Genomic DNA, 71,508 nt, shown 5'->3' on the forward strand with positions numbered 1-71,508 from the left:
TGGATGAAAATCCCTCAACAAACCTCCTGTAGTAACCAGCCAAACCTAAGAAACTCCTTATATCGGTTGGAGAGGTGGGTCGGGGCTAGTTCTTAACTGCCTCAATCTTTTGAGTATCAACTTGGATTCCATCCCCAGATATAATATGACCTAGGAATGCTACAGACTCAAGCCAAAACTAACACTTTGAAAACTTAGCATACAACTCCTTCTCCTTAAGAGTTTGAAGTACAATCCTAAGGTGATTAGCATGCTCACTCTTACTTCTAGAGTAGACCAAAATATCATCGATGAAGACAATTACAAATGTATCTAGGTATGGCTTGAATACTCGGTTCATGAGGTCCATAAAAGCTGCTGGAGCATTTGTCAATCCAAAGGACATAACAAGAAACTCAAAATGACCATAGCGGGTTCGAAAAGCCGTCTTCGGGATGTCACATTCTCTCACTTTCAACTGGTGATAGCCTGATCTGAGGTCTATCTTAGAGAAGCATGTGGCACCCTGAAGTTGGTCAAATAAATCATCTATTCTGGGAAGAGGGTACTTGTTTTTAATGGTGACCTTGTTTAGTTGTCGGTAATCAATGCACATTCTAAGGGACCCATCTTTCTTTCGCACGAATAGGACAGGAGCGCCCCAAGGTGAGACACTTGGCCTAATAAACCCCTTATCTAAGAGGTCTTTCAGTTGTTCTTTCAACTCTTTCAACTCAGCAGGAGCCATCCTATAAGGAGGAATGGAGATAGGTTGTGTATTAGGAAGGACATCAATACCAAAGTCTATCTTTCTATCACGAGGGATTCCGGGTAGATCCTCAGGAAAAACTTCAGGAAACTCATTCACAATGGGAACTGACTCAAGAGATGGAGTCTGATCATTAATATTTTTGACTCGGACTATATGATATATACATCTCTTAGAGATTAATTTTCTGGCCTTAAGGTAGGAAATAAATTTACCCCTAGGCACTACAGAATTCCCCTTCCACTCTAAGATAGGCTCGTTTGGAAATTAAAACTTGACAATTCGGGTCCTACAATCAACTGAAGCATAACAAGAATAAAGCTAGTCCATGCCAAGAATCACATCAAAATCAACCATGTCCAACTCAACTAAGTCAGCCATGGTATCCCTATGATAGATTGACACAGTACAATTTTTATAGACCCTCTCAGCTAAGATAGAATCACCAACAGGAGTAGACACACTGAAAGGCTCAAGAAGACACTCAGGAAGGATCTCAAATTTACTAGCCAAGTAAGGAGTCACAAAAGATAATGTAGCACCCGGATCAAGTAATGCATACACATCAAAAGAAAGGACTCGGAGCATACCAGTAACAACATCGGGTGCATTTTCTTGGTCTTGGCGACTACCCATAGCATACAGACGGTTGGTTCCCCCACCTGTACTTGAAGCTGCACCTCTATGATTACCTCTATTCTGTGGAGCTGCAGAAGAAAACTGAGCTCTACTACTTCCATCTCCCTGCCTCTTTGAAGGACACTCATTCTGGAAGTGACCTATCTTTCCACATCCGTAGCAAGCATTGGTGCCCACACGACACTCTCCCAAATGGAGCCTCCCACATCTAGCACATGGTGGTTTTCCTCTAGAACCTTGAGCCATACTTAATTGGGACTGAGAACCTTGAGATCGAAAGTTTTGGTGACTTAGCGATCTCTGATCATACCTGGTATTAGGTGTAAAAACATTTGTTGGGAAAGATGCATAATTGGAAGACCTTTTCTGAAAGAAAGAATTGTTACCCTTCCCTTGCTTCTGCTCATTCTCATGCCCAGCAGACTTAGCCTTCTTGCTTAGGTGTTCTTCTCGGTCCTTTTTCTTGTCATCCTCAACCTGCTGAGCATACACCATCAATCTAGAAAAATCCATGTCAGAAATCATTAGCATTGCCTTACATTCTTTCTTTACATGTTTGCCTAGGCCAGAGACAAACTTCCTCATCTTAGACCTCATATGAGGAATCATTTCTGGGGCATATTTGGACAATTGAATAAACTTCAAACTATACTTTTTCACAGTCATACTCTCTTGCTTGAGGTTCACAAACTCCTCAATTTTTGCTTCACGTAGCTCTTGGGGAAAGAAGATATCAAGAAATGCTCTTTCAAACTCATCCCAAAGAGCAGGCTCTGCATCCTCACCTCTACTTTCTTCCCACTGGTTATACCATACATTTGCCATATCCTTGAGTTGATAAGACACTAACTCAACCCCCTCAATCTCTGTAGCATGCATCGCTTTTAGTATCTTCCACATCTCATCAATGAAATTTTAGGGGTCTTCATCAACGTTGGAACCCGTGAAGACCGGCGGATTCATTCTCAGAAAATCTCTGATCCTCATGGCAGCAGACAGCTCTTGATAACTAGAGCTAGGAGTTGGTGAACTCTGGCTACTATTTTGAGCAGCCACCAACTGGGTGAACATAGCAATCGCTCCTCGAAAATCTTCCTCAGAAGTATGAGTGGTCTGAATAGTAGGTACTTGGGGTACCTCAGTAGACCTTGCAGGTCGGCCCCTAGTTCTCCGTGGAGGCATCACTGACTGTGGAACCTCAATGCTGGCAGCGTTCCTCTGACTAGCTGAACGTTTAGGAGGCATGTCTGAAACGTGTAAACGCACGAATTAGAAAGAAAGCTTTTATAGAGTTAAACTCTATCGCACGAACTCAGATTATGAAAGAAGTGAAATAATTCCTAATGTCTTATAGCTTCCTGATTATAAGTGTGGTGCACGACACACCCATAAACAAGACTCTACTAGACACGGCTTCATAGACACCCTAGGACTCTTGAACTCTGTGCTCTGATACCAAGTTTGTCACGCCCCGAGAGGGTACCCTAGGCGTGGCCGGCACTCAGAAACCATCTCTGGCTTCCGAGAGAACCACTTGGTCTCATTACTCATTTGTTCATCAGCGGAAGACTTAATAATACTAATGTGGGCTTGTCATAATCAAAGGAAAAATAGATAATTCTTAGAAGAAGTAGTTTCTAAGAAGAACTACTCCGATTACATCATCAAACTCTGTCTATGAAGCCTCCAATACTCTTAGATGGTGCCAATGACATGTCCATGGCTACCTCAAAAGAAACATCACACTCAACAATAATAAAAGGATAAGGAGTTCCTTCGAATACAAGAAGGACTCACCAAATAGCTGAAAAGAAATGATCTTCAACGATGCGCCTGTTGAGGATCTCTAACACCTGTATCTGCATCATAAAATGATGCAGGTCGAATGACGTCAGTACGTGGAATGTACGAGTATGTAAAATGGCAGGAAGGTAAGGACAGATATCAAGATACTCCTCTCAATAAAACTCAGCTCAGAACTCAACATCATCTCAACATGAATATGTAATGCAAGTTTAAAATATAATAATAAAAATAATAGTAATAAGCAATGCTTACTCAGTTGGGAGTTTCTCTAACCGACAACCATCACTTATGAGCTAGCGATGATACAACGAAGCGATGTCGTTGCCACATCCATCCAATACCTTGCCAGGGTAAAGGACATCACCATCTTGGATCCATTCATCAAAGTCCTCTTTTTGGGACTTAAGAGGCATAGCCTCCATCCTACGTTGGCTACGTAGTTCTGGGGTTTGAGTCAATTAAACTCTTACCCAACTCGGTGCTCAATACTACTCCCAAAATATGTGCTCATATTAAACTCATCATCTAGTCTCATTGGACTTTAATTTAAATCATCAAACTCATCTCATTTCATGTTCATCAATCATTATACTTCCAAAAACATCATTTTCATCTCATCAAAACATCTTGCTCAAAATATCATTTTCTCAAATTCATTCAAATTCAACTCTTTTGCTCTTTCAAAACTCAATAAAATACATATATAGTATTAATTCATATAACTCTCTTTTTATCAATAAAAATAATAAAAAGCCAACATCTTTACTCAAAACATGTGTAAAAATATTCATGAACATCAAATTAATTAGGATTAATGGGAAAGTAGCCATGAACAATAATTTCAATAATATGAGAGATAACAATAATAATAATATTAATGCATAAATATATCTAACTCAATAGAAGAAGAATTAATTCATTTAGAATTCAAGATTTGGATAAAACTCAACTATAACTCAATTATAATGAATTTAAATATTGGGCGCATGGACGAACTCAATCCGATGCTATGAAAGCCTTACATACCTTAAATCCGAAGGTTTACTCCGAATTGGAATACTCTTGGATTCCTAGCCTTTTCTTCTCGCCGGAGCGTTTTGTGTACTACCCGGAGTATAAGAATAACCGGAGTAGTATTTCTATACTACTAAAACTAAAACTATATTTGAGAAGAAGTATATAGAGAGAAGAAATGCTTAAGAAAACTTGATGAATAAAATGAGAAAATAAGGTGGATATTTATAGGTGGGAAAGAGGGACCTAACAATAAATAAAATAATTATAAAGAAAAATCTGAAAATTTAATGGAATATATTGATGTCATGGATGATGTTAAATGGAGGACAATTTATGTCATGCATGATGTCAAATGTATCTAGATGTTTCCATGGTAGGTAAGATGAGTTCTTTTTAACAGAATACTCATTTTCGAAGCTGCGTTTGAATAAGATAAATTCCTTATTAGAATTTGGTGTCTTCATAAGAATTGTAGATATGGAAGTCTAGTTTCATATCGTTCAATAAATCAACCAATTTGGAGCAACCTACAGTGAGATATGAATTTTCTTCTATCAACACTCAATTCCATCACAGCACTATATCTTGCAAAGATTAATTTATTTGACCTACTTATACTCCGAATGTGAAGTTATGTTCTTCATGAAAGTTGTAGGTAAGGATGTTGTGATTACCCAGAAATTTGAATCACCTAATTTGGACCAACCTATGAAGAGTTATGCCCAAAATACAGAGGCTGTATTATTTTCATCGAGAATTGAAATACCGACATACAATATTTTAGGGGTTGTTACATCTTGCATATCAGAGTATATAGATACTGTATATCAGAGTATATGACACTGTTTTCCAACTGTATTCCGCGTATATAGCCCAATATCAATGTTTAAATCATGTATATGTTTTTTTTCCATGTACAACTTCCCAACAATTCTAGCAAAATGATGGGAGACTCAAAACTCAATGATATTTAAGGATGGAGTCCAAAGATGGGCTCGAATTGATATCACATGCACCAAAATAAAATTACAAAAGCATTTAATCATTTTAAGCTAAACCAAGAAATATATCATAATATTTTAAGTTATGAAATTGATGGGCATCATAGAAGTAACTAACAGCATGCTAACTAGCTCAATTTTAAAAAAAAAGATTAAATCAATTAGGCCATAAAAATTCTAATTAAATAACAACTTTAAGCATATTTTTGTTATCTAAATCATGTTAAATGAAGTAATTGAAAACATGAAAATCTATATTGTCAAAGAAAACTACTTGAAAAAATAACGAACAAAACTAAGAGATTTAATGAAATAATTCTAACACATGATAACTAATTAATCCTAACAAATGCTAACTATAAGAATTTTTTATCATTAATCTAATTATTCTTAATACATGCTAACTAAAAAAAAGACTACGAATCAACTAAATATAAACACATGAAATAATTAAATAAAATAAAGCTGAGAAAAGATTTTACCTCTTTTCGGGTAGCGAGACTGAAGACGACGAGCGGAAGACAACTTCACCACCATCCAAGAGCTTGATGGAACTCCAATTTTTAGGTTGGGGACAAGAGTCCAAAATTCTAGCCAAGTTAAGAAAATCTCTAACTTTGTGATGGCTAAGAAACCTCTCACTTCTCCTTTTTTTAATGAGAATATGAGCATTTATATAGACTCCAAAAACTCCAAATTTTCATACATTTTCGATGTGGAACAAGTGCATTTTAAATTTTAAATTTTAAATTTTTTTATATAAAAAAAACTAAAAAATTCAAAAATACAAACTATAATTAAGCTAACCTAACCTAACTAACATTGTATTTAGTTAAAAATAAAATCTTTTTGAGATGATTTTCGAATAGTCACATAAATAGTAATTAATGATATAGTTATATATAAAAATATGTATATTATACTAAAATTTATTTAAAAAATAAAAATATTTTAAAATAACATAAAAATATCATTGTTTTTATAAAAGCTAATTATTTCAAAAATGTTAAAATTCAAAGAAATTCGATAGCTAATTTGCATTGTGGAGGATCAAAATTGGGTTTCAACAGTAAGAACTCCTAATATTTTGTATTATAGAATTCAATAAAATGACTTTGATCTTGAAAATCTTATTATTTAATACGTAGTCTTTGGATTTCTTCCAGTTCTAGGAGTCCTTTACTATTTGTGAGCCCGTTTGGATTGGCTTTAAGTTGGTCAAAACCAACTTAAAGCCCCTTTTTAACTTTTGGACGTGTTTGCCTAATGCTGACTTTAAGCCATAAAGTTCTTAAAGTCAGTCAAAAATGAAAAGTTAGGATTCCTAACTTTTTTTCCAAAGTGCTTAAAGTCATTTTCTTTGACCATGGAAATTACTTTTATATCCTTTATATTTTAACTAAATTCTCAAACTATCTTTTTTTATTCTTTTAACCCTAAAATTCACATCATAAGCACTTTTATCCAAACACTCAATTGCTTATTTATAAAAATAACTTTCAGCACTTCAAAGTTCTAAAAGGACTTTATACATAAAAGTTAATTTTTTTAAGCCCATCCAAACGGGCTCTGTATATAGATTTGGGAATAATTTTAGGTTAGGACTATTATTTCTTTTGTTATAAAATTTGGTTTAGGAGTCCTCTTTCTTTCTTTCTTCTTCCACTATAATGAGCCTTTTTTTTAGGTTTACATATACTTTCTGCTAGTTAGAAAATTTTGTGAGCCTAACTTTGTTATTGACTCTCCAAGGTAATTTATGGTTTTTTCACGTTTTAGATTTTCTCTTTTATTATGTTTGTTTTATTGATCGTGAATAACAAATTATTATTTTTATATTTGTAGATAGCTTTCTTTATTGAGTCTCCAATGTGATTATGTGATTTTCAAGTTTCAAATTTTCTTTTCTACTATATTGTTTTTATTGATCATGAATAGCAAATCGTCCTTTTATATTTGTATGTATAGACTTGAGGCTTATTTTAGAGGTCTTCCGTCTAGATTTGCTTTTGATATATCTATTCCTACTAATATCATCATATTCTTGTCTTTTTTCATTGTGCATTTTCACTCTTTTTTGTCATAGATTTTAAATTACAATCTTAGTAACCGATAGCTTGGAGTTTCATTCGAAAATTTGAAAGTTCCTTTTTAATGTTAAAGTGAAAATAAAATTTATAAATAAGCTACCCTTAAATAGTAAGCAAAGTTGAATGATGAAGAAGTCTGTTGTTTGAAATGAAATAATGTAGGTTCAATGCATACCTTTTAGCAATAATCATTTAATCACGCTCCTACTATTTAGAATTTTAAAATTATAAAAAAATATCTTTCATTTGTTGAACCATGTACTAACCCCTAATAATAAAAGTATTTATTTTAGGAATATATAGATCCTTTGCTTGATCAATCTATAGACTTAGAGTAGAATCAATAAAAAATTATCTATTAATCATATTGGGAGCGGAATAGCTTATTCAGACTCTGGGAGATGTTTGGTCATGTAATTAAAAATTTATCGACAAGAAAAGATAAATAAAAAAAATAATAAAACAAAACAGCCAAATAAACAAACATTTAAAGAGTATTTCCATGTCATAGATCATTCATACATCAGCTTCACTTTCACGATCTTAAAAGCATGAAGGCCTTTAAAATGTAGATGACTTTTATTTCTCTTCCATCATTTACCATAATTTTTTATATCATTATTGATTAGTTGCAAGTAGTTGTGTCATATTATTATATTCATATATAATGTAGTTTAATTTTTCTTTACCTTATTGTTTAAAGTGTGTTTTTGTATATCAATACCAACATAATTTTGACTTCTGATATCAATGAAATACTTTTGTTTATTACGTTTAATTTTGCTTCTTAATTGTTAGTGTGATGGTGCTTTATCATGTTTTATGAGGTGAGTAGAAAATTAGAAATGAAGTGAGAACTCTTTTTTCACTTGAATTTGTACTTTTTGCAAGCTTCATTTTGACCATGGTTATAAATATGAAAAATTAAAGCTATGCATTATATAAAAATATTATTGTTTTAAATATAAATTTAATAATAACCGCTAAGCTACACTTGCAAAGCACGTACACTAAGTTAGTACTTTATTAAAAACATGAAGGTCCTTAAAATGTTGATTGAACTTTTTGCCCTTTATTAAAAGACTATTCTTTAGACAATATCGTCCTTTTCTACTTTTTAAACTATTATTATTTTAACTTTTATAATATTTAAAATTAAGGAGTCCTAATATATATGATAAGAAGAAAATATATAGTAAGTAGTATTAGAAGAATTAGTAATTAAGAAATTCTAAAATATATGATAACAATAAAATATATCAAAAAACAATATGGTAAGAGAAAAATATTAAGTATTGAATAGATCACATAATGTGATTTCCACTTTTATTAATTGATTTTCAACTTTTATTTTAGTTAAACACTAATCATGATAATTAGGGAGTATTTGGTGTCGACAAATATATTTTATCCTTAATAATTTAAAATTAACTATTTTGATAAAGTAAACTATCAGTAGAATCCTAACACTTGGTGCCATTATTAGGAGTCCTAACACTATCATATAGGAGTCGATCTTATATCTAACACTACTATGATTCTTATTTTTGGCAAGATAATAACTACAAACTTTCAAATTAACCACTTTTGTCCATTCCAAATTCCAAATCATGGTAATTCACCACCGTTGAGGTATTCTAATTTTTAATAAATTCTAATTAGGAATACAATCTATATATATTCATTATAAAGATTGAATTTTGATTTTGCTTGTCATTTGAAATATAATTGTCTTTTGATATATATATATATATATATATATATATATATATATATAAGTTGGTTGTGACAATTAATTTTCTTCCCTACAACAATGGTTATTTCCATGTTTTCAGTTACTACAAAATATGGTATGATTCGCTTTTGATTTTGCATAAAAAATTATTTATATGAATCTATTTTGATGATATGTATGTCTATTTATTCAATTTTATATAAGTTTTAAGTGTCTATTTGTGTACATTCAAAGTTTGAGGCATAAATATTAGCTAAAATCAATTTAAATGACATGTTTATATATTATGCTTATGAAAAACACTATGAAAATAGAATGGGTGAAAGGAGTCACGTATAGGATGGTCAATTGTTTGGGTTTTGGGGTCATTGGGAGGTGGGGAAAGAGATCTTGTAATAAGGAGGGCATAAAAATCGAAGAATTGAAAATTAAACTAATCCGAATAGAATTAATTTGATTTGATTTTGACATTTTTTTAAGAAAAATCAATATTCAATTCAATTATCGATTTTAGAATTTTGATTCTTTGATTTAACCAAAATTTTCATGTTTGAAGTTGTTGTACGGTGTATGCTTCATTGCTTTGGTTGTCGTACTGTTTGATTGTTGCTGTTGTTTCTTTCTGTATTATTTTCTCTGAGATTTTTTTACTATTTATTTCCTTTTCTGATGGTATATATGCATTTTATTATTAAAAATAAAATATCAAGTACATATGTTAGTGGTATAAATTGTGGTAGAGGATGACTATTGGTTTCTGTAACTTATATGACCATTAGTTCTTGTAACTCTCATGATCATTAGTTTTTTTTAACTCATAAGACTATTAGTTTCTTGTAATTTATGTAACATCTATCATATTCACCTACCCATATTACTACTCCTCATTCTCCCCATTGATTAAATGAAAGACTTCTTCACTAATAAATAATGGTGGTTCTTTCGTTGTGAAATGGATGAAAAATAAGATGGGATGAAAAATGTAAAGTGTGTAATAGTGAAAAGAGAGTTGAGACAAAAAAATATATTATAAATCTTCAACTATATTCACTATACAAAAGAGAGTATTTATATGTTAAATGAAGGTGTTCTTTTTGTGGAGTTTTGGATTCTTCAACTAATCCGGTGTTGTTTGAGTCACACGACGTTGTTGGACTATTGTATTCTGAAGGTGACAAGTCTAGAGATATACTGCTGGATTGGTGTAGATTATACCGCAGTGGACTTGAATCTCCTTAAAGAAAGCGAGATATCCGTGCCTCAGCCTGAGTAAAACTTTTATTCATTTTGTTGTTTTATTTTCAATTTTAATTTATTGTATTTGTGGTATATTATACCAACAGTTTCTTATTATTTTTGATATGTTTTACTTGAGTGGAGAGTCTAACTGAAACAACTTCTCTATCTTCACAGGGTAAGAATAAAGTTATGATTTTTACAAAATTATGTACTCAATGATATGAGTTACACACGTAATAATATGTTCAATTTATATATATTTTTATAAATTAGCACGATATACACGTGTAAAACACGTATACTAAACTAGTATAATAAAATAACAACAACAACAACAATCCAGTAAAATCCCACATCGTGGGGTCTGGAGAGGGTAAAGTGTACGCAGACCTAACTCCTACCAATGTAGGACGGCTGTTTCCGAAAGATCCTCGGCTCAATAGAAGCATAGGAAAAAAGGTCAGACAAGAATGTTAAGAGTAGGAAAGTAAATAACGGAAGAGTTCCAAACAATAGTATAATCAAAGCACCCAAAAAACATTAGATATCGTCAAATAATAACATAAATACCATAATAAGGTAACATAACATACATAACATAAATCAGAGTACAAGAAATCATAGTGCGTTAATACGCCTACGGATAAGAGGGAATAATGCCACTATGTACTAGCCTTCTACCCTGATGTGTGTCCTCCACACCCTCCTATCTAAAGTCATGTCCTCGGTAAGTCGTAAATGCGCCATGTCCTGTCTGATCACCTCTCCCCAATATTTCTTCGGCCTACCCCTACCTCTTCTGAACCCATCCATGGCCAACCTCTCACATCTCCGCACTGGTGCCTCTGGGACTCTCCTCTTCACATGCCCAAACCATCTCAGTCGCGTTTCACGCATCTTGTCTTCCACCGGGGCCACTCCTACCTTGTCTCGAATAGCCTCATTTCTAATTCTGTCGCTCCTGGTATGCCCACACATCCATCTCAACATTCTCATCTCAGCAACTTTCATCTTTTGCACGTGGGAGACCTTAACTGGCCAACACTCCGCCCCATATAACATAGTTGGTCTAACCACCACTTTGTAGAACTTGCCCTTAAGTTGTGGTGGCACCTTTTTGTCACATAACACACCGGAGGCGAGCCTCCATTTCATCCATCCTGCCCCAATATGATGTGTGACATCGTCGTCGATCTCCCCGCTGCCTTGCATGATAAGACCAAGGTACTTAAAACTACTTCTCTTTTGGATGGCTTGGTCCCCGAGCCTAACTTCCGCGCCAACCTCTTGAGGAGTCTCACTGAACTGGCACATTAGGTACTGTGTCTTGGTCCTACTAAACTTAAACCCTTTAGACTCCAAGGTGCGTCTCCAATCTTCCAGCTTAGCGTTAACTCCGCTATGAGTCTCATCGATGAGGACTATGTCGTCTGCAAAAAGCATACACCATGGAACCTCACCTTGAATTTGTCGCGTCAATACGTCCATCACCAAGGCAAATAGAAACGGACTAAGAGCTGATCCTTGATGCAACCCCATCACAACTGGAAAGTGTTCTGAATCCCCTCATACTATCCTTACCCTGGTTTTGGCACCCTCGTACATGTCCTTGATCACCCTTATGTATGCTACAGGTACACCTTTAGCCTCCAAACATCTCCATAGTATCTCTCGTGGGACTTTATCGTAGGCCTTTTTTAAGTCGATGAATACCATATGCAAGTCTCTCTTCTTCTCCCTATATTGCTCCATTAGTCTCCTCATAAGATGGATGGCTTCCGTAGTTGAGCGTCCCGGCATAAATCCGAACTGGTTCTTTGAAATAGACACGCCTCTCCTCACCCTCATCTCCACCACTCTTTCCCACACTTTCATAGTATGACTTAGAAGCTTGATACCTCTATAGTTGTCGCAACTCTGGTTATCCCCCTTGTTTTTGTATAGAGGGATCATGATGCTCGACCTCCATTCTATGGGCATCGTCGCCGTCGTAAAGATGACATTAAATAACCTAGTCAACCATTCCAAACCTACCGAGCCCGCACTCTTCCAAAATTCTCCAGGGATCTCGTCAGGTCCGGTCGCTCTTCCCCAGCGCATCCTACGAATGACATCTTTAACCTCATCGCCCGTAATACTCCTACAACCCCCAAAACTAGTATAATAAAATATATTAAGTAATTGAGTGATTTTTGTACACAAAAAATTATTTAAAATTTTAATGACAAATTTACCCTTACGAATCACCAAATCTTGTGAAAAGTAAAAACTTTGACCGTGGTGATTGCAAAGCGCCAGTCCCGTATTACTTATTTTTTATTTTATTAAACCCCAATACGAAGCAGAAAGAAACAAAGAGAAAGAAAGAAATTCGCGTGAAGCATTAGCTCGAATACTTTTTTTCTTTTTGGTCTTTCCCTCCAATGGCTCACCACTCTCTCACATAGTACTGAGTGAGAGCAGTGGAGTGTTTCCAGAAGCTTCTAAAAGCATTTACTGAATCGCTTCTTCTTCTTTTTCCTCAGTTTCTCACGGAAACCCTAACACAGTAAGCAATTCGTTTTCGTTCATCAAGGTGAGATTTATCTAACTCTGTTTTCGCTAAATTCTTCTACATTCACTTGATTCTTAATTTTTTTCCTTCATAGTGATGTGCATTGGTGTTTTGTTAGACTTACATTGTGTACTGCTTTCGGTTTTCTTAATTTTTTGATTTTTTACCATTTTTTTCTTTATTAATTACTCAATTTTACCTATTTTAATCCACATGCATTATTCTTTCAATGTTCAATTGTTTTTGATAACAGTGATATCCGGGCTAGAGCAACATGTACTATGTAACTCTGTTGTCCATCAAAGCTAGGAACAAATGAGAAAAAATCACATAATGTGTTTGTCTCTATTGGGAATTGAACTCATGGTGCTCGACCTACTTCATTGACCACTACTGACCACTACGCCACACCTTGGTGCTCAATGTTCAAATTTTCTAATGTGCTTTAAAAATAAATATTATACATATTCAATATGTTCCATTATATAGGTTTTTATGATTGGACACAGTTTGATATACTCCCTCGGTCTATTTTTACTTGTTTACTCTACTAAAAATAATTGTCTACTTTTACTTTTCCAGATTAAAAAACCAAGAGATCATTTACCATTTTGTACTTATTTTATCTTTATTATTAAGTACTAGTAATTATTTTCAAGTCATTTCCCAATGAGTGAGATGACTTATAATAATTAGGGGTGATATAGTAAAATTTCATTTAATTTATTGTTCTTTAAGGGTGTGGCAAGTCAAACATGGACAAAGTAAAAATCGACGGAGGGACTATTTATTAGTATTATACCAGTTATAATAGAAGAACATATTGAAGTAATGCTGAAAGCAGTATTCAGGGAAGCATGAAGCGGAAAAAAGCGACAAGGCACTTCATCTAAAATAACGAAGCGACAATGCCGCTTCTCGCTTCATTGAAGTGAAGCGTAAGTTAAAAGAAAAAAGACCAAAATAAATAAAGACAATATATATAAGCAAAGTTTCAAATTAAAAACTCTAGAGGCGTGAAAATCCTAGAGGAGAAGCATACCAATAGTCAAACTAAACTTGGTCTCTTGAATTTTTCCCCTTTAATTGACCTCTTAAGACTTAAAAAAAATTAAGTGTTGCTTCCTTTGCTTCGCGCTTCGTCATGCTTCAGCACTTCAGCCTTCAAAGCAACCGCTTCTCTTCACTTCCATCGCTTCTAGTCTGCGAAGCGTGACTGGCTCGCATCGCTTCACTTCATCGCTTTAAGCGATGAAGCGCTTGCTTTCCTGAACACTGGCTGAAAGTATACTATAATCGGGAAAAACATCACCATCAAAGTTTAAAGTTTGAAAAACTAAATGAGTTTGAAGAGTGTATTTTTTCTTTTGGCCGTTGGCTTCAGCATATATTGACACCGTGTCACTGTTAACTATATGCTATCAAGTTTCAACTTCTAACTTCTTAGTTCTAATCATAAGTCAGTATGTACTATACACTCTACAATTTCCCATAGGTCCAGTCCATTATTCCTTGATGGGTATACTACTTGGTCATACACTGTAGTCTGAGCGTGGTTGATTTGTGATTATTTCTTTGTTCTCTTTAGAGAGTTAAAGTATTATTATTCTTGGTTTAGAGTTTGACAGACATTTTAAATTTCAACCAGTCTCTCCACTACTTTATGTCCTTTGTAATATCCTGACAGTATTGCTATTTTCAGGTTAGGAAGTAGTAAGTTGTCAATTACTCAATTCCTTGGTAAAGCTGTTCCAATGCTTATCTCCCCATATGTGCTAAAAATCTTCATGAATTTGGAAGTTATGTTCTTGGTTCTAGTGCTCACTTTAGAAAGCCTTGACGTTTCCTTTTCTTTCTTCTCCAGTTTTTCTTTATATGTGTCCAATTTGCTTGTAATATGATCTTTCGCCTAATTCTCTTTCACACTGTACAAACTGTTTGACCATAAATTACTTTTCATACAGCGTACTGCACTTCATAAAGATGAAATTTTAACTTGATTTGAACAGAGTGGAATGAGTACATGGATTGATGTAATAGCCTACCACAAGTAGTTCGGTATTGAGGTTTAGTTATTTGATTGATATATATTTCTACAACATTGTCCTTGTGGGACAAGAAACTGAAACAAGCTCAAATTTTTGGTAGCTGTGTTCATGTGATGTATCATAGAGGGGTATAGATAGAAGAGACCATTTAGAAAGGACTCTGATTTAAGTAGGCCTTATCTTTTGATGTTTATCCGGCTAACAACTTCTCCTAGGTCACTGTTCTGTTTTAAACATGGAAAGAAGTGAGGGAAGAGAGAGTTGTTGCACATCTGTGAAAGAACCGCCACCAGTTATAATGTCAAATGCGGAGCCGGAGAGAGTTGATCAGCCCGAGCGTACTATAATGATGAGGCCTGGATATGGAACATCTGGACGACAGATTACTTTGCTTGCAAACCACCTAAAAGTTTCTATCAAACGTCCTGATGAAATATTTTACCTATACAGTGTATGATTGCCAATTATATAGTCCTTTTCAGTCATCTGGATTCCCATGGCACTCAATCAATTTTCTGTGTGTCGCTATTACAGGTCTCTATAACTTCTGATGAAAAGAGGGCTGTTAACATCAAGGGGATTGGAAGAAAAATTATAGATAAACTTCACGAAACATACTCGTCTGAATTTGCTGGGAAGAAATTTGCTTATGATGGAGAGAAGAATTTGTACACAGTGGGACCTCTACCGCGCAACAGACTGGAATTCACGGTGGTTGTTGAGGAGTCTAGTGCACGGCAGTATGTCCTTGAAAAATTCTTTGACTCTGTAGTTGCAGACTTGCAATTACTTCAAGGCTTCTACAATATACATGAAGCTTATTATACTTTGGTTGCAGTGCTAGTGAGAGCCCCTCAGATAATGAAAGCCCCAATCACTCCAGTAAAAGGTCTAAGCATTCTCTACATTCGAAGGCTTTCCTGGTGGAGATCGACTATGTAGCTAAAATACCATTAAGGTCTGTTAATCTTGCCCTTCAAGGAGCTGATACTGAAAATGTTCAAGATGCATTGAGGGTTCTAGACATTATATTGCGACAACAAGCTGCTAATAGGTAATCACCCTGTTATTCTGGTGACCATCGATCTTTTCCTGAGCCATAACTTATACAGATATTCATGTTGGTCACAGAGGATGCCTCTTGGTTAGACAGTCATTTTTTCATGACGACTCAAGGAACTTCACAGATGTTGGAGGGGGTGTAATGGGTTGCAGGGGGTTTCATTCCAGCTTTCGTCCAACCGAAGGTGGCTTGACCTTGAACATGGGTATAACAATAGAAACTCTCCAGTGTAGCTGTCTACTATGATTTTTCTCAATCTTAATGCTGCTTAATTCTTGGTTTGTAGATGTGTCTACAACTATGATCCTATCACCTGGACCTGTAATTGATTTTTTGCTTGCTAACCAGAATGTAAAGGAGCCTCGTTATATAGATTGGGCAAGAGTGAGTAATATCTAACTGCATGCTAAAACTCTTCTTTCTTTCAGCTCTCCACGCTTCGCTAACTTGTGGTTTTATACAGGCAAAAGGAATGTTGAAGAATCTGAGAGTTAAAGCTAAACACAACAACAGTGAATTTAAAATTATCGGTTTGACTGACAGACCTTGCAATCAACAGTTGTGAGTATCCATTTGTCTTTTGCATACGAATTGCTAACTACCCAGATATGTAACATCTAACTTTGTTGACTGTTTCTTATAGATTTTCTATGAAGGTCAAAAATGGTGGTAGTCCAGATAGTGGAGAAGAGACCATAGAGATAACTGTTTATGAGTATTTCACTAAACATCGTAACATAGAACTTTCATCCTCGGCTTATATGCCATGTCTGGACGTTGGAAAACCAAAACGACCAAACTATCTGCCACTGGAGGTGTGCAGTTATTATTGTTTCTGTTTACACTGTAGGACCCTAGATCACTTGACCAGCTTCCAAGAGCCAACTTTTATTTTCTTTCCTTAATATTCAGCTGTGTTATTTGGTCTCCCTTCAAAGATACACAAAGGCTTTATCATCGGTCCAGAGGGCATCGTTAGTTGAAAAATCAAGGCAGAAGCCTCGAGAACGAATTAAAGTTATAACAGATGTAAGTTGTTGCCGTCTTGATGGTTCTGATCCTTTTAATTTTCACTTCTGTACCTTACTGGAATTTTTGCAGGCTGTGAGAGACTACAGCTATGATGATGATCCCCTTCTTGTTGCTTGTGGAATCTCAATAGAAAAGCAGCTGATTCAAATTAACAGCAGGGTCCTTGAATCCCCAAAGGTAGCATCTGCACTTTCTTGGACGACAGTGTTCATTAAAATTTTAATTTTTTTTCTCACTTTACTTTTATTATCCTGTAATCTCTAGTTGAAGGTTGGTAATGGTGAAGAGGTCTCTCCCTGCAACGGCCGGTGGAATTTTAAGAACAAGGTACATTTAACTGCATAATATTACCTTGTAATATTCTTATAAAAAAATTAGCTTATAGTTTTGGGTGTCAATATAATGAGATGTGGCAATCATCTGTGGTTGTCCTCTATAATTTTGTTACTACCTGGGGATCAGCCTTTTGAGAATTTGACTATGAAGGAAAGGACGAACGGTGGATATGAATTTGTCCCCATTATTCTCCATCTGCAGATAATCTTTTTGGGAAAATGAAAAAGGTTTCTATTGTTACCTTACTTACTGTAGTGAAAATATTATAATGTTTACTGCAGTTTTTTGGTTGACCACACATTCCACTCTCTCCCTACCATTTTTTCTTGTAGCATCTTTTCACTCCTGCACGAATTGAACGCTGGGCAGTGGTCAACTTTTCTGCCCGTTGTGATACAAGTCACCTGTCGAGGGAGCTTATTAGTTGCGGAAGGAGCAAAGGCATTGTATGTTGTGCCACATTTACATCTTTCATCGTGTGATTTGTTGCTATGTATTCTAGGCTCAAATTCTTTCTTTCCTGTCTATCAGCATTTTGAGCGCCCACATACGCTCATTGAGGAAGATCCCCAGTATAGGCGAGCTGGGGCTGTAGTTCGAGTAGAACAGATGTTTGAAGAGATAGTAGCCAGACTGCCTGGCCATCCTGATTTTCTCCTCTGTGTCTTGCCAGAGCGTAAAAACTCAGAGTTATATGGTAATGTACTGTGTTAGTCCTGCTCACGTTGTTTTCAGTATCCTATACTAATTTGTACATCGAATAATGTCAAGGACCTTGGAAGAAAAAAAGTTTGACTGACTTGGGAATTGTTACTCAATGTGTCTCTCCGTTAAAGATCACTGATCAATATCTAACAAATGTGCTTCTCAAAATTAATGCAAAGGTAATCTTTTGAATCTGCGATAAACAGTTTGGATATTTCTTACTTTCAGTTATTTTGAGTTGGGACATTTTTTTCTTTTGCTTGTGCTTAAAAGCTTGGAGGGACCAATTCATTGTTGACTATGGAACATACCTCTCATCTACCTCTTCGTAAGGACACTCCAACTATGATCCTGGGCATGGACGTTTCTCATGGATCTCCTGGTCAATCAGATACTCCATCAATTGCTGCGGTTGTTCTTTTTCCCAAGATATTTTCTCTATTCTTTTGTCAATTGCCTTGCAACTGATTTCGCATGCCTTATTATCACGGTTCTTCCAGGTTGTGGGATCCTTATACTGGCCATTAATATCCAAGTATAGGGCAGTTGTGCGTAGTCAATCTCCGAAGTTGGAAATTATAGAATCCTTATACAAGCCTTTACCAAATGGAGATGATGAAGGAATCATGAGGTGCATCTTTATATCCAATAACATGTCAAGTCTTCCGTGACAAACTATGTATAGAAGCATTTAAATTTTATACATGTACTTGTGCTGCAGAGAACTGCTTCTGGACTTCTATAGGACAAGTAACGGGCAAAAGCCAACTCAAATTATTGTCTTCAGGTACTCCAATATTCATGTTTGAAGTCAAAGCTGCAGATTGCTGTTCCACATATGAGTAGTGACCTATGTTGCTCGGACTCTCCAAAATGCTCCTGCACCCATGTTGGATCCTCCAAAAATTCACCACTTTTTGATGATCCGACAACACACTACGGCATTTTTGAAGAGTTAGAGCAACATAGGTAGTGACAGTTACTAATTTAAACAAAAAATTGTTGGTTTAACCCCAAATTTTGCTTTTTTATGTTAGATATATAGGATGCTGCTTCATATGATTGCATAATATCCTTTTAGTTTGTCATGCACCGTAGGCAACAAGATGAAAAAGTTACATCTTACTATTATATTAAAAGCATGAAGGTCCTTTGAAGTGTTGATTGAACTTGTTGTCCTTTATTCAAAGACTTTACAATAGACAAAATTGACATTTGTTATTTTTCTGAAATAGACAATAAGTAGGTAGGTTCAAATTAAAAAGGAAAAAAAAACAAGAAGCATGATAGGTTCAAAATTAAAAGGAAGAACAACAACAATACGTAAGTTAATAGTCATAACAATGTCTATTTGTAAGAGTTTAGTTTATTTGGACAAGATGAAAAAGTTACATCTTAATATTTCAATATTCACATATATGTAATTTTTGTGGTCAACTATTTCCCTCGGCCAAAAGAGAAGTAGGATATAGCCTGATTGGTTTATTCAAGGTGCAGTAAGCTAAGCTGGCATAGGCACCATATTTTAAAAGAAAGTTAATAGGACTGAGTATCATAAGCACACTTTACAAGGTCCAAGTTGGAACCAGTCATTTTTTTTTAAAATTGGTGATTTGTAAAGTTGGAGCAAATCATTTTGGATAAACTAAAACAAATCCAGAATCTTACAGTTTTTCCAATGAGACAATGTGGGTTGCAGATCAGTGTTCTTAGATGTCATCTTCATATCTTGTCAATCTTGAGAGCCTTTTGATAGGACAAATCATCTTCACCTGGGATAGATTGAAATAGTATATCTATTTCCCCAAGCCATGCAATTTATTTTGGCAGAATATATTGGGAACACCCCCACCCCCCGAACTTGGCACTATTTATTCTGTCCACCCTGAACAATGTTTGGTCCTAATTACCTCCCTTGAACTTGGTAGTTTGATAACTTCAACCTCCTGGACAATCTCAACCCAAGGAAGTCCTGTCATGACTCGTTTTCTAAACAAGCCGTGACTGGCACCTGGTGCCTTACTTGACTGAGCAAACCAACTTGACAGTTCTAACATGTACTTTATTAATATCACATACCCCATGTGCATTTAAAATAAATAACTAAACTTTTGGATCAAAACTCTATTCCAACAATTCTTAAATAATCGAAAAATATATTGAAATCTGTAAACAACTAGAAAGTATTGAAAATGATGCCAAGTAATGTGAACAACCATAACCAAACTAAAAACACGTCTATGAAGCCTCTATTGGAGTACCAAGGGGAATGCACACAACATAGATTTCCTGGCTAATCCCCCGAACAAATGTTGGATAAATGAATAAAAATTGTCTAAAAAAAATTAAAAAAAATCCATGTCCACTGTCAAGGTCAAAGCTCACCAAATCAACTTCTGGAATAAAGCAACATAGCTCGTAGTCTGCTCGTAACATGCGTCTTCATTGACATTGGTCAATGTAGGTTCCATAAAGAGAACGTCAGTATGCCACTAACATTACTCAGTGAGTCTCAACATTCTCCTCACTTGTCCCTTGAATAAAAACATGCAGGTAATAATGGGATAAGAGAGGAAACAAGTCGTAACTCATCCTAAAGTATCGTACAACAGGGAAGCTGGAAAACAATCACTAAAACTTATAAGCTTGGTTCATTAATTCATTCTTTTCACTTTCTTTACAGTTGTTTCAGTCGATTAAACTTTTCTTGTGCCTAGCTGTGACAACTAGTAACCCTTTATATGATTACTCGTGGCCGTTTATATGACCACCAAATCTTTTGTGCCCCGTTAAGACAATATTAGCAACCCTTTGTACGGCTGCTCGTGACCCCTTTTTTTTATCAAGTACTCCCTCCGTTTTAATTTGTTTGACCTACTTGGCTACTTTCCTTTTTAATCCGTTTTAAAAAGAATGACCCTTTCCTTTAATAGCAACTCTTTAATTCCAACTTTCCGCATGACATGTTTAAGACCTCAAGATTAAAGGGTATTTTGATACATTTGACATACTTTTAGTTTAAGACCACAAGATTCAACAGTCCTCTTCATTTTCTTTAACTTCATGCCAAGTCAAGGGAGGCCAAACAAATTGAAACGGAGGGAGTAATGATTTTCATGTTGATAGGGTGTAAAAAGTGCTTGTATACAAGAAGTACACCAGAAAGTAGAGAACTTTACGACATAACATGGTTTTCTACAAAAACTACCCAATCCTGTATACCTACATAGAACTTCATGGGTGCAGCAGAAAGAAATAGGAGCAAAGAGACTATTTCTCAGATAAGCAAAATCTTTCTCTACGCTCTCAAAAGATCTCCTATACCTCTCTCCATATGGTCCATATGAGTGCCAAGCAACATCCTGTTCTTTGCTTCTTCTCTCCTGTCTTCTAAGGGCCCAACTAACCATTGAACCTTTCACAGTGCCCCACATCACCACTCAACTCCAAACCATATTAGAATTTCCCTCCACAAAGAAGATGCTAATCAATAATGTCACAAAAGGTGTTTACGTCTTCTGCAGATTCCTTACACATGAAACACCAACTAACACAAGTGATCTTCTTCCTCAAATTCTCCGCTGTCAAGATTACCACCATCACAACTAACCAAGTGAAAGAAACAAACTTTTCGAGGTACCTTGGGCATTCATATTGAACTGTGTGGAAAAGTCGATTCCTCCCTGGTAGTTATCGGTTTCAAAAAAAAAAAGAAGTCGATTCCTCCTTGGATAGGAGTTTCTCATAATAAGATTTGACATGAGTATATGCTCCTAATTGCTACAAGGAAAAGAGGTTGGTTTGGAAAACATAGGATCAGTGAGGGGTCTGATTGTGGGACCATGGGCTTTATGTGGGGATTTCAATGTGGTAAGGTTCACTTCTGAGAAGAACGGTAATGGAAAAACAAAGGGCATGAAGAAATTCTCAAATTTCATTAAAGACATGAAGTTAATTGATCTGCAACCAGAACATGCTACTTACACCTGGTTCAAAGGGGATCAATAAGAAGCTGCCTCCAGGATTGATAGGATCCAAATTTCAGCAGAATGGGATGTGAACTTCAATAATCTCAAACAAATACCCCTCCAAAGATTGAGTTCATACCACATTCCATTATTTTTGCTGGGTGGATCTTGATTCTTGGCTGAAAAACAAGAACTATTTCAAGTTTGAAAATTGGTGGCTGAAAAAACAAGTTTTATTGACAGAGTTAATGGTTGGTGGGATTCTTTTACTTTCATCAGAAGACCTGACCATGTCTTAGCATCCAAAATTCACTACTGTGAAAATTAAGCTAAAGGAATGGAGGAAAGGTGATTATGGGAATCTGGGCAACTCGAGGGAAAAACTACTTGAACATATGGCAGTAAGAGATGCAAATACGGAAGATAGAATTCTCACAGAGTAAGAGATAACAAAGAACACAATTTTTTCACAAGATGACCAATGCACATAGAAGATATAACAACAAAGATTAACTCATGGTACCGGGGGAAGTCACTCGAGCTGCACGAAATTGAGGGGGAAATCATTGAATGCTATAAAAAATGTACATTGAAACTGTTCAATGGTCTAGTCATAAGTTCATAACAGAGGAGGAAAAAAAGGAAGCTTTACAAACCAACTTTGAAGAGGGTGAAGTGCTGAGATATTTGAAGATGTGTGTAGTGGATAGGGCACCTGGCCCTGATGGGTTCACTATGGGATTCTTTATCAAGTATTGGGAACTTGTAAAGCAGGACATAACGAATACTTTTCAAAACTTTCATGAACAAGAAGTTTTTGAGAAAGGTTTCAACGCAACATTCATTGCCCTCATACCAAAGAAGAAAGGAGCAAAGGTGTTGAGGGACTTCAGGCCTATAAGCTTGATAGGTAGTATGTACAAACTACTCTCCAAAGTACTGACTGAGAGATTGAAAGGAGTAACTGGTAAATTGGTTGACTCCCAGCTGATGACATTCATTAAGGTAAAATTGCTAATGAAGCTGTAGATTCCAGAATCAAACTGAAGAAACCTGGTATACCATGGAAGTTGAACACAAAGAAAACATATGACCATGTCAATTAGAGCAATCTATTGAAGATATTGAAAAGAATAGGGCTTTGGGCAGAAATGGTTGAGGTGGATAAAGTAGTGTATCTCAACTGTCAAGTTCTTAATGCTTATTGATGGCCCCCATGCAAGATTTTTCAATACTCAGAGATGTCTCAGGCTAGGTGACCCTGCGTCACCTTTTCTATTTTTAATCACTATGTAGGGGTTGAATAGCATGATTAGAACAACAAACAACAGAGACTAGTTGAAAGGTTTTGATGTTGCCAGAGAGGGTAGTGACAGCTTGGAGGTGACACACATTCAGTATGCAGATGATAACCTAATTTTTTTATGCTAAGGAACAACAACTGAAATATTTGAGGGTTATTCTGATTCTGTTTGAAGGAATGCAAGGAATGTCTGAATTACATATCAATTGGAGGAAGAGTTTAGTGTATCCAATCAATGAAGTCATAAATGTGAATTGCCTAACAACAATCCTTTGTGGGGAAATTTGTAACACTTTCAACAACTTACTTGGGCATGCCTTGGGTAACAAATCCAACTCTGTTGATATATGGAATGGTGTGCTGGAGAAGTGTGAAAAGAAATTGGCTAGATGGGAAACCTCAAAGTGACTCTTATCAATTCAGTTGTGGATGCCTTGACAACTTACATGATGACTTTGTTTTTCAATACCAGCAGGAGTCATCAAAAGACTTGACAACTTTAGGAGGAAATTCCTATGGCATGTCAATGAAGTGAGAAAAGGCTTTCAACTGGTGAAGTGGAAGTAGACATAACTGGCAAGAAGGCAGGGGGAATGAGGATATAGAACTTGAAGGTGTAGCGCAAAGCTCACAGAATGATGTGGTTATGGAAGTATGCTAATGATAATCAGATGTTATGGAAAAGGGTAATAAGTGCTAAATATGTAGGTGAAGATATTACGATGACCAAGGTGGTGACTACACTATATGGAGTTAATGGAGATCAATAAGTGGCTTGTAGGTAGAAGTGAATAATAATGCAAACATCAAAGTAGTAGATGGAAACAAGACAAGATTTTGGAAAGATGAGTGGCATGAAAAGGGCAACCTCGAAGTGCTCTCTCCTGACATCTACAACATAGCTTTGGGGCAACAAAATACCATAACAGAGGTATGGACAAATTAGGGGTAGAGCTTTAATTTCAGAAGACAATTCAATGATTGAGAAATAGTGGCAGAATTTTTCAACACCGTAGAAGCTTTCAATGGGCTACAAATAAGGGATGATATTATGTGGTGGAAAGGCAATGGCAGAGGAGAATTCAAAGCTAACTCAACCTACAAGTTGATGGACTAGAGAAACCCACTAATACAGTTGGCCATGGAAGCAAATATGGAGAAGCAAAACTCTTATAAAGTGTCCTGCTTCATATGGTTGTTGGCCAAAGAAGCTACTTTGACTCAAGATAATTTGATGAAAAGAGGATTAACCTTATGCTCTAGATGTTTTCTTTGTAGGGAAACATTAGAGACAATGAGCCATCCGTTTCTACACTGCAAGTAGACCCAACAACTATGGAGTATCTTTCTAAACCTCAAAAGGCAACTCCTGGGCATGGCCTTGCCCAGGAAGGTCTTAGAGGCTTTAAAGAGTAAGGAGGAAGTAGGGGTGAATGCAAAAGTCAGAAACAGATGGAGAATTATCCCTGCCAATATATGACGGACATTTTGGAAAAGAATTCTAGGTGTTTTGAGAGCATAGAGAATAGTGTACAGAAGGTCAAGTTAAACTGCATTATATTGTTATGTTTTTGGTGTAATCAATTATACTCTACGACACTGTTTCGATAATTGATGTTTTAAACTCAATATAGACTGAAATTATTGGAAAAGAAGGCATCTGTATATATGGTTTTAATACAACCCATGTACTATTTCATGATATAATACAAAGTTACCCATTTCGGAAAAAATATCCATAAAACACATCTTTACCAATTCCCTCAAACCCCTTGCCCATTGCCCTTACTTTTATCCATCCCCTTGTTCCTCCTGCTATACACTATTACTTCTTTCTCTCCTTTATGAGTCCTTTTTGAGCTTCCTTCCCACCCTACCATGTTATTGTTATGATCAACAAAATCTCCTCTAGCATCTAGTTCAATTTCTAACAAAAGATCAATAATTTTATCTTCTTTCCCCTCCATAGACACCCCCAAAAATTTACCAAAGTTGAGGTATTTATCTTCGACCCATTTAATTAGCTTTCTCCTTCCATCACATATTGCTAAAGGTCTCAATATTTCTCCTTTCCAGAATCCCCATATTTCCCCATTTTGCTTTCCAATAATTGCAGAAACTCTCTCAGCGCGGTGGAAATTGCTTGTTGTCCCACCACCTTCTACTAAGAATCACCTTCCCCCAACATCTTCTCCTCGTCCCTAATCCCTCCAGACTCCTTATTGTTAGAGTTGGTCAAAAACAAAGTCCCAGAAGCATTAATCAAGCTGCCAGGCCTTGTAGAAGAGGTAGAGCCCCATCTTAATTGGTTTCTTCAATTTGGATGATATCAGAAGCAAAACACTGACCGTTTGAATCATCAAAAGCCTTCAACTTGGAATGTTGCGCCTCTTTATTCATAGCAACCATCGAGTTTGCAACAGAGATATGTTGGGGTCAAATTTGACCCTATTAACAAAACTCCACGACTTTTCTGAGTGTTATCAAGCAGTAATGAGCCTGTTGGGTCAACAAAAGAGCTCGTACCTACTCTTTTGACTGAACCCAAGTCATTTCCCCGAAAATTGAGCCAACAAAGTCCAAAACACCATTTACGTCGACTTAAAGGCCCTTTCCCGTCACCAACAATGTCTTTGGACAAGATCTTCACTAAAGACATGCTTTCAAGCCTTTTCCAGTAGCCACACAGACTCCATAACCTGAAGACTATCATTCTGACACTTTTGAGGTTGCCAGAGCCAGAACTCCGACTAACTGATTCATTTGCAGGTCTGGATCCAATGAATCATTGCTCTATCTTACTTCAAACAGTAGGACGAGGCCTAGTGAGGTTGTCCTGCCTCAAAATTGAGCCTCTAGATCTCGTTGAGTGAAGATTCCGGTGTAAATAAGAAGCCGAAGCATTAGATCCCCCATTAGAATGGCTATCGTGGGCCCTGTGACTAAACTTGTTGTTTCAACCAGTCTGATTAAAAGAACTATTAACAGTTAGACTAGAAAACCTAGTGAACCAGTTCAAATTTCTCTTCCACACCGGTTCACTAATCCAAGGGTAAAAAGGTCCTTTCAATACCCTTCTCTCATTCATACCTCCTTCAAAATCCTTGACAACAAGTCTCCTACAAGTGGCCGTTCTATTCTCCATATTATCTGGCCGTAAGCTTCTTTCCCAACCCGTACGGGATCTAAAGGACCCCTCCCCCCTCTCTCTCTCTCCTCTTTTCTCCTATCCCCACACTCATCTCCTATCTCCATAGTTTCAGGTTAAATTCTGGTGTTATCTAGACTCGAAAGTTGAAATCACTCTTTTTCCACCACCATGGATACCGACACCTTTACCCCTTTTTCTAACATACACCCTTACCCTTCCCAAATCTGTCAAATTTCAGTTAACATCCACTAAACCCCCACAAACATCACCAATCTTCTTGAACAAGTAATAGCTCCAAAGATGTGCAAGTAGGCCCACCACATTCACAAAAAAGGTATCCATACTCCTCTTCTTGAAGAAATTCTACATCCATAGGCCTTAGACCATTTTTCTATCCAAAGATAGTAGTTCCTCATCCATCTTAGCCCCTCTCCCAACCCTTGAAGAGCATCTGCTTCACGAGCGAACCAGAAGAGGCAAGTGAAATCACCCATTGCCGAAACCTTCAAACCCTACATCACCTTCCAGGCCCTCACTTCCCAATCAAGGACTAGTTGCACAGACTTATTTTTGTTTCCGCACCCGTGTTAACACAATGTGAGTGAGGGATACGTGTGAGATTCGATCAACTCACATTGGAGACTTTGACCAAGGTCCATGGACAAATTTGGGGGAAAATTGAGATTCTGGTTTCTTAAAATAAAAGATAAAATAGATTTAAGACATGTGAAATGACATACCTTCAATATTATAGTCCTTTTGTCTCCTATTTAGCTTTTCCTCTTGGTCAATATTCGTTGCTTTATGTTTCAAGCCAAATGGAGAGAAACTATGAATTCAAGCGGTTGTGTTCTAATTTATGGTAGACAGTAGCAATGATCGGTAAGGCCTAGAAGATCTTCCAAAATTTAGAATATTTTTGTAGCTCTATTTTATAATTTTGGATTCTTTAGCCGAATCCAGCACCCGCTCGTACTCATGAATCTTTAAATTTAGATTTTGCTATTTATGTTTTGCCTCGTTATGACAAAATAAGTAACCCTTTGTACGGTTACCATTTATTAAAGTTTGCATTAAAATTTCAATATTTTAACTTTATCATAGTCATAACTTAAGAGGGTACATTATGGCTTTCATCACTATGAAAAAGAAGTAAACCATTGTGGAGGCTCACACTCATTGCACGGTACAGGGATGGGTGAGATTTTCCTTCCTTAGTCACGTTTTTAGGGGAACTAGGCACTGTTTTAGCACAAAGCACTCATACACAAATAGGTATACACAACCTTCATATTCACTAGACGGATAAGCACAAAGAGGAAGACAGAGAGCACCGGATATACTCATTCAACACCAAGTAATGTGAGCTCACTCGTTCCAACACTTTATGAGCATGACTTCGTAAGGGAAGAACTTTAGTAGGAACAAGTCCTAACTCACCTCAAGTTCCTTCCTTCCTAGCAAGGTTAACTTCTACGCGTGCCAACCACAATCAACAACTGAATCTGTATCGAATAATGTAATCAGTATTTATCTTAATCTCAAGGAAATTCAATTCCAACAATTCAACTCATAGCTAAAAATTCCAATGAGCTTATGCCCGTTTCTAGTTCTAATCCTTATCCGACAAAGGTAAAGTATCACCTTGTTTTCCTTCAAGCTGCTGCTGAAATAATATAGAACTTTTAATATTTTTATCATGTTGGTTGGCTACTGGTTAAAGCAATAAGTTTGCTTCCTCTAAGCCAAAAGATTCACCTCCATGTAGCTAATAATTAATGTAAAGCTCTTAACACCTTTGGTAGCTTTATTTGCAACTAAAATTATTTTTCTCCTCAAACGAATAGACAATTTCATAAAAAGAACAGAAGTGAAACTAAAGAGAACAAAATTTCCTTACCTGCATTAATCGCGAGAGCCGTGGAGTCAAAAGGATTGCACCAACTGGCGTAAAATAATTAGGTTCTGTTTGTATCTTAATTGTGTTAATGCATTGCTGTTTGCTCTTTTTTTCACGTGCAAACAAAAAAGGTACATTTTGACATTTATGGGCTTGGCTCACCTTATTCTCTTCATTAGTTTTTTTTTTTTAAGAATTATTCTCTTCATTAATTCTTTTGCATTTTCTTTTAGTTCTTTTACTTTCGAAACAATATATGTGTGTGTGTATATATATACATTTATCATTATTTAAACCCCTTCTCACCTATACCATATAATTTTGGCATATTCTCCCGACACTTGATTGAGATTGTGTAACACTTTATACTCCTCGGACACATTTATTAATTATTAAGCCCGTAAATTACCAAAATTGTAAGCCTAGAAACTTACTGGCTTTACATTCTTTCCCCATTAAGAACATTTGTCCTCGAATGTCTAATTCAAATAATACATGATCTAAAAGAGAATCTTAGGCCTTGTTCCATATCCACTATTTTCTTAAGACACCAAAATTAGGCCAACTCCCAAAATTTTAAAAACTTTTGCCAGAGTTCCCTTTGTTACTAGAGCTATCCAAAAATTTCAACCCGTCCAATCACAATAATCTCAAACTCATACAACTATCCAACCGTAATATATTATCAAACACTCACGAGCAGACATATAAACTATTAAAATTTTGCACATTTAAACAAATACAAATGAAGTGAATATTTTCAGAAAGTTAAATTTTACATACTTCCTCAAACAAGCAAGGGTATCTTTTCTTCATTTCTTCTTCGGCTATACATGTAGCTTCTTCTAATTTATGGTTACGCCACTAGACTTTTACTGATGCTACGTCTTTGGTTCTCAACCTACGGACTTGCCTGTCAAGTATCCCTATAGGTACTTCTTAATACATTAAGCTCTCATTAACCTCCACCTCGTTCGGAGGAATAGTTTTGGCCTCGTCGTAGAGACACTTCCTCAAGTTAGACACATGGAATACTGGGTGATGGCAAGTCTAGCTCGTAAGCCACCTTACCCTTCTTGCTCAATATTTTATAAGGTCCAACAAAATCTAGGACTCAGCACAATGCTTTCTTTCCTAACCTCTTGTCTCCTTGAGACTTTTGGCGACTCTTAGTTATATAAGGTATAAAGCTAGGTGAATTTTAACCATTCCACTTGTTAAAACAAAATGATATCTAAATCTACATTTAAGGTCCTGTGAAGCTATGTTTTGGGATTTGAGGTTTCAACAAAATTTGCAAGACCGGGAGTTTGAAGAATTTCATAACTTGATTTGCTTCACCAACAAAAAGCTACTATGGATAGCTAGGATGTATATAGATGGAGCGTGGAGGGACATGGTGTTTTATTTAGTGAAGCCATATTATGAAAAGTTTCTAACTAGGGAAAAGAGTAATTTTCCACATATATCGGTATGCATCCCCTAGGGTCCCGAGAACAGTATGTATTTTTCACTTGGCTAGCTACGAGGGGAGTGATTCTGACGATGGAGAATTTGAGGAAGAAAAAGATAATTTGTGTCAGTTGATGTTTCATGTGCAAAGAATCAGGTGAAGATGTGAATCACCTTCTTCTACATTGTCGGATAGCTTCTTGTTTATGGTGGAAAATTCTGAGATAGTTCAGACTTGAGTGGGTAATGCCAAGAATTGTGAAAGAAACAATGTTTAATTGGGTATTTAGAAGAAGGAAGAGAGGATGTAGGGAATGGGATGTTGATCCTTTAGCACTTGTGTGGATCATTTAGCGAAAGAGGAATAAAAGAGCTTTTGTCGGAGTAGAGAAGATTTTGTACACTTGAGGAATGACCTATTTTCCCTTTTTTCTTTTTGGTGCACCTGTAGTATTCCTAATACATGAGTGGGTGTTATTTGTAGAAAACCATGTCCTTTTGTAGGGTTTTCTACTTTGATATACTTCTTGTATACATGCAATTTTTTTGCCCTTTTCTAGTGAAATTTGTTACTTATAAAAAAAAAAAGGGATCTTGTGAAGCTATGTTGAAGTTTTGATGATTGACAAATTGTGTACAAGTGACATTCACATGTTGAAGAAGAAAGATAGAAGTATCAAGAACCAGGTCCTAATAGATCTCCAGAGAAGGGACACAGAAAGCGACACTGCTAAAGGAACTCATCAAAAAATCTATTCCTTTGAGCAGAGAAGGAGATCGTTGAAGAGAGAAGATTGAGACGGTTTATGTGTGCACCAGATTTTCATGAAGAATTGTTATACGTGAGAATTGTGTCTCTACAAGGAACTGGAAAGGTATACAAGGAAAGTTACGATAAACTTGGACATGGAATTGGTTTTAAACAAGGATTTGAAGAAACAAGTGTTGAACCAAATCAAATTAGGATTAGATTCTTGGCAAGTGTTGAGTCTAACATAGATTGGAGAACTAGAAGGCAACAACTTACTCCTATATAAGCAACACATTAACCAAACTTTGGAGTTCAACCACATTCAAAGACATAGTCCATAGAGTGATCCCAGTTCTACATGAAGAGTCTCGAAGAAGAAGTTGTTGCAACAAAGAACTTGTTCCAATCAAGTTCATCTATACAGTTCTTTTGTCTTTAGTTTGTAATAGCTAGTTTCTTGTTTTAGTTCCAAGGCATGACCTTGATTACATTCGTTTAGATTGTAGTAGGTGTTATCTTGTGTTGTAAAGGGTGGAAGGAGAAGAGTATAGAGGGTAGAGAAGATGGGATTGTTGGGGAGAAGTCCTTAGGTGTTACAAGAGCGTTTATAAAACTTAAATTATAGTGGAGAGTTGGATCGTGGTTTTTGATTCCTAAGGGAAGGGAGTTTTCCACGTTAAACACTTGTGTTGATTTACTTTCCGCGATTTACCTTCTTGCATATTTTCTCAAAGAACGTGGTTCTTTGAGTGCTTAGGACGCAGCCAAACTAACACTACTATATACCTTTGCCAGAGTATTGAGGTTTATGCGGCTGCGACTTTTATAGTCCTTTTTCAAGTTTCTGTTTACAATAACATTGATGATTGTTCTTATATATTTTATCGATAACCATTTGCAATTGACTTAACAATGTCCTTTGTTAGGGATGGTGTCAGCGAATCACAGTTTACTCAAGTTCTGAACCTTGAACTAGATCAAATGATCAAGGTAACATCCTTTTATCTGAAAAATGTAAGCCTTCTGTTATTCCGATAAACTCATACTTAATACTGCATGGTAGAATTGTTTTTCTGTATAGAGATGTTTAATTTCTTATCTTATGTTTTTCATGACAAATTAAAGGAATATCCACAGCTTAAACAACTTTTGCAGCTAATGCTCTGGAATAGAGATTTAATGTTTTAAATTGAGGCATCTCCTAGGATCTGTGTTCTATACATCATCCATAAGTTGTTAGTTCCTGGTATGTTTATTTTTAGGTCTCATATTTTCTGAAAAACAGGCATACCAGCATCTTGGTGAGGGCGGCAAACCTAAGTTCACCTTGATCGTCGCTCAAAAGAATCACCATACAAAACTATTTCAAGCTAATGCAGTTGATAATGTACCACCAGGTATGTAACTTTCCAGCTACTCTTTTGTTCTACTTCAACTTATGTGTGCTAAGGTATACTTTAAAATGCACTCTCTCCCTCCCCTCAGGTACTGTTGTAGACACGGATATTGTGCATCCTAGAAATAATGATTTTTTCATGTGTGCACATGCGGGGATGATTGTAAGTTACTCTAATCCCTTTTTCCATCAGGGGTTTCCTAGATTTTGCCCTACTTATTCTGGCGTATAGGACCTTTCCTAGTAAATAATTAGTTATTTCTTGTGTCATTTTGTGTTACCTGGGCTTTGAAATTTCTTATTTTATCTCCTTCAGTGCTTCAACAATATGAGAACAATTTAAACTGAACTATAGTCTGTCTCTATAAATTTTACTACAGGGAACAACCAGACCAGCACATTATCATGTATTACTCGATGAGATTGGTTTCTCACCTGATGTCCTGCAAAATCTCATACATTCACTATCATATGTGTAAGCTGTCTGATTTGTAATCTACAAGTTATTATGATTCACTTTGCAAGTTCAATGTGATAGTACTTTGTTGTCTTTCAGGTACCAAAGGAGCACCAGCGCGACCTCTATTGGTAATTCCGCTTATCCTGCATTAAATTTCCTTTTCCAGATATAGATTGAAATATTACGAGGCATAGGCATATGATATTGAAACTGCTATCAATCATCTTGAATTATAGAATTAGCAAAATTAAGCAAATCATCCAACTTCATTGTTGCTGCAGTGGCTCCTGTGCGTTATGCACACCTAGCAGCACAACAATTCGGGCAGTTTGTGAAGTTCGAGGACCTCTCCGAAACTTTGTCAGAACAGGGCAGTGTCAAATCAATTGGGAGTACCCCGGTCACTGAATTGCCCAGGTTGCACAAGAATGTCAGCGACTCAATGTTTTTCTGTTGAAAAATGATAAAGTTTTTACTGCATATGCTGTAAATCCTTGGTAGTTGGTAGTATAGTACCTGGCTCCAAATTTTGTCGAGGCCTTCAGTTAGTAAAGTACTTTAAGGTCGTCTAACAAGGGAAAAGGATCTTGTTTGGAGCAGTTTTTTTGGACGTAATTAAGACAAAAATTTCACTATTTCAAGGGCATAGAATTTTGGGTGTTGCTCCAACCAGCTATTTTAGCTATTTAGAAGTTGGAACTGATTTTGTATAGTCAATGTTTGCCTAAATTGGGCGCTTGATTTGTTAAACAGCAGGAAAATTTGGCTGTATAGTGTTGAAATTTATCCATTAAGCGTCTGCCATTTTCATGAATATTCACAAACTTTTAGTTTTATTCGTCGCTAGTTTGGAGAATGACTCAAAAATTGTGAACATGTACCAGTGAATGGACTCAAAGATATTCAACAGCCAGTCCATGCTAACCCAATTTGATAATGTTAAAATACAACACAGGATAAAAGCCAAGAGACTGCAAGTATTACATTCTTTTCCTCGCCATTCAGCATCTTTCCTGCATTGCTATATTACAAGACCAATTCCCATTTGAAAATGAGGAAAGAATTCAATATAGGATACAAAAATTCAACATACTAAGATGTCATCGTTACTTTTTAGTCACCACAGGTTCTAGCTAACCCCCTTCCCCCCTTCAAGAAAAAAGCAACATACTAGGAAGAAAAAGCAACTAGAATAAGAGGAACACGGTCAAGACAAACCCTGACCTGCCTAATGGAATTCTCCTACAAGATACCCAACAGAGTATTTTTGTGGTTGTTCATATGCCAGCAGAGCAGCACAATCCTATAATGATATAGAGAAAGAGAAACAGTATCAACAAATACATTTTACTCGGGATAGAATTATAGATGCTAAAACATACACATATTGATTGCTTAAACAATCCCTGCATTGTAAAATTAGGGCATTTTATGGTAAGAGTAACTATTGAGGTTCTTAATCATGGAAAGTAGACTCCTGCTGGACAAAACAAAGCAGGTAGAAAACCCAAAGTTTGCTTTGACAGAAATGTCACTGCTGTACATATTTTTGAAGTTTAGATGTGTACATCTGTTATCTCCCTGGTGTATTATACAAATTGTATATAAAGGAGAATATAGCAGAATTCAGTAGCTTGGTACTATGATGAAACAGATTTTTGTAAATGGGAAAAAACTTCAACACTTCTTATTTTGGTGATGTCCAGCAGTACTGCTCATACTCATACGATGCTAATCAGTAAATACCGCCACAAAAGGGTTTAACAGAATTTCCTCCAGTAACTTGACCAAGTCATCATAGTCTCCCAACCTGTTGAAGTTTTCAAATTCAGTCCGGCCATAGAACACAGCTTCTTCAAGCTTTCCAACCTACAGATAGAGCATAGTACTTCAGATTGTTTGCTATTTATGTGACTAGTCTATACGTTACCTAAAACATTAATGAAATACATAATCTAAAGACAAGCCAACAACTGAGATTCTTATACAATCCTCGATAGAATGCAGGAATAAGATTATTCAAGGATGCATCTAAACAATGTCAAAGGAAGCACCAAAATGTTCATTTCTTTGGAGATATACAAACATGTTCTCAAAGCAAATACATTTTGTTTCGAGTTTAATCCGAAGAAAGGCACTACTCAGGCAGGCTTTACCAAAGGGATCACTAACATGACATCTTTTCTCTTTCATCCTGAATAGAGTTTAAATTGGATAGCTCAATTCTGTCTTCTTTAGCTGTAAAATCCATTTACCAAAACCACCAGTCAAAATAATACATTATGCTTAAGTAAAGCACCAGACAGAAAGCAACCTAGCTATATCACATGAAAGGCTTACAAATTGCATATTCAGCTACCTTTCATGATGAGTCAATACTTGTAAATCATATCTTCTTTTGTTGACCCATCCACCCCTTTTACCATATACCTACGTGTTTTCTTCTTTTTTATGCACCACCATTTCTACACCTACTTAAAGCTTTTGTGTCCTGCCTAATCTCTAGCATGAACCTGAACTCTTTTCAATAGGACTTAAACTAAAAAAAAGATTTGAATTTTCACCACCAAGTTGGAAGAATCTTCTGTCTTGCAGCATCATCTCTCCAAAGGTTATGGAATGATTCATACTTCGTACCATTTTTTACAAGTTTTAAACATAGAAAGAAACATGAAGCAGCAGAAGCATATTGTGTACGGATTAAGTATGGACAACTTACTTGGACTAGCTTAATAAAATTTGACAATGAAGCAGAAAGCACAGAGCTGATGTGCCAACCTAAGGAGTATAGAACAGCTTATAAGGAAATGAAAAGTGAGTCAGAAAAGACAAGGTTCTTTGCCACATTGTGGACAAAAGAATGCATTTGAGTTCATCGTAACTCAAGGTAATTGGCGAGCAAACTGTAACTTATTGTAAAGCTCATTGTCACACAATTTAATAAAACCCGAGTGCCAAGTATATCTGCAGAAGACTTTGCCTTCATCTTTGAACTTACACTTCCATTGAAGGTTATGGAAGAACGAAGAGGGGAAACTTCAGAAAACGCTAAGTAATAAGCTTTCGCAACAGCAACTTCAAAGTCCTCTTGCGTTCTTCTCTTTGGTATTTACATGAGGCTATTCTATCAGATGATTTGATTTCACAAGAATCTAGTTTTTTTTCCACAACTGTGGTGTACTGACAAGCTTGGGCGTACCTTGACTGATTTCACAAGCTATATGCTACCTCCCACCACACAAATACATGTCCCCAAGGCTTGAACAGATGGAAAGCCGAGGCAATCTATTAACAATGTATCACAGATTAAAACATTTAACATCTAGTTGAATAGCATTATCACTTATGTGCTAAATTAAATACAACAAAGAAACATAATAAGATGATTAAGACAAACACAACAAAGAAACATAATAAGATGATTAAGACAAACACAACTAAGAAAAATTTCCTCTCTTATAAGGAATTATTGTTCATAAGAAAATTGTCATATACCACATGATTTGGTGGTGCTTTCCAGTTTTAGGTGTTAAAGTTACGTGCCCTTTTGTACTTAAAAAGTTTGTATCACTTTAACTGCTACAAGTACCTGTGATCCACATTCAAGTAGCTTGATTGATAATTTATGCAATTCTTTAAGCAACTTTACTAGAAAGTAGTTTAATTAAGACAAGCTTCAGTACTGAATCAGGAAAGGCAAAAGGGAAACGATTATATAGTTTCTTCTTTTTATTTATGAAACAAGCATACATAGATTCTTGTGAATCAATTCTTAAAAAAGATCACCACAAAAGAGATAGGAGGTACTGCATAATTTTACATTTTACGATAATTAGCTAAATTGACATTCTTGGAGAAGTATTCTACTTTTTCTTATGAAGACCAGGAAATAATACGAAGTCATAAACAACAATGGTTTTTCCAAACTCCACATTTACATTTATTTATATTCAAAATTAGAAGAGAATAGGCCGACATCAAGTATATCTGTCTATATATCTATTACACTGATGTCAAGAAACGAAATAACTGAAAAAAGAAAACTAAGTTAGAACGTAGAAAAATAAAAGTACGAGTTGAGTGTTGATACTTAAAGATGCAAAGTTTTACATCAACTGACATCAAGTATGGAAGTTCTACAGCATCTTTGTGCAAAAAGCTTAAGAGGAAAAGGATAGAAGTTACAATAGCAGTCATGTGACATACCACAATATCAGCCAGCAGAAAATTAAATAGACTATGGATAAGTTGGGATTTTTTACCAATTTATCACTATCTTAGGTATTTGAGTCTAGAAGTGATACTTTTAGGTGAAGTTCTGATGGAAAGTGCTTGATTTAGGGTAGAATGTCAAAAAGTTTGATTGGGAGATTAAAAAAATGTAAAGAGATCAAGTTGGAAGCTAGTAAAGGCCTATTCTCAGTTAGTTCTGCTTATACAATTTTTAATGCTTCTGAAAATCAATGCATATGGCCTTGGAAGCTATCTGGAAGGTTAAAATACCACACAAAGTAACCTGTTTTGTATGGTTGGTTGCTAAAGAGGCACGTCTGACTCATGATAATTTGAAGAAAAGGGGCTTGCAGTTATATTCCAGATGTTTTCTTTGTGGGAAGGAATCTGAGACCCTCAATCATCTTTTTATTCACTGTGGAGTCACAAGAGTTAAGTGAGCCATGCCAAAGTCCACAGGAGACCTGCTGAAATGTTGGAACAACATGGGAGGTATAGTGAGGCAGAAGAGATGCTGGAGCTCAAACCCAGCTTGCATATGGTTGACAGTAGAGACTAGAGGGAAAGAAACTTGAGGTGTTTTGAAGAAAAGAGCAGCCTACACAGAAATTTAAGATGAACTGTTTAATGTTATTTCATTTATAGTGTAAAGAAGAATTTCTGGAGGATAAGAGGCTATAGTAGATGTCATTGGATCCTTGTAAGACCTCTTTTAGGATCTTTTTGTTGTTGTACTATTTTGATCTGTTAAATATTGGTGTCAGCACAGTCGTTGTGCTGGAAACCTTCTTAATTAATATACTGTTACCTTTCTCAAAGAAATAGATCAAGTTGGAAGCAGAGGCTGAAGTCTGAAGAAAGTGGCTCATTACTTACCACAATCAGCAATTGCTGACCGCAGTGGAGTGGAATTTCAGCTGTAAAATAGAAGCCAAGTCAAATCTGAGAAGAAGATCACCACGGACAGCAATGCCCTAAGAGGCACATCAAATTCAGTACAATATCTTAATCTTCCAGTTCTCGACATCCAAAAAATTAAATGAATTCACGTTCAACAATCAAGAGAAGGCATATTATCATCTTTTAGAGTGGTAATAGTGGAAACTAGAGCAGGACTCCAAGCGCCAACTTAGTCCTCGTGATAAAAAAAATACACAGAAAAAAAACAGCATAGCAAGATGAGAAAATAATGTGTTTGCTTGTACTGATAGTCTAGATTCATAATGTATTCTAACAGAGTAAAGCAAATTCATGTTCCAAACAATCATTTCAGTTTTTAACCAAATATAAAGGAGAAGACTGTTAATCATACTAGTAATCCTAGTTGGAGAATTTCCTAGTCCCTAGACATCGGGTGGCTCAACAGTGAACCTTCATCATAGTATTCTAATTGTTTGAAGAAAAAAATTAAAATAAGAGAAACAATTTTGGTTGAAGTTGGAAACAAGGCCTAAACATAATAGAGAATACAGTACATAACTGCCTTTTATTTTCTTATTCTGGTAAGAAATATAAGTTCAGGTGACTACCGTTTCACCAAATACTGATATAATACTTGAGAAATCATAGCAACCACCAAAGGTCCCTAAGGCAGAGATGAGATTCTCCAAATCGCGGCTGATGTTGCTGTGCTCATTATTATGATCAAATCAAACATACGTTGAATCACCAGCTAAGGCCCTCAACATTAGATCATCTCATATTGGTGCTACCAAAAGATTCACCAAGTGAAGATTGATTAACAATAGTTTCGCCAAACAATCCAAACAACTTATGCCACAGATATCTTGCAATTTAACTTGTTGATAGTTGTACACTTGTATCTGTTAAAAAACATTTTACTAATCAAAAGTACCGTTTGTAAGCCTTCATTCCGGAATAACATAGGCAGGTAACAGCCACCACAATATATTATCAGGGTAGTAACTTCCACCACTGACACTTCAAAATCAATGAAAAAAAATTCTTGTTCAACTCATAAAAAGTAAAGAAAATTTTGAAAATAAAATACTTGTTCAAAGTCTAGAGTTTTAATTTCATCAAGTCATTCTGCACAGGACACTTGAATAATTTTCCTTTAGTTCAGAGTGGTTTTATGCTGAAGTTCTTACCACAGAACAAAAGCAGTTGAAATTTAGCAACACCACAAAAAAAGACATCTCAGAAATTTATCTGGAAACATTTAAAAGGCTCATTTTTTTAAAAAGACACTTGAAAATAAATTTCACTTGAAGAATTAACGGTTTACCTTAGGAGCAATTTCCATACTCGATGTGAACACCAGAATGAAGCATTCCATCTAGAGATAGATGACCACTTGCTCTTGAACAAGCTTGATGAAGAATATAACCAAACTGAAAGTCATTAAGGCCAAGGATATCAGCAAGCAGTCCTCACAACTCATTCAACCAGAACTTGAGTTGTTCTGTTGCTGGGAAGTCGAGCGGTCCATCACAAGATAACATATGAGGTGACAAAGGGAGACTGCACAGCTGGTCCAATTATTATCTTTTACATAGACCTTCCTCTCTACCACAATTATTTTTCTTTCAAGTGTTAGGTTAAGGGCTGGGTCTGCTTTCTCATTATCATCCTCTACCTAATCCACCGGCATGTTTTCTCAAGCAGCAATGTTTTCGTTCACCAAATACCAAGTCTTGGTTGAAGGGTGATCAATCTACTTGCTGATATAAAAGGATCGATCTACTTATATGAAGGACACAAAGTATACCATATGATGGTGTCAACTACTAATTCATCTGTTTAACCAATATTAATGACATAACTGTGTGCACACTTCATAATCCTGAAGTAGCCATGATGCATCAAGAATAGTCCTAGTGATTGTACAGAAAGATGACACACACAGAGAGATAACACAAACAAATACGTGTATCCAATGTGCTAAGGGTAATACATAAAAATTCAGAAAATGACTCCATGGAGCTGAGCAAGTATAAATTCTTATTATAAATTCCAACTTCCTATATACAAAAAGGGTAAAATCAAAAAAAAAATGCAAGGAAAACTAGATCAAGAGATGACAGAGTAACTCAAGATCAGATCCAATTTTTTTTTGTGGTACAGATACAAATACAGATACAATCTTTCTTAATACAGATCGCATCATGACTCATTACACTAATCTACACATAATCTAAAAACCCATTTTGTTTCTCATCATTCACCATTTGGGTACATCATTTTTTCCGAGAAAATTTGAAAAAAGTAAGTAGATTTGACAAAGAAAACTAAAAAAAAAAACTTCTTTTTTTTCTCTCTTTTTTCTTCACCATCAAATTAATTAACAACAAACATCACCGTAACAGAAGGGTAATTAGAGACATAAGGCGGTGACGTGTAAATCATCAGCATCAAAATCAACATCAACTCCAGCATTATCTGATGGAGGCGGCAGATTCAGATCGAACGGCAGAGGTTGTTTGGTCAAAAACGACGACGTCTGATCAACATCACAACGATCATCCACCACAGATGACGACGAATCGCAATCGCTCCGGCAATCTTCCGGCGGAAGAACCGGGCGAGGAATCTTCATCCGGGTCAGCTTGTTACCCGATCCACCACGAGGCCCACTAGATGATTCCAACGTACTGCTCATACTGCTAGAAGCCGGTCTCGAATTAGGGAAAAGCTCAAATTGATGCGGCCCATCATAAGGATCCTGTGTTAGAGGTAAAATATTGAAATTGGTTTTCGCTTTAGGTCCACGGAGAGAGCGTGCAGCATCGTCGTAAGCGCGTGCAGCGTCTTCAGCGGTGTCAAAGGTACCCAGCCAAACTCGAGTCTTCTTAATCGGATCTCTAATCTCTGCCGCGAATCGACCCCATGGTCGTTTACGAACACCCCGATAACGAGGTGGGTCGGCTTCAGGTTGTTGAAGGAGGTCAGATCCTGGTCTCTTTAGCTCCGATGATTTCCGGTGGCGCATGGCCGCTGATTTTTTGGGTATTTTTTTCAATTTTCTTGCTGGTAATCCATGAAATGGAAGATGATTTTGCTTTATTATTGTTGTTTGAAAGAGGGGAGTTTGTTGATCAGAGCAAATGGGCAATGGAGAAAGGGGAATTCATCCCCTAGCCTGATTTTTTTTTTTAATTAAAAAATAATTTATTTAGTGGATATGGAATTATGCCATGGATAATCGCTCCAAGTGCTAAATGGAAAACTTTGTCTAAAATAACCAATTTTGTCCTTGATGTTTGTGATCAACAATTCTTTAGTCCTCAAACTAAAAATAATTCTAATTAAATATCTCGACTTCTGATAAAATACTTTTCGATACAAATTAGAAAAAATTGGTATGTATCTCATTTGTTTATTAGGTTATTATGTTTATCATATAAAATATGTCATTTTTTTTAATATACATGTTTATCTCAATAATTCATAAAATCATAAATATTTTTTACTTAAAGTTGATGCATATAATTAAGAATATGATATATGATATATTTTATGTGGTTTACTTACCTATCTTATTGACGAATGAAAACATACACATATTTTTATTCTAAAACTCAATCAGAACAGAGCTTAGTTCAAATATCTAAATAGAATATTCTGACAAACTGTAAATGCTGACTATGAATTAATCCTAAAATAAACTGATACTCATTTTAGGTCTAGACTAATTTGGATTTGCATTAAAAAGTCTCACTATAAGGGTAAAACAACCCTTATTAAAGGTGATTTCATATTCAAAGCTCAAGTGTAAGACCTTTAATTAAAGATAAACAAATACCTTATCAATCCACCACAAACTTTGATAATATATAAAAAGACGTTGATATTAATTGAGATCGAAGTATTCTGGATCTTGTGATTTCTACACTATTTCTCTTCCCCTCTAGAGGACCGGCAGAACTCGTTTCGCTTTCCATCTTTGTCTTTCTTTGACTTATTCTTTATCAATATTCTAATAGTGTCTCACAATTTTTAAGACTTTTTTTTTTTGAACTTCAGGATAATCCGCAGCCACTACAATTTTGTTACAGCCTCTGCCCTTCGATTGAGCACTTTGTGGTGAGCATTTTATACATATGGGGTAAACCTCCTGTATAATAGTCTGTAAACCACACAAGGATTGAAAATCAACTAGGCAAGCCATATGCGACAGCCTCGACTCAAAAGGCATTAAGGAGGATGGATTCCGAATCATCTGTGTGGATAATCACCCTCCAAACCAACTGAACCATCCAAAGGATCAAGATTTCATTTTGTCACGCTCCAAATTCGATATTGACATAATAGACATACGATGCGACAAAATTATAGGGACAAAATCACCCCCCCCCCCTCCCCCTAAGTTTGGTTTAAAAATCAACCCCTCCCCCAACTTACAACAATAATTATTTTCTCCCCTAATCCTAATTAATTTTTTAAAATATCTATTTTACCCTTTGTATTATCAACCTTTGTCTTTTTTTTAGTTCTTTAAAATCATGATTTTTTTTAATTCTAGGTAACAAATTTTCTATTAAAAACAAAAATTATTTTTTCTATTCGAAAAAACTAGAGTAAAAAAATCCTAATTGAATATATAAATTATTGACGTTCTATAATGAAATAAATGAGTAGAGTAAAAAAGTGAATATTTTAATAATAATCAAAATTCTAATGTATACTATTTATCTTTTTTAATCTAAGTATATATAGATTTTTATTTAAGCACATTAAAAATTATATGTAGAATAATTTTTTTTATCAGTTTGTAATTAAAATTTATGTTATTATTTATGATTATTATTTAAATATTACATGCATTTAATATGTATATGTATATAAATGCATGTTTTAATTCTTTCTTATTCTTAAATGTCTGAATAGATAAACGATTTTTGTTTGTCAATAATAAAATATTTTTTAAATTAAAAAATAAAAAATTACTTACAATACATATAGATAATCTTTTTTTTTATAGGATATACCTTTATTTTTATTAATATTTTTGTATTATTTTTGAAATATATTTAAAAGCTATTACATTACCTATTATTTTTATTTGTATAAATAGTTAATGGAAGATTGAAAATCAAAGTCAAAATAGACATTTTATGGGATAAGGAGGGAGGGAAAATGATTATTATTGAAAGTTATTAAATCAAACTTCGAGGCGGGGGCGGAGAATGATTTTGACCCCAAAATTATATCAAAAAAACATCTTATAAAGATGATGTCATATCACATTACTGCCCCAAAATTAATTAAGACAATTATGCGCACATAAACATTCAGACGATATTTAAATGGAAATACAACAATGATATAAATATATAGTAGAAATCTGTTTTTCAGTTAAGCAACAAGTACTCCTAGTCTGTGCGATTTGCTTCTACATGCTCTTCGCAGTTACCTAACATACCATAAAAAATAATAATGGTATGTCTGTGTATTGATAATTAAATCAAATTACTGATAATTTTATTTATTAATTAATAAAATTATTTAGACATTTGCTTAAATATTTTATGCGTTGGATATAAAAGTCATTGATCGAATTTGCAGATAAAATCTTTAACACTTTATTAGAAATAGTATGATCCATCTCTAAATTGAGATAAAAATTCTATCAGCTAATTATTATTTCGAGAATGCATAATGTCGTCATTCAACTTATTAGACATAATTCACAAAAAAAAATCTCACATTTTGATAAATCAAAACACACAATATACATTGCTCATAATAATTGTATTAAAGTTAAGAATATTTATTTTGTGTAGTCACTGCTCTTAGTACAATTAATAGGCTAGATAATTTATTTTATATAATCAGTATAAAAATATTTATTTTTACTTGATCTGTTGAATATATACAATATGTTCTATCACATGAAATTGATTATGAATTTTGTATATATAGTTTCAAAATAAATTACATTTAATTGTGTATTACAATTATTTTATTAATGTTTCGAATTTCAATTGTAGCTTGTGAACCTAAATTTTATACTTATGAGAATTGATGATTCTTTCATGGACACACATAATAATTATTATCTATTTAATTTTTTAATAAAATTAAATAAATAATTATTCTATAATAAATATTACATTTAAACATAGGATAAATACTATATATTCCAATAACTTCCCATATTAACGTATAATTTTAGTCATACATCATCACATAATCCATTTCGTGAACCTCCATAAAAAATGATGTGAAGCATTTGGCCCAATATATTGAGAAATCATAAATAATTTCTGATAATACCTCGCTACCTCCCCATGGTTCCTTCATAATATGAATCACACATCCATGATTCATCATTTTTTAAGTCAAATTTCTCCTCTCTTTTTTTATATAAAATAAAATAAAAATAAGTCACATATCCATAAATTAAACTCTTACCAACAAAATAAAAGTTTAAATAGTCAATCGTACTTTTATGAAAAAGAAATGATGTGTTTTTATCGTCTGCCAAGTGGCAACTATATATTACTCATTACTCTTCCAAAAGAATTCATCAATTTTCTGAGAACATTCCATCTTAGCAAAATCAATTGAGTTTTCTTTTTTACATGATCATAAACAAGAAGTTCAACGTATATAAAGTAAATATTAGATTGCCTGAAAGTTGTAACTGTCATGATTTTGTGTCTATCCATTATTTTAGATAAGTTGTACTAGTACAAGAAATTGCTAGAACATGGTAGACCTAATTTGAGTTCAATCGTGAATTTGAACTTGCGTTTTGAGAGCAAGCATTGTATTTATATCAACTTGCAAGTTGCAAACATACTTGATTACTTCACAAGCTACCTACTACCTCACCAGTACCATCAAAATTCAAACAAAATGCATAACACCAACATCCAAAACTTGAAACAGAAGAATTTTCAGATCAAACTAAGTAGAGGGAAGGATAGAATTACTGATGAGACTTGAGGATTTAGAATAAATTTTTCTTCCCGTCTATGAAGCTGAAAATAAACTACAATATACTTGTTGCATAAAAACTCTTAACACGGTAATAAGAAAAAAATACAAGAGGCTAAGATACAGAAAGCGGTATTGGCTTAACAGCACTTCTAATTCGCCGGTATGCAGTCCTAACTCTCTCCTTGAGACTTTCATTTTCACACTCGACGTCACCAGTTTGTTTGTCCAGATGAGCGACATTCCCATCACAATTGATTAAAAGCTTATCATCGTCCCCAAATTCCAGATCACCAAACATAGAAACCAGGAGTGCATGGATTATTTTCTCAGCTTTCTTTGCATCTTCCTGCTCATTAATGGAAGTTTCCGACTCAATTGATACTTTAGGCATCTCCCTGCTGGCATTCAGAACCAATGCCACGACGGAGTCAGATACCATATCACTAATTGGATCTGCTGTCCAATGAACAGAGAGATGATTCTCTGACTCCTGCTTCACCATCACTCGTTCATGCACCTGCAAAGTTGGTACACCAGATTCCTCATCTGTTGAGGACTCTACACTTTCATAGATCTGCTTAAGCCTGTGATGTATAACAGCAAAAGCACCTGAATAGGGGATAGTTATTCTCTGTGTGATATTTGCAGTGGATAGCTGAGAAAAGACATGGAGATCATCAGGTGCCATGATCTGGTAAGTGAAACCTTTCTTCACAAGTAAACCACTGACAGTTTCGCCCACTTCAGGGGTCTTTTCAGCCAGCTTTCCAATAGTTTTCGCCATTTTCTCAGAGTTGAAGTGCATTTCAACTGACTGGCAGTTCTTGGGAGTGAGAATTTTAGTATTCCCATCAGCAAAGAGGGAGGTAAGTTTCAGCTTGAGTCTATCCATCTCATTAGACGCTCCATGGACTAGAATTATGTTGGGAGGCATAAGTTCTTTCAAGAAGGTACTTGTCTGAGCATAATCTGCATGAGCTGAGAATGAAATATAATGAACTTGCATATTAAGTGGAGCAGACAAGCCATTTGTGAGGGTGACTTCCTTCGGTTCGTTGATGATAGTCTTTGCCAAGGTCCCTTCCACTACATACCCAGGTATGACACATGCATTTTTCTTGTCAGAGCACCATTTATCGAACAGTTGCCTCGACAAACCACTTTGAAGACTACCTGGGCTTGCCATCACCACACATGGCTTGTTGTCTATAAAATCTTCAATACTGTTCAGGGAAGATATATGTTTGAAATTAAAAGGATTTGAGCTGACAAATTGATTGCGGATCCTTTCATTCATGGCATTGATGTAAGTCTGATAGACAGCCATGCACCTTCTTGCAAGTGGGGAAGCATAATATATGGGGAAGTTAGCTAGTTCAGGATGGTTAGACCAATATTCCTCCAGGATAAGGAGAAGTTCCTGTGCACGTCCCAAGGCATAAGCAGGAATCAGCACCCGACCCCCTTGCATGAGTGTTGAATGTATGACATCAGTGAAAAGCTTCTCTCTTATCTGACGTGGCATATGGAGTTGAACACCATAAGTTGATTCTATAATGCAAACATCTGGAGAAAATTGTGGGATCTCAGCTGCGCGGAGATGCCTGTCTTCTTCACGGGAATAGTCTCCTGTATAGAGAACTCGAACACCAGCAATATCAACCATAAACATGGCAGCACCAAGGACATGGCCGGCAGTATAACACCAAAAACGAATACCATTTACTTCCATAGTCTGATGGAAGTCAATAACCTACAAAAGAAGTTTTCATATGTCAAAATAAGTTTAACGAAATATGTTGTCTAATTTAAAAAATGACAAGTAATAATTCATTGATATGGTGGGGGAAAATCCAGAATACAAGTGGTATACAAAAAGTGAACCTACACCGAACATGGTTCCCCACAAAATAAAATTAGAAAAAATATAATGCAAATAAAATTGGCTAGCCAAAACTCAAAAAAATGTACACACTGAATGACAAATATCTAATAATCAGGATATGCTTCTCTTTCCTCTCAAGGGAGAAAGCATTTGGTGCTACTCCTTACAAATGATTTCTTTCTTCTTTTTTAATTGGGCGTAAGGAGGAGGTTGTTCCATTTCCAGGAGGGTTTTTTTTCTTCCCTCCAGCGCCCCTAGTGTATTGCTTATGTAGAAACAGAAAAGCAAAAGGTAATCTAATCTGCTCGTTTGGTGAAAACATCATGTGTCCAGCATAAAAAAATGTATTTCAAAATTAGAAATGGTTTTCATTGCTTTTTATCAGTCCAAGAGCAACAGCATTTCTAGGGTCGTGGCATTAGTACATTGGTAACAAATAGAAAGGTCTGTTATTTTTATCGTTCTGTAATCTTGTTAGAAGAAATCATTCTCCACAGCACTTCACTTCTACCTCAATATCTGAAAATCATCTTTGACTATTACTAAAAGACAAAAGGAGGCAAAATGCGGAAGATGCCATCATTCCACAGGGTTATCGATGGAGGACATTGCCAATATTACCATGAAATAAAAAGTTTAAATTTCCCAGAAAATAAACATCAGAGCTAATATGATGGGAGTATGAGAGTAATGACTTGGTAGTTTCTGTAATAAGGTCTAATGGGTAAGGAGTTATAATACACCAGTTCAAGAAGTTTTTTTTTTTTTTTTTGATGACAAGGAAAACGCGCAGCCGCTACCCTTTGGGTGCGCACAGGATAAAATCTCCGCTCCTATGCAATAGCTCGCAAACCACATAGGAGAGGTAACCCGCACTAGGCAAGCTTGGTGCAATAAGCTCGACCCAAAAGGCAAACTGCAATGGAAAAAAATTGATACAGGACTTGGAAAATTCCCTAAACAGAAAAGGGTTTTTCTTCCAAAAAGCTTGTAAAGAGAAGGCTAGAAATCCACAGTATTATCCTGGACAGAAGAACTTCCAAGAGGTCTACATGTGGAGCAGATGTATAATACAAACTGGTAATGGAGTGAAAATATTTTGTTCAGCATAGATCCTATTTTCAAATGTGAATGACTAATCATACAACTGCTTGGAGATCAAGCATGGGATGTTGAAAACAAACCTCAATTTTTTCCATGGTGTGAAGAATGTCATGTTCATCAAACAACATATCTTCAACCGAGACTTTGCTAACTTTAACATAATCTGACAAAAGCAACTTGTATATGGCCTTTGTGGCATGTGTCATGAAAACACGCCCTTTAAATGTAGTCTGAAAATAAAAAGAGCCAATATGAATCAGCAAAGAAGTAGTAAATGTCTAGAATAAAAAGACCGTGAACCCCTGAATAAACCTTTTCGAGGAAATAAGGAAGGGATGCAGCATGATCCAAGTGAAAACTGCAAAGCATTAGAGCAAGTTAAAGTGAGCAACAAGGTAAGATAAACAGGAATAGAAACCAATAAAATAAGGATTAAAAAGAAACAACCAATGAAATAGTCAACAACCCGTTCCTATTTGCCTCCATTCAGGATGAAGAGCCTTAGTATATGTTATTTGCTGATGACATAATACTGATTGATGAGACGCGCAACAGAGTTAATGCTAGGTTGGAGGTGTGGAGACAAACTTTGGAGACTAAAGGGTTCAAGTTAAGCAGGACCAAAATAAAGTATTTAGAGTGCAAATTCGGTCATCCAATGCAAAAGGAAAGCGAGGAAGTGAGGCTTGACACTCAGGTTATCCCCAAGAAAGATAGTTTCAAGTACTTGGGGTTTATAATCCAATGAAGTGGGGACATTGATAAGGATATCACACACCGTATTGGGGCGGCGTGGATGAAGTGGAGGCTTGTATCCGGAGTCCTGTGTGATAAAAAGGTTCCACTGAAACTTAAAGGTAAGTTTTATAAACTGGTAGTTAGACCGACTTTGTTGTATGGGGTGGAGTGCTGGCCAGTCAAGAACTCCCATGTTCAAAAGATGCATGTCGCGAAAATGAGGATGTTGAGGTAGATGTGTACAAGGAGCGATAAGATTAGAAATGAGGATATTTGGGATAAGGTGGGAGTGTCTTCTGTGGTGGACAAAGCGAGATTTAGATGGTTTGGATATGTGAAAAGGAGATGCGCAGACGCCCCAGTGAGGAGGTGTGAGAGGTTGATTATAGTAGGTACGAGGAGATGTAGAGGTAGACCGAAGAAGTATTGAGGAGAGGTGATTAGACAAGATATGGTTCAACTCCAAGTTACCAAGAACATGACCTTAGATAGGAGGGTGTGGAGAACACGTATTAGAGTAGAAGGTTAGTAAACAGTGGAATGTTGTCTTGCTTTCCGAGGGTTTAGGTGTTTGTCGTCGTACTAGTTGTAAGTTGTAGTCAGTTGTTTAGTGTGTTTTGATTGTCGCACTATTTTGTTATTCTTGTCCCTTTCTTGCAGGATTTGCATTGCTTCCCTTTTTCTTACTATTTGTATTTGATTTGCTACACTTGAGCCAGGGGTGGTTCAAATACAGTCTCTCTACCTCTACGAGGTAGTGGTAAGATTTCTGTACACTCTACCCTCTCCAGACTCCACTTGTGGGATTCCACTGGTATGTTGTTGTTGTTGTTGGGGGATTCCATCCACCGAGAGGTATTTTTGCATACTTTGGTAACGACATGAGCATATTTGGCCCTACAGTAAAACTAAGGACAAATTTAACCAATAGACGAAAGTAGAGGGGCATTTTTGACTCTTTTCCCTTTAGGAATCCCAAACCAAACAAAGCATTTAACACTAACAAAAAATTGCTTTAGGATGTAGGGAATGAAAGTGAGGGAAGGGATATCAAAGCAACTAGGTCTTACAACCACAAGTCTGTTGGGTTGCTCGGTTCAATCATATTTTCATTCCATTCATGTTCATTTTAACCCAATACTAGATAATTGTGCTTTAAAGGTAAATTAGGAATTTTCTAAATCTGACACTCACCTAAGTAAATCTAATTTAGTTCCAACTAATTGTTGTCATCTTGCTTCCATTATATTCCGTTCTTTGTTAAGTCTACACTGATTCTAAGAGATCTTATCATTTTAAGACATTTCATGCAACTTTCTTCCACATGATTTCAGGAAACACTTTCTTTCCCTATTTATTTTGATAGAAGAAAATATAAATAAAAATGAAGCTAGCAAAATAAATCTCATCGAAGGGGCCACAAAACCTTTTGTTCTCTCTTTAAAAGGGGCAGAGGAATTTAATAACAAATTAGGCAGCTATGTTTACTTGTCTTTGGATCTTTAAGAAAGGAAAAGCTATTTTCTGCTCTAACTTTCTCTTATTTCTTCGTTAAGCAAAGTTATTTCCTCCTGTATTTCCATCTTTCTTACTTCCTCTTCTTTTCTCTAGTCTTCCACTAATATTTTAAGGTGGAACAGGCGGGGTTAAATAGGCACATTATTGTAACAAAAACAAAAGCAAAAAATTATAAGATAAGAAAGGGAAGACCAAGGAACCAAGCTACTCAAACAAGGGAATGAAGAAAAGCAAAAAGGATACTGGCAGCGAAATGGCCATATACAGCAAAGAGAGCAGAGTAAGAGAGGAGAAGACGAGTAGGAGAGAGGATATGCGGAAAAAAACATTGGGAGAAAAAGCAAATCAGAATTGGCAGTCCTTAGTCGTCTACAAGAGGTTTGCTTGGATCAATAATCAAAAGGATAATCAGCATATTGTTTCACATTCCTATGCCAGAAACTACCTGAACATGTCTTCTCTTCCTCAGACATTCGCACAGGAGAAGCAGAGATAAGAGAAATAATGTCTTAATATAGAGAAACTAATCCAATCTGAACAAAGAATATGGAAATGTATCTAACACTCAACATTTAAAACAGCACATCAAGATATCAACATTTAAAATCGCCCACTAAGAGTGAAAACCAAACGAAACAAATAAATAAAAAATTGGTAGCCAGTCATCAAATAATGCTTGGAAAAAGAAAAGAGAAAAACTTGTGTTGCAGTGTCAAATTGAGATATAATATTCCAAACAATAAGACGAGCATCATAGCACTGAGATCTGGCACAGAAAACTTACTGGGTAACAAGAAGAACATCAATAGATGAAGGATCAATTTCATCAAAATAGGGTAAAGCAGACATGCCTGAGTAACCTGGATGAATGCCACAATCAAACTGCCAAAAAACATCAAAAGTAGTTAACCAAATTCAGAACTTGTGGCCAAAAAAGAAGTTTTTGAAGAAGAACGACAAAGCGTATAGCCTACCATGATTGTTTTCCCTTTAAAAGTCATGAAAACACAGGACCGTCCCACTTCATTTCCAGCCCCTAAAGGAGTGATAACCAGTTTATCTCCTTCTCTATTAACTGCAGGATTAGGTCTCTTCAAAGATGACTGTGGTTGTCCAGTAGATGCCATTCTTGCGCCCAAAGAACAAAGAATTAGATTATGAAAATTCTTATCATCATGCAAGAGAAAATAGCAAAAGAAATCCAAAAAACTATCTGGTTAAACCATCATTCAGCTTCATTATGACCAAACAGTAAAAATCAATAAATTCATCAACTAAGCAACTATCCAAAATGCATTGTCAGCTATACCAATCCTCGATACCAAGCCAACACAGCTACCCAGATAGCAAAAAGATTATTTTTTTTATAATTGTGGTGTCCAGGCCAGCTTTCTTGCACCTTGATTAATTGCAAGAAGATATTATTTCAAGAACCAATCTTTTTGGGGTATTACTTCAACTAAGAAAATTGAGATCTCTAGTACATTTTATTTATTTTTAAAATATACTATTTCATAGAGTGCTTGAATGAGCCGAGGGTCTCCCGGAAACAGCCGTCCTACCTTGGTAGGAGTAAGGTCTGCGTACACTTTACCCTCCCCAGACCCACGTTGTGGGATTTCACTGGGTTGTTGTTGTTGTTGTTGTATAGAGTGCTTGAATACTGAGTGCTAGTTCCAGCAGCTATTCAAGCATGCTTGAATACTAAGTTACAAGTCATCTTACTTACAAGTCAGCTTCAAATAATATGAGACTTTCGGCAGAAAATCGACATAGCATTGCTAGTGTAACTGAAGTAAAAGTAAATATAACCTTAGGGGTTGTTTGGTAGAGTGTATTAAAATAATGCTAAATAGAGTGTACTAGTAATGCTAGTATTAGTTATGCTTGCATTAATTATAGATAGAATATTTCTTATGCATTGTTTGGTTTAGTGTATTTCAAATAGCATACATTGCATAAAAATATTTATTTACAAAAATATCCTCAACAATTATGGTGGAAAAGATGTAAAAAAAATTTTGAGGGGTAATTGGGTCTTTAATCATGCATGTTAATGCATGCATTAAATTCCGTTGCATTACTAATACCTAGAAATCCATGGTATTAGTAATACACACTTTAATACACAATAGAGTGTATAAGCATTAGTTATACATAACATGAAAAAATGTACAAATAAGGTACTACTAATACACCTAATTAATGCATGCATTAATTTTGCTAATACACTCTACCAAACGACCCCTTAGTGTATTAAGAAACTAAGCAAGTACATTGTCTAGTCATGTAGTAACCTTGCTTTTAAATGCTAAAGGAGGTTATAAAAAAATCCTTAAGGTCTTCACAAGCCTACTTCAGCTCACGGCAGAAATTTTGTTTTGTTGAAATGCTAAATATATATTATAAAAAGGAAAGCACAAAGATTGTGCATAACATTACATCAAAAACCCAAAAGATCCCTGAATATGTATGCAGTAAATTTATGAACCGTAACAAGAACTCAGCTTCATTTACAAGTTCTAATTTACACCAAAGGAAATCACAAAAATGCTACTCCCTCTGTCACATCAATTTAGAATAAATAATCGTGTTGTAATTAGCTCTATTTTATAGTGTTAACAGATAATTATTTTTTTACTTACTAGCACTAATTTGAAGAAAGGAAGCAGAAAAAATCAACTATAAACAACAACAACCTGAAAAATTCAATCATCACCAACATTTGAAGACATTTAAGCAGAAACAAAAGCAAATAAAAAGTAGAAAAGCTGAGAAGTTATCTAGATATCGCATAGAAAAAATGCAGAGGGAAAACTTACTGAAATCGCAGAGGAAAAAGGTAGAGAACCCAGGTGAAGGAACGAGGAGGGAAAAGAAGAAGAGGTTAGGGCTTTTTGTTAATTGACACCTTGTTTGGATGGGTGTTACAGTGTATTGTATAATTAGTTGAAATACAATATTGATTGTTAATTAAATTATATTATATTATATCATTTAAATTTATTATTAGGTAACGACGAAAAGATCCATTTTATGTGACGACCGATTTGGTGTGTTCGCGTCGTTATCTTAATATTTTTTTCTCGTTTTATCTTTATTTATTATTTAATAATTATATTTCATCTTATAGTAACTCTACCTCATACCCTACTTTTCTCGTAAGTTTTATCATTCGAATCATGGATGTGTGACATTATGTAACGACGGAGAACGATACAATTTATCCAAACACTGTATTCATTAAAACAATACAGTACGATACAATACGATACGATACAATACAATACGATACATTATGAAATAATACGTAACAACCGTCCAAACAAAGTGTGAGGGTAATATCGGAAATTAAAGTCTCAGTACCTAAAAGTGTGTTTTTTTAATTTAAAGTATTTTAATTACCATTACTCTTTTAAACGTTACTTCTGTTCCATATTAATTGAATTTCTAGAATTTTTTTCATTGTTCAAAATAATTAAATTGTTCAAAGTTCAAGAGAAATGTTTGAATCTTTTTCCATGTTTACCCGTTACATTAATGAAGTTTTGTAATTTTCTAGGAGTTAAACTACGGTACTTACAAAGTTATACTCCAATAAGAGACTATTTGTATTTATGATTTCACATTTAATCATTTTTATAATGCTGATTAAATAAAAGGGTAATAGAGGAAAATATGGTTCAATTTTTGTCCGTAAATGCTTTTCTGAATATGTGTGCATTATCTTAGAAATTCAATTAATATAGAGTAGACAGAATATTTTATTATTTTCGGAGATCTCAAATTTTTTAGTAATAAGTTTTTTTTTTATTAATTTGTCAATTTCACATAATTCTTAATCTCACTTTGTTGCTTACCATGAATTAGTAAAATTTGTTGCATAAATTATAGAGAATTCACTGAAGTGTCAAGGAGCTTATATATGTATACAAAACTCTTTTAAAAATAAAATTTTATATTTATTTTATTTTATTGAGATAAAAGTTTTTTCTTATATCTATTTCTTCTTGTTCAGATTAAGATTTACTCTATTTTTTTATATAACATTTAATTACCATTGTCTTCTTATTATTTCTACTTGAATTTGTTGCACTTGAGCAAATCTTTCAAAAACAACATCTCTACATTTACAAGATAGTAGTGTATTAAATTTTACACTCCTTAGACCTTGTGGAATTTTACTGTATCTGAATATGTTGTTGTTGTAACTTAAAATTAAGTACTTAAATTATATATTTTTTTATTTTATTCAAACCCTTTAAAAGTATTTTGATGTAAAAAAAGTTTAAAATAAGTCAATTAACACAGGATGTATGTATTTCACCTTAAACTTTTTTCCCCATAAATTAAAAGAAGAAGAAAAAACAGTATCCAAATCCCCAATTAGAGCTGTCAAAATGGGTTTGGCCCGCGAGGCCAACCCAATCCAATTCTTAAATTAAGTGGGATTGAGCTAAAAATTTTCAACCCATTTAGGAACGAGGCCTTTTAGCCCAGCCTCATGAGACCCGCCGGCCTCAAAGGCTCAACCCGCGAGCCTCAGAGGCCAATCCGCGACCCGTGGATCATGAATTTTAAAAAAGATTTATTATATATATTTTAAATAAAATTTTATTTGTTAAAAAATTGTCAAGAAATATTTTTAAAAATTAAAATCAACTCCAACTCCTGCACAACTTTTATATTTTAGTGCCTTATGTTATGGCCCGCCACTTGATCTTGAAGAAGGTAGAAGAATCTAGAGTCTTGGAGAGGTTAGTGGAAGACTCTAGATTCTTATAGAAGCTTGTAGAGAAGTCTTGAAAGACTTGGAATTCTCTAGAGTGTGTAGAGAATTCTAAAGAGGGACTTCTTTGTAAATATGGAGGGACTTGTATAACAATTTCTATTTACACTTGAGCCCCTTAGGAGTAGTATAAATAGAGGGGGCATTCATTTGTAGCAAACCATCAAGCAAACAAGCATTCTTCCAAAGCAATACAAAAGTCTTCTTCATAAAAACTCTCTTGTGTTCTTATAATCTAGCGTTCCCTTAGCGATCTAGTCATAAAGGCTTACTTGAGCTTGCAAGATCGTGAAAGATTCGTGAGTAAGTTGTCAAGTGCCGCACGGAAGTCTTAGCGTGAAGTCTAAGTCCGTGACAACGTGGTATTAGAGCAAGGTTCTACTAAGGGATATGGCAAGTGAGGGAGACATCAACGCCACTACCGCCACCGACGTCAAGCAAGATGTTGGAAGGAAGCACCGCAAGGAAAAGAAAAACTCTAAGAGAAATGAGGAGGTGCCGCTTGAGCCTACACCAAGCGAGGCCCTAACATCCTACTCACCCTCGGCCACTGAGATAAGTGACGATGAGCGAGGCGAGGAGCCCGTGGATGTCACGTCCGACATGGAGTGGATTGCAAGGGTGGATGCTGTCTGGCAAGCTGTGGAGATATTAGGCAAGCGCTTGAACAAGGTCGACGACAAGTTCAAGTCTCTAGAGGAGTTCACCCTTGAGGAGAACGACAACATCCGAAAGGAGTTGGAGGTGCGCAAGGCTGCCGAGTACGAGGTGAAGGAGGTGATCACTTCCTTGGAGTGTCGGCTCATGGACGCGCTAAGCACGATGGAGACCATGAGGGCCGAGATAGCAGCACTCAAAGGAGACATAGATGCTGGGAGATGCATGACGTCCAGTGCAGACCAGGAGGCCAAGATTGAGGCTCCCAAGCCACCAATGTTCAAAGGTGTCCGTGATGCACAAGAGCTAGAGAACTTCATTTGGCACTTGGAGAATTACTTCAAGTGTAACAAAGTGAAGAGCGATGAGACGAGGATCAACACGGTCGTGCTATACCTCTCGGAGATGGCCATGTTGTGGTGGAAGCGCAAGGAGTCCGAAATCGGGAAGGGTCTATGCACCATCAACACCTGAGAGCAGTTTCGGGACGAGTTCAAGAAGGCCTTCTTCACCAACAATGTCATCTATGAGGCCAAACGCAAGTTCCGGGAGCTGAAGCATACGGGTAGCATACGGGCCTATGTGAAGGAGTTCACTACCCTTACGCTTCAAATCCCCAACCTTACAGATGAAGATATGCTCTTCCACTTCATGGATGGGCTGCAGAGTTGGGCCAAGACAGAGTTGGAGCGCCGTCAAGTCAGCACCATCGATGAGGCCATCACCCAAGCCGAAGCCCTGACGGATTTTAAGCATGACAGGCATGACAGGGGAAAGGGCAAAGAAACAAGGAGTAGTCATGCCAAAGGTGGGGGAGATCGTGGCAAAGGCAAAGAGCAACATCCTCCACCTAGGAGCCATGATTCCAACAAATCTGACGGTAGGAAGTTTGGGTGACAGGGCTACGCCGAGAGAAAGGAGCAGACCACGAAGGGCAGCGGCTGCTACATATGTGGAGATCCTCACGGCTATGCCAGGTGTCTGGAGATGAAGAACCTTGGTGCCATACTGCGGGAGCGAAAGGACAAGAAAGTAGACCAAGGGCAGGGCTCGGACACAACTCAGCTAGGCATGATCGGGCTATGTGGAGCTATTGCAAAGCAAGATAAGAAGGCGGGGGACTACTCTACCCAGTATGTTGACATATCCATCAGCGGACGACCAGATCGTGCCATGGTGGATTCTAGAGTAGAAGCCAACATCATGACCAAGACGGCAGCAGCAAGGTTGGGGCTAAGTTATAGGCCAAGCAACACCCGCCTGAAGACAGTCAATGCACCATTGACTCCCATGTGCGGAGTCGCTCATGGAGTGGACATCACGTTGGGCAAGTGGCAAGGTAATACAAGCTTCACTGTCGCCCCCTTAGATATCTTTGATATTATACTTGGGCAGGAATTCTTCCAACGGTACCACACGATGATCGACCCCTACCTCCAACAACTCTTAGTGATGGAGCGAGAGGGACCCTGCATGGTACCTCTAGTCAAGATGCCGAAGAAGGAAGGACAAGCCCACCTATCGGCCATACAGCTTGTGAAGGGCCTAAAGAAAGGGGAGTCGACATTCGTAGCCACCATTGCGAGCTTGGATGAAGGCAATAGTGCTAAGGAGACATTACCACCCTGCATAGAGAAGGTGCTTGAAGAAAACAAAGACGTGATGCCCGAAGAGTTGCCAAGGCACCTACCTCTGAGGCGCGAGGTAGACCACAAGATCGAGCTGGAGCCAGGAGCGAGGCCGTCTGCATACCCACCATACCGCATGGCTCCACCCGAGTTAGAGGAGCTAAGGAAGCAGTTGAAGGAGCTCCTCGAGGCAGGTCATATCCGTCCATCCAAGGCAACTTATGGCGCGCCGGTGTTATTTCAGAAAAAGAAGGATGGCTCATTGCGCCTATGCATAGACTATCGAGCGCTCAATAAGGTGACCATGAAGAACAAGTATCCCATCCCATTCATTGCCGACTTGTTTGATAGACTTGGACAGGCCAAGTACTTCACCAAGGTGGATCTAAGAAAGGGCTACTACCAGGTACGCATAGCAGAGGGAGATGAACCGAAGATAACAAGTGTGACGAAGTACGGAGCTTACGAGTGGTTGGTGATGCCCTTAGGCTTAACCAATGCACCCACCACCTTTTGCACATTAATGAACAAGATCTTCCACCCCTACTTAGATCAGTTTGTGGTAATCTACTTGGATGACATAGTCATCTATAGCAACACCTTGGATGAGCATGTGGAGCATCTAAAGAAAGTGTTCCAAGTCCTGCGCGAAAACGAGCTTTTCATTAAGCGGGAGAAGTGCGAGTTTGCCCAACATAAAGTGCATTTCTTGGGACATGTTATCATCTAGGGAGAGCTACGGATGGACGAGGCAAAAGTTCGGACCATTAAAGAGTGGGAGGCGCCCACAAAGGTAACCGAACTTAGATCTTTTCTTGGACTTGCTAACTATTACCGCAGGTTCATAAGCGCTTACTCCGCCAGAGCCGCTCCACTTACTGAACTATTGAAGAAGAATAAGCCATGGGTTTGGAGTGAGGAGTGCAAAGAGGCCTTTGAAGACCTCAAGGCTGCCGTAATAGAGGAGCCGGTCCTAGCGTTGCCTGACTTCTCCAAGACATTCGAAGTGCATACATATGCCTCCGACTATGCCATTAGGGGAGTATTGATGCAAGAGAGGCACCCTATCGCCTCGAAAGCCACAAGCTGAACAAGACAGAACGACGGTATACCGTGCAGGAGAAGGAGATGACAGCCATCATCCATTGTCTACGCACGTGGAGACACTACTTTATTGGCTCCAAGTTCTTAGTCAAGACCGACAACGTGGCCACTAGCTACTTCCAGTCATAAAATAAACTCACCCCGAAGCAAGCTAGGTGGCAAGACTTCTTGGCCGAATTTGACTACGAGCTGGAGTACAAGCCGGGCAAAGGCAATGTTGTGGCTAATGCCCTTAGAAGGAAGTTTGAGCTGGCGGCCATCACCACAGCACATTGTGACATCCAGGATACAATCAAGGATGGTCTGCAGCATGATCCAGAGGCAAAGAAGCTTATGGAGTTAGCCGTTCAGGGCAAGACAAGGCGCATCTGGGTAGAAGATGGACTCTTGCTTACCGCCGGGCAAAGGATCTATGTGCCAAAATTCGGAGCTATCAGGCGACGAATCATGAAGGAAAGTCACGACATATTATGGGCCGGACATCCAGGGCAGCGTCGTACAAGGGCATTGATTGAGGCGATTTACTACTGGCCACGCATGCGGGACGATATTGAATGCTATGTGCAGACTTATCTTGTGTGCCAGCAAGACAAAGTAGAGCAGCGCCAACCAGGAGGACTCTTGGAGCCCCTGCCCGTAGCGGAGCGTCCATGGGAGAGCGTGACCATGGACTTCATCACATGCTTACCAAAGTCTAACAGGTATGGGACGATGATGGTCGTGGTGGACAGGTTCTCCAAGTATGCCAGCTTCATGCCCGCCACGGCAGGTTGCACTGCTAAGGAGGCTGCCAGACTATTTTTCAAGAATGTGGTGAAGTATTGGGGATTGCCAAGACACATCATTAGTGACAGAGACCCACACTTCACCGGGAACTTTTGGAGAGAATTGTTCGAAATTCATGGCACGAAATTACATTTCTCCACTAGTTTCCACCCGCAGAGAGATGGCCAGACGGAGCGAGTCAATGTCTTGTTGGAGTGCTACTTGAGGCATTTTGTGAGCTCCCATCAGAAGGATTAGGCGAGACTACTGGACGTATCCCAATTCTCACACAACCTACAACGGAGTAAGGCCACAGGGTGGACACCATTCGAGCTAGCTACAGGCCAGCAGCCACAAACTCCATATTCACTACCGGCCGCGTTCGAGGGCAAGAGTTTGGGGGCCTATCACATGGCCAAGGGCTTTGAGGAGCAGCTCGACACTGCCAAGTCTTATTTGGACAAGGCAGCGAAGAAGATGAAAAAGTTTGCCGACCGCAAGCATCGTCCCATGGATTACCAAGTTGGAGACATGGTCTTGGTCAAGTTCAACCCCAGGAAATTCAAGGTGTTGCGAGGCATGCATCAAAACTTGGTGCGAAAGTACGAGGGCCCGTTCAGGATCGTTGCCAAGGTTGGCAAGATCTCTTACAGGTTGGAGCTACCACCGCATCTTAAGGTTCATCCTGTCTTCCATGCCAGTGTCCTCAAGCCGTACCATGAGGACAAGGATGATCCTAGCCGAGGAGAATCAAGTCGGGCGCCACTCACAATTACCGCCTTCCATGATCGAGACATCGAGGCCATTGTGGACTACCAAGCCAAGCGAAAACAGGGACAACAGGCCACTGCTATGTTCCTAGTCCATTGGAAGGGACAATCTCCAGAGGAGGCCACCTGGGAGAGATATGAAGACCTGTGGCAGTTCAAAGACAAAATCTGGGAGTTCTTACAACAGCAGTGCACCGCGGTCGTCGCCACATCAGGTGGGGGAGAGTGTTATGGCCCGTCACTTGATCTTGAAGAAGGTAGAAGAATCTAGAGTCTTGGAGAGGTTAGTGGAAGACTCTAGATTCTTATAGAAGCTTATAGAGAAGTCTTGAAAGACTTGGAATTCTCTAGAGTGTGTAGAGAATTCTAGAGAGGGACTTCTTTGTAAATATGGAGGGACTTGTATAACAATTTCTATTTACACTTGAGCCCCTTAGGAGTAGTATAAATAGAGGGGGCATTCATTTGTAGCAAACCATCAAGCAAACAAGCATTCTTCCAAAGCAATACAAAAGTATTCTTCATAAAAACTCTCTTGTGTTCTTATAATCTAGCGTTCCCTTAGCGATCTAGTCATAAAGGCTTACTTGAGCTTGCAAGATCGTGAAATATTCGTGAGTAAGTTGTCAAGTGCCGCATAGAAGTCTTAGCGTGAAGTCTAAGTCTGTGACACTTAGCCCATTAGATTTTCTTAATCAGCCACTGCCCACTAGTGACTAGCCCATTAATCTATTAGGTTTTCTATCTACTTTTATTTTATATATAAACATATAACTGAATAAGAAAAGATTTTTTCTTTAGTCTATATTATTATTTTTCTACTTCTCAACTTCTCCGTATAACTGTATTCCTTATATGTTTTCTTGATTTGGGTATTTCAAGAACTTAGAAAAGGTGATAATTTTATCTGATTTCTATTATGTTATAATCGTTGTTGTGCCATTTTATCTAGTTATGATAACTGTTATACCCCATTTTAACTCGAGGTCAAACGGTGTACAACATATTGATGATTCCTAAATTATTTAATTTTAAGGAGTCGCCACCTAATTATTTTTAAGGTAAATTAGGATACCTAAATAATTGATAATTTTAATGCTAAAAAATGATCTCCGATTAGTGGTCTACTTAGCTTATGAGATTCTAGATAAGGGTTCTAGTTATCCTAAAGGGAAGGGGTTAGGCATCCTTCAAGATTCGTTAAAAACGATTACCGGCCAAACTTAGGTTTAGATTAAAACTATAAAAAGTTGTTCAAAAGTTTTGCAAAATGAAGCTTAGTAATTACATGGAAAAAGATTTTTGAACTTGAAATTATTAGGCAAATATTGCTTATTGCATGAAATAAGTGCGTGTTTAAATGCGGTATTTTTTACTAATAATTTAGCCTTAAATAAAAATATAGGTTTCTTTTATTATGATGACTCATTTTAATTAAAAGTTCACAAATCTAAATATCTATACAATGTTAGCTATTGCATTAGTGAGAACATATTCACATTATAAAAGCAAATTTAACATGTAATGATAATAATAATAATACTAATAATAGTAGTAATAGTAATAATAGTAATACTAATAATAGTAATAATAATACTAATGATAGTAATAATAATAACGACAATCATAATAACAATAATGCAACAATAACAATAACAATAATAATAGCCATAATAATAATAACAATGATAATAATAATAATAATAATAATAATAATAATAATAATAATAATAATAATAAAGTATACTAATAATAATAACGGTAGTAAAAAAAATATATAATAATAATACGATAAATAATAATAATAATATGATAAATAATAAATATAATATGATAAATAATAATAATAATAACAGTAAATAACAACAACAATAATAATAAATACGATAATGATGATAATAATAATAACGATAATAATAATAGTAATAATAAAAATAATAATGATGATTATAACAATAATACCATAATAATAATAACAATAATAATAATAATAGCCATAAAAATAACAATGATAATAATAATAATAATAATAAAATATAATAATAACAGTACTAACAGAAATAAAATATACTATTAATATTAATAATAAAAATAGTAAAAATAAAAATATATATACTACTATTACTAATAATAATACTAATGATAATAAAATATACTAATAATAATGATGATAATAATAATAACGAAAATAATAATAATAATAATACTAATAGTAAAAAAAAAATACAATTATAACTACTAATAATATTAATAACGAAAATAACAATACTAATAATAACACAATAATAATAATAATAATAGTAATATTAATAATAATAGCAGTAAGCAAAATGTGCTAATAATAATGATAATAATAATTACGAAAATATTAATAATAGTAATAATAATAATAATAATGCTAACAGTAAATAAAATACTACTACTACTACTACTACTAATAATAATAAAACGGTAATAATAAGAATATATACTACTACTAATAATAATAATAATAATAACGAAAATAATAATAACAATAACAATAATAACAATGATAATAATAATAATAATAATAATAATAATAACAGAAAAATAAACATACTACTGCTTCTATTAATAATATTAATAATGAAAATAATAATATTAATATGAATAACGAAAATAATAATAATAATAATAATAATAATAATAATAATAATATTATTAATAATAATAGTAATACTAACAGAAAAATAAACATACTACTACTTCTATTAATAATATTGATAGCGAAAATAATAATAATAATAATAATAGTAATAACAGAAAATAAATATACTACTACTAATAATAGCAATAATAATTAAAAATAATAATAATAACGACAATAATAATAATAATAATAACAATAGTAAAAATAATAATAAGGATATCGGCTCCATGTGAGGTAATGAAGATTACATTGAAACTCCATTTTTGCTCCCGAAGTGTTCATGCAAACAAAAAGAGAGTGACGAAATTAGGAGGCTAGCATTTTTTAGGATAATATTTAAGCATAATGACAACGAATAAAACAAAGGAACATGAAGTAAATATTACCTGTTGCAGGGCAGTGAACGGGGATGATTTGGTCATGAATCTACCCTCGTTTTTAAAAGTAAAGCTAAGTGCAAATTCAAAAATACTTTGAAAGAAATATTCAAAATCAGTGTAAGAGTTTATTTTTTTGTCTGCGTTTTTTTTTCTCTTCTCCTGTCCGTGTAAGTGTAAGCCCCCAATTGTTCTGTCTAATCCCTCTATTTATAGGGAGATAGAAATTAAAAAAAAAAAAAAAATTAAAAAAATAATAATAATAATAATAATAATAACGGATGATTAAAATAATGCGGAGTGGGCGAAAATATAAAATAATGCGAAACGGCGGAAAAATAATAATTAATACGAAATGGGTGGAATATTTAAATAATGCGGAATGGGTGGATTATTAAAATAATACGGAACGGCGGAAAAATAATAATTAATAGGAAATGGGCGGAATATTTAAATAATGCGGAATGGGCGGATTATTAAAATAATACGGAATGAATAGAAGAAGAAAAAAAATAGCTGAAAGAAATATATATATATATATATATATATTGATGGGAAATTAATATATTTATATTTATTTATTTTTCGGATGAAGAATATTTTTTTATTTTATATATATATATATATATTGAAGAGGGGACAAAAGATTATGGTTAATTAATATAATATTAATATAGGGTATGGGGAGGGGGCACGCGTGTATTTGTTTATTATTTCGGAAGAATATATATGGGGAAGGGGGTGCACGCTTGGATTTGTTTATTGTATATATATATATATATATATATATATATATATATATATATATATATATATATATATATATATATATATATATATATTTTCGGAAGAATATATATGGGGACGCGTGGTATAAATTAATATTATTTATTTTTATTTCATCAATTATTTATTTTAAAAATAAAATCGGATGTGAATATATATATTTTGGAAAAGAGATATAATATTAATATGGGTATATGTGCAGGGGACAAGCATGGAATAAAAAATGGTATAGGGATATGGGAAGGGGGACAAAACATATAATAATATATATATTTTATTTAAATTTTTTATTTTAAAAAAAAAATCGGAGGAATTTTTATAATATATATATTTTTTATTTTTATTTTTAAATAGGAATTCGGATGAATATATATATATATATATATAAATATATATATATATATATATATATATATATATATATATATATATATATATATATATATATATATATATATATATTCATCCGAATTCCTATTTAAAAATAAAAATAAAAAATATATATATTATAAAAATTCCTCCGATTTTTTTAAAATGGACAAAGAATGATGGGCGGGGCACGCGTGGATTAAAATAATATTAATGTTTTAATTTTTATTAAAAAGATAAATAAAAAATAATAAAAAAATCGGATGAATATAATATATATATATATATATATATTATTATTATATTCATTTTTTTTAAAATTATTTGGATGAAAAGAAAACAATTATATATTTTATTATTATTTAATGTTTATTATTATTTATTTTTTAAATAGGAATTCGGGTGAATATTATATATATATATATATATATATATTAAAATGGTACAAAAGTGCGGCGGAAAAAATATATATATATATATTATTATATTCATTTTTTAAAATTATTTGGATGAAAAGAAAACAATTATATATTTTATTATTATTTAATGTTTATTATTATTTATTTTTTAAATAGGGGACAACGGGTGATGGACATTATTAATATAGTATTAATATATGTATGGGTAGTAAATTAAAATATTTTTTTTTTATTGTTATTATTATTATTATTATTATTTTACGGAAGATTAACATTATTTAATTATTTATTTATTTATTATTATTTTAAAAGAGGGACAAAAAGGTGTGCAGAATATTATTATTTTATTTTTAATTATTTTTATTTTCGGATGAATAAATAATATATATATTTTTTAATTTCTTTATTTATTATTATTATTATTTATTTATTGATTTATTTATTTTTATTTTTTGACGAGGAGATGACATATATATTATTTGCGTGTTGTAGTATTAGTGGAAGAATAAAAATAATAAAAAAAATTGTTAATTCAATATTAATTATTTGTTATTTAGGAGAAGTAATGAAAACGCAAAATTAATTGGTGAAATTGGTTATCAAATTAGACCAATTAATTTACGATCTTCTTAATTTTAACAAAAGTAAAATGATTAACCTTATTGTAACTAATTATTAATTTACGAAATAATTAATTATGGTAAATAATAATTTTCTTTTTATAAGTCAAATTTAAATATTACTAAGAGATAATGACTATATAACAAAAAAAATGCATGTGTTATGAAGATAACAAATTATTTAAAATACACTTGAAAATATGCATGGTTTTATAAAAGCCAATTATTTTAATTTAATTAAAATTGAAGAAGTCTAAAATTAAAATAAGATGAGTATGCATTAATTAATTAACAAACCTCTCATTTTTTACAAAGTAAATAATTAACTTCAGTTTAAATAAATTAACTTGAAATATGAGTCTATTAATTAAAATCCAACTAATTAACAGAGCTATTTATTTTAAAAATAAAAATCTTTTGAAACAATTTTTTTGAATAAATAATAAAATATATTCTATTCAAGAATTATTTTATAAATATATATATATATATAGAGAGAGAGAAATTAATTTAAAATAATGATACCATATATGTATATTTCGTTTTTATTATTATTATTATTATTATTTAATTTTATATATATATTTTATTATTATTGTATTATTATTATTTTTTGTAAAAATTACGTTGTTGAGGGTAAAAATTGGGTGTCAACAGCTGTCCCTCTTTGACCGAAGATGATGAAAGAGTTTTTGGGCAAAGAAGTTGACATAATAGCCAATTTTGTCCCGGCCATCAATGTTGAAATGAAGTTTATGAAAAATGAAGCGAAGCAAAAGGGAGCGTATTGACAATATAAAGAGATAAAGTGGAATTAAAAACCTGGACTCGACAAGGGGCGAGAATATTGGGAAGAACGAAGTAAAGCCTAACCCCAAAGAAATCGTCTCAATAACGAATAATGGCGAGACTGGATTTTAAAACCGGAATTATGGAAGTAGGTTGAGTAGAGTTCGAGAGTAGATTCATGATCATTGTTGGTGAGTTTGACTTTCCAACAAACATCCCCCGTTCACTGCTTAGAAACAATTCCACGTTATGCTGCGATTTCTGCAAAACTTAAACTTGATAAGACAATTAGTAAATATTAAATATAAAGCAATGTGCAATAAGCTTATGGGAATGACACCTCTAGAGTGCGAGTATATATAATGCGGCCTTGCGAATCGTAATGATTAAATAAAGCCTATGAAAATAGGGTTAGCCGATGACTCATGAGAATGATGCCTTTCAGCAATGATTAATGAAATGAGGCCTTAACCCAAATAATTTATGAAGATTGCAACTTCTCAAGTCAATGATTAATGAAAATGACGTCTTTGCAAATATTGCAACTTTTGCAAGCGTTTTATGCAATTGTATTTAAAGCATTTGTGCAAAGCAGTAAAAAAAAACATTTGAGAGTATTTGTGCAGTGCGTTTGAATATATAAGAAAGCATTAGTGCGGTGCATTTGAGAGTATTTGTGCAGTGCGTTTGAATATATAAGAAAGCATTAGTGTAGCACGTTTGAATATATCAAAAGCATTTGTGCAGTGCATTTGATAATGTTTGAAAGCATTTGCAGTGTATTCGATAATATTTGAAAGCATTTGTGCAGTGCATTTAATAATTTTTGAGAGTATTTGTGCAGTGCGTTTGAATATATAAGAAAGCATTAGTGCGGTGCATTTGAATATATAAGAAGCATTTGTGCAGCACGTTTGAATATATCGAAAGCATTTGTGCAGTGCATTTGATAATGTTTGAAAGCATTTGCAGTGTATTCGATAATATTTGAAAGCATTTGTGCAGTGCATTTGATAATATTTGAGAGTATTTGTGCAGTGCGTTTGAATATATAAGAAAGCATTTGTGCAATGCATTTGAATATATTGTAAGCATTTGTGCAGTGCATTTGAATATAGTGGAAAGCATTAGTGCAGTGCATTTGAATATAGTGGAAAGCATTTGTGCAGTGCATTTGATAATAGTGGAAAGCATTTGTGCGGTGCGTTTGATAATAATTTAAAGCATTTGTGCGGTGCGTTTGATAATAATTGAAAGCATTTGTGCGGTGCGTTTGATAATAATTGAAAGCATTTGTGCAGTGCGTTTGATAATAATTGAAAGCATTTGTGCAGTGCATTTGATAATAATTGAAAGTATTTGTGCAGTGCATTTGATAATAATTGAAAGCATTTGTGTAGTGTATTTGATTAATAATTGAAAGCATTTGTGGAGTGCATTAGAAAGCATTGAAAGCATTTGTGCAATGCATTTGATAATATTTGAAAGTATTTGTGCAGTGCATTTGATAATATTTGAAAGCATTTGTGCAGTGCATTTGATAATAATTGAAAGCATTTGTACAGTGCATTAGAAAGCATTTGTGCAGTGCATTTGAATATATCAGGAAGTATTAGTGCAGTGTATTTGAATATATTAGAAAGCATTAGTGCAGTGTATTCGAATATATTAGAAAGCATTAGTGCAGTGCATTTGAATATATTGGAAAATATTAGTGTAGTGCATTTGATAATAATTGAAAGCATTTATGCAGTGCATTTGATAATAATTGAAAGCATTTATGCAGTGCATTTGATAATAATTGAAAGCATTTATGCAGTGCATTTGAATATATTAGAAAAGCATTTGGGCATGCATTTAAAGAAATTTCAAGATATTATGCACTGCAATACCCGCATTAGAAAGGTGAGCGACTATAAAATGTACTGCAATACCCGCATTAGAAGGTGGGTGCCTATGAAAAGTGCTGCAATACCCGCATTAGAAGGTGGGTGCCTATGAAATGTGCTGCAATACCCGCATTAGAAGGTGGGTGCCTATGAAATGTGCTGCAATACCCGCATTAGAAGGTGGGTGCCTATGAAATGTGCTGCAATACCCGCATTAGAAGGTGGGTGCCTATAGAATGTGTTGCAATACCCGCATTAGAAGGTGGGTGCCTATGAAATGTGCTGCAATACCCGCATTAGAAGGTGGGTGCCTATGAAATGTGCTGCAATACCCGCATTAGAAGGTGGGTGCCTATAGAATGTAATGCAATGCCCGTATTAGAAGGTGGGTGCCTATGGAATGTGCTGCAATATATGTTGTATCCTATTCGAGGGTGGATGAACTCATATCCTATTTTATGGTGGATTAACCCATATCCTATTAGAGAGTGGATAAACTCATATCCTATTTTAGGGTGGACGAACTCGATATGTCCCATTTTAAGGTGGACTAACCCAATATATGGTGCAAACTTGTAAATATGAATTTTGGTGCAATGCATTGAGATTGGTGCAATTTGTTTGTAGTAGAAAACATTGATAATCTAATATGAAAGGCATGTTGCAATGTCTTTGCAGTACTTAATATTCAAAATACAGTGCAAAGCTCGGTGTACTGTCTTCATGAAAGCAAAATTCATAATATAGTATTTGCAAGCTTGATGCAATGCCTTGTAGTAGCAATTATCCCACGTATAATGACTCTTGTATTAGCAAACATTAACAGTGCAGTGTAGCATTAACGAAAATTCCTAATATGCTGCTCATAATTTAGGAACCTTCCACCTTGGTGACATTGATTTCCAAGAGATTCCTATGCTCAAAGAAAATTGTGAATTTCATATTTCATTCTTGATGATATTGCACCATTTGAATCTTGCGAATTCTGGTTTGATGTTGGGCCTCATGGTGCTGTCATTCAAGAATAAATAAAAAATAGCTTTTGCATTATTCAAAGAAAATTTGTTAGTATAAAATAAAATGGTTGCCTTGCATTGAACTACGAAGTTTTGGCTTTGAATCTGCATTTCTTGTTGCTATGGCTTTGAAGCAATTATGGCGTGAATATGGCTCGTAATCATAACCTTTGTATTTTCGAAGAATTATAGGTCCTCTGCAAGGCTGTCCCAGTTTTGCTTTTGGGGAAAGTGAATTTTTTATTTTATCTAGACCGAACCCAACATGGGCGCCTACGTATCCCGCTACCAATGGGAATCAGGTCACACGTAGTTCATTCCAAAGTCTAGAAAGGATAGCAAAAGAGTAGGTAGAAGATGAGAGAGAAGACATGGTTAAACAAATATTTTGAGTTGAGCCGGAAGCCTTAGTGGTGGTAGGAAGAAGGCTAAAGGTATTTGTCAGATTGACTAATACATTTCTTCGAATCACATTCTTCTCGTTATCATCATTTTGTGCTTGCACTAATCCCATATTGTTGTTGAATGCTTTCAATTCTTCTGTCATTATATTTTCCCTTAATGCAGATTCGCAGCCAAAAACACTATTCAATGCTAGACAAAAATAAAATAAAATTTTAGAAACGAAATAAAGTGTTAGCGCATGAGAATATACAAATGAAGATAAAGTAAAAAAAAATTATAATTTCGTAGGATTAGAGCTCTAAACTAGAGAAGATGATCTAAGTTTAGAACGAATTGACGAGAAAGGTTGACTTATGTCAAACAAAAAAAATGTAATATTTGGGTAAGCGCAGAGTATGTATGCAGCAGGTCAAGAATAAAGCATTTAAGAGTATGGTTAACAACTAATTAGTAGATCTAATAAGGAAGATTTTTTAATAGAAAATATGTTAATACGAATTTGTTGAAAAGCTTGAGATTAAGATAATTGGTAAGGAAATTATGATCAATCAAGTGCACAAGAATTGGACTTGCTAAATTGAAGGATTGCAAAAAAAAAAAAAATCTATTTTAGTACTGGCGTATTAAAAATTATCGAAGATGGAAACAATGTCAATTGTAGACCTATGATATTCTCCTCGACTTGCATGCCAAAACTTGGAATTAGCGGGTGTATAAAAGATAAATTTTGAAAACCCATTATAGGAAAGATACAAGTATTTTGAATTAAGCGAATGAAAAATTGACAAAGTATTGCACCTGGACAGTTTTTTTCTTGAACAACTTGATGAAAAAAAAAAGAGTTAAAGATTTAATCGGCAAGTGCAATTCGGTAGATTGTGCAAAATAGATTTGGACATCTACTAATTTAAGAAGCAAGAAATGACCTGAAGATCACTAATAAATTGGAAGAGTTTGAGAGCATAAGCAAAACCTCTATGACTAGATTGAGTGTTAAATTATTTCTACAGAATATAGAACTAAAGAAAAATTAGTAGTGAATCAATGTGCAAAAATATCACACCTAATGATGAACAATTAAGCCCATTTCAAAAGACTAAGGAAAAATAATTTAAAAGCAAGTTGCGGACAGGCATTGAAAGGGTCAAAGGAAGTAATTTTAAGATAATGACAAATTAAAATTAAAGGAAGAAAATCTTAATTGAGAACGCTAAGAGTTCGCACGAGTTTAAAATAATTATGATCTTAAACGATACTCTAGACTCGTTAAACATGCGGCAAACATGAAAAAAAAATTATAAACATGACATAAAATTTATAATAGGTAATCAAATAAAGAGATAGAAAAAATAATTTTCTCTTCTGTAAAAAAAACAAAGATGATGTTAGTAATAATCAATTAAATTCATGTTGCAAAATAAAAAAATCCATATAAGTTACATAGCAAGCAAGCATGCAAATATTTATAAAGCACATAACACAAGTATAATGCGTACTAATATAGGTGACCTCTTTATGCCAGAGGTAGGTCTAACGCGTATTTGAAAAATAAATGTGCCATAATATGTCATTCCATTGCTCTTTAATTAATTAAACAAATCTATCCCCGAAATTAAATACAAAAAATAGAATTAAGCTTTATTACATGCCAACAATAATAATAAAATTCTCCATCGCATCTAAAAATCTTCATTCCATTTACATGTTCATGGTTCAATCTCCACAAGATAGAAGCTTGTGATCTTCATAGCTATCTGAATCACAAAAGGATTAGTAATACCCTCCCCCTTAAGGTTTAATTAATTTAGATAAATGGTCCATATTCAGGCACAACTATTTTTCAAATAATGCACATACAAATGATAAAAATCACTTGGGGTCATGAACCCACTTGGACATTAGGATAAAGTTGACTAATGGACTTAATATACCAAGGATATTAAGCCTCCCATGTTAAATGATGCATGTCCTAAAAATGTGTTGGTTTAGCTCTATTCTGGGTGAATTAAGAATGGGTTTACTAGACACAAGGTTACCGAGCGGACAACTCGAGTGAGAAAGCTACGCGGCCACACGGAAAAAGATCCGGACACCCCGCGCATACGCCAACTCTCCTAAATTTTGGAATTTTTGAAAAACTTTGTGGGTGCGCAAAACACACCTCACGTGTACGTGTGATAGTGTCAATTTTCCAGAATTGGAGGAAGTATGAACGAAATGACAATTTATATAAAGCAATAACAAATAAACAATTTATATAAAATAATAACAAATGAACAATTTATATAAAGCAATAACAAATAAACAATTTATATAAAGCAATAACAAATAAGTAATTTATATAAAACAATAATAAATAAATTATATCACATGAGCAGGATAAACACAGATTAAGCGATTTAAATAAAATAAGCAAATAAGCAAATAAAAATAAATTATTAACCTAAGTCGGTTGTGGTTTAGACCTTAATTCCCCAGTGGAGTCGCCAAGCTGTTATACCCCATTTTAACTCGAGGTCAAACGGTGTACAACATATTGATGATTCCTAAATTATTTAATTTTAAGGAGTCGCCACCTAATTATTTTTAAGGTAAATTAGGATACCTAAATAATTGATAATTTTAATGCTAAAAAATGATCTCCGATTAGTGGTCTACTTAGCTTATGAGATTC

At 35.1% G+C, this 71,508-nt stretch overlaps 3 protein-coding genes across 5 annotated transcripts; 1 reads left to right on the top strand and 2 right to left on the bottom strand.

Annotated features, from left to right (window-relative positions):
• Positions 1–12,631: 12,631 nt before the first annotated feature.
• Positions 12,632–33,202, top strand: LOC129891879 (protein argonaute 16). Of its 3 annotated transcripts, none has more exons than XM_055967350.1 (23): positions 12,632–12,850; positions 15,093–15,328; positions 15,412–15,617; positions 15,716–15,931; positions 16,009–16,145; positions 16,227–16,324; positions 16,404–16,501; positions 16,584–16,755; positions 16,853–16,969; positions 17,042–17,149; positions 17,237–17,299; positions 17,641–17,754; positions 17,840–18,005; positions 18,080–18,192; positions 18,287–18,424; positions 18,514–18,644; positions 18,735–18,800; positions 31,465–31,528; positions 31,824–31,935; positions 32,024–32,097; positions 32,315–32,409; positions 32,491–32,522; positions 32,676–33,202. In XM_055967350.1, the coding sequence occupies exons 2-23, from the start codon at positions 15,113–15,115 to the stop codon at positions 32,849–32,851; spliced, it is 2,712 nt and encodes a 903-aa protein (XP_055823325.1). In that variant the 5' UTR covers positions 12,632–12,850; positions 15,093–15,112; the 3' UTR covers positions 32,852–33,202. The 3 variants fall into 3 exon arrangements, with proteins under 3 accessions (XP_055823325.1, XP_055823326.1, XP_055823327.1); XM_055967351.1 differs by having other exon boundaries at positions 15,121–15,328; XM_055967352.1 differs by having other exon boundaries at positions 15,124–15,328.
• Positions 33,203–39,574: 6,372 nt separating this feature from the next.
• LOC129892446 (ethylene-responsive transcription factor 3-like) lies at positions 39,575–40,786 on the bottom strand. The gene has a single exon (XM_055968015.1). The coding sequence runs from the start codon at positions 40,577–40,579 to the stop codon at positions 39,965–39,967; it is 615 nt and encodes a 204-aa protein (XP_055823990.1). The 5' UTR covers positions 40,580–40,786; the 3' UTR covers positions 39,575–39,964.
• A 3,670-nt stretch (positions 40,787–44,456) lies between these two features.
• On the bottom strand, positions 44,457–52,707 carry LOC129891880 (cleavage and polyadenylation specificity factor subunit 3-I). Its single transcript, XM_055967353.1, has 6 exons — positions 52,603–52,707; positions 50,755–50,908; positions 50,565–50,662; positions 47,837–47,882; positions 47,605–47,754; positions 44,457–46,288 (listed from the first exon to the last, which is right to left on the bottom strand). Exons 2-6 carry the CDS (start codon positions 50,905–50,907, stop codon positions 44,648–44,650), a joined length of 2,088 nt encoding a protein of 695 aa, XP_055823328.1. The 5' UTR covers position 50,908; positions 52,603–52,707; the 3' UTR covers positions 44,457–44,647.
• Positions 52,708–71,508: the final 18,801 nt, after the last annotated feature.

The sequence above is a fragment of the Solanum dulcamara genome, chromosome 6 (genome assembly GCF_947179165.1).
Source record: "Solanum dulcamara chromosome 6, daSolDulc1.2, whole genome shotgun sequence".
Taxonomy (NCBI): Eukaryota; Viridiplantae; Streptophyta; class Magnoliopsida; order Solanales; family Solanaceae; genus Solanum; species Solanum dulcamara.

Coding starts and splice junctions, on each gene's coding strand:
- LOC129891879 (XM_055967350.1), top strand. CDS start 15,113: ATGGAAAGAAGTGAGGGAAGAGAGAGTTGTTGCACATCTGTGAAAGAA. Junction 16,502..16,583: donor AGACCTTGCAATCAACAGTT/GTGAGTATCCAT, acceptor TGTTTCTTATAG/ATTTTCTATGAAGGTCAAAA. Junction 18,425..18,513: donor ATACTCCATCAATTGCTGCG/GTTGTTCTTTTT, acceptor CGGTTCTTCCAG/GTTGTGGGATCCTTATACTG.
- LOC129892446 (XM_055968015.1), bottom strand. CDS start 40,579: ATGCGCCACCGGAAATCATCGGAGCTAAAGAGACCAGGATCTGACCTC.
- LOC129891880 (XM_055967353.1), bottom strand. CDS start 50,907: ATGGCATCTACTGGACAACCACAGTCATCTTTGAAGAGACCTAATCCT. Junction 47,883..50,564: donor GATGTTCTTCTTGTTACCCA/GTAAGTTTTCTG, acceptor AATGCTTTGCAG/TTTTCACTTGGATCATGCTG. Junction 47,755..47,836: donor TTCCTTATTTCCTCGAAAAG/GTTTATTCAGGG, acceptor TTTTATTTTCAG/ACTACATTTAAAGGGCGTGT.